Source organism: Salvia hispanica, chromosome 4 (genome assembly GCF_023119035.1).
Source record: "Salvia hispanica cultivar TCC Black 2014 chromosome 4, UniMelb_Shisp_WGS_1.0, whole genome shotgun sequence".
Taxonomy (NCBI): domain Eukaryota; kingdom Viridiplantae; phylum Streptophyta; class Magnoliopsida; order Lamiales; family Lamiaceae; genus Salvia; species Salvia hispanica.
The window spans coordinates 56581564-56642511 of record NC_062968.1 but is presented as its reverse complement, the minus strand read 5'-3'; the positions used below and the strand labels follow the sequence as shown (position 1 = coordinate 56642511).

Genomic DNA, 60948 nt, shown 5'->3' with positions numbered 1-60948 from the left:
ATGAAGACAAAAGGAAACATGTCCAAGCTTTTGGATTTGTGCATCATCTGGAGGAGAGTAAAACATTTTTATTAAAATAAACTAAGAGTGAACAAAGCTATTTCAATATAGCTAAAAATTAGCATGGGTATTGTAGGTGTCTAATCAAAGCTATTTCAATATAGCTATTTCAAAGTTGGTGAAAAAAGATAATGGAACGTGAGTCCTACTTTTTTTTATTAGTTTTATAATAAAATGTGAATAGAAAAAAAAGTTGGTGGAATGTGGGGCCTAATGCCATTTATGGAATATTCCAATCGGGACTCCTAAAGTGGGACATCCAAAAATGATAACCGGGACCCCTAAAATGGACGGATGGAGTATTAGTTATTACTGTAAATTAGTTAGCATACTAACGCAACTCGGGTATCGTATCCACAAAAACTTACACATCTTGTACTATCTAGTCCATCGAATTATGATCATTTATTATAAATAAATAACTTGAATTTTATTTTTATTTTTATTTTTATTTTCAAATATTTTGCCTTTACGAATCAACAAGAAGACTCGAATTTTTTATACTCCTTTTTATTTTTCACAAACAAATGACAGTATCTTCTTCTACAAATGCTACTTATAATTCTCGGCATGAAAGTGGGAAACATTTCGCAACGTCAACGTGTCGATTCTTCGATTATAATTGATGAGTTGACGAGCAAATGACGTTGTAGATTAAATAATTAATCTAACATGCATATGTAGAATAATTAATTTGACTTTCTAGAAGGTTCCCATTGGACCTCCGACGTGATTCAGAAAACTCGATTGATCTCCTAGAGCATCTCCTACGGCGAACGTCGCGGAAGTCCTACCCGACGTCCACCGCTGTGAAGAAAAAGGTAGGACACGCCCGTCCCGTGTGCCCATCGGATGGGCTCGCCCGTCCGCCCCACGTCCTACCTGACGTCCGCCACTGGGGCGTGGGTAGGACGTCGAGGTCGGACGTCCGACCGAAAATTAATATTTAAAAAAAAAAACTCTATAAATACGGCTTGTGTCGAAATTTTAATTCCGTAAATTTTAATTTTAATTGTGAATTTATTAATTTTATTGCGGGAAGTCCTAGTGATGACGTGGCATGAATTTTATGTGGGAAGTCCTAGTGGAAGGAGGCGAGGAGCGCCACCGGAAACGCTCTTATGATTTTCCATAGTCATAGTTAATTACGTTACATTAAGAACAAATCAGCAATAATTAGTTCGCATCATATATCATCATCACCATCCATTTAAATACAAACACAAAAGCAAATTACTCCACTAATATTAGTCGAAATTGCATCATATTTGGAAATACAAAATACACATATAGATAATTAATTTATCTTCAGCAATAGAAACCAAATTATCTAAAGCTGAACCCCTAAAATTATAAAGGAAGAATCATAAGTGTTACACCCATTAAAAACACATGGGATCCTTACCATAACTCCCCAAACACAAACGTAATATATAATCATCAAGCTTAGCTTAATGAATTCCCACGGCTTCTTATAAAATATAAGCAGTGGACCAACAAGCATATATAACTATTATGTGAAAAAAAAAGATTTCTTGAATGAGAATTTTTTTTTATTATGTGAAAAAAAAAATCATTCAAATAACCTCTCTAAAATCACCCCAAATTTGAAAATTTTCACTGCAGCCGAAGAAGGCGCCGCAGATCATCGGTGGCGCCGGCAGCCGCCTTGCAGCCGAGCCTCGGCCGCAGCGAGAAGCTCGGCAGAGGCAGGCTGCTCGGCGGCGGAGAGAAGGTGAACACCGCCGAGCTAGAAAAAATGCCGGCCTGATCACCGACCTCCGCCGCCGCCGCCGACGTCAAGCCGCCGCCGATCTCACACTTTCTCGCATCGAATGAGATCAACGGCGGCGCGGCATCCTTGGATTTCTTCGGCGAGTTTTTGCCTTGTTTTTTGGGAGATTTTGATTTGTTAGGGTTTCTAGGTTTTTGGACGGCGGTGGGGAGGGGCAGCAGGGGTGGCTGTGAGGATTGGCGGCGGAGAAACGGCGGCGGCGGAGGCCGCAGAAGGCCGGCGGAGTTGAACCGGGATAGCCGGAACGCGTCGGAAGGGTTTGAATTTGAAATGATTGGATTCTGATGGAATTTTTGGGGATTTTTGAGATTGGATTTGTGATCAATATCAAACGATCCATGCATCATAACTGCATCCATATCTATGGATAATTAAATGCAACAAAATGATCTATCAATAAAGATAAAAAAAAAGGAAATGGAAATGAACTAAAACTTGAAGATCATCTGCTGCATCTTATATAGAAGGCAAACTCCTGCTTTATTTTCATTATTAATAATTAATTACTCCCTCCGTCCACGAATAGAAGTCCCGTTTTTTCATTTAAGTCCGTCCGCAAATAAGAGTCCCGGTTCACTTTTACCGTAGATGGTAATAGGGTCTCACATTTCACTAACTCATTCCACTCACATTTCATTTAAAACTAATATATACAAGTGAGACCTCTATTCCACTAACCTTTTTCCACCCACTTTTCATAACATTTCTTAAAACCCGTGCCGCCAAGGATTGGGACTCCTAATGGCGGACAGAGGGAGTATTAATTACTCCTTCCGTCCGCCATTAGGAGTCTCATTTATGGGCGACACTAGTTTAAGAAATGTTAAGTTTTTTTTATTGAAAAAGTTGGTGGAATAAGGATCTCACTTGTATATATTAGTTTTAAATGAAATGCGAGTGAAATGAGTTAGTGGAAGGTGAGACCATATTATCATTTATGGTAAAAGTAAACCGAGACTTCTATTCACGGACGGACTAAAATGGAAAAACGGGACTCTTATTCCCGGATGGAGGGAATATAAATTAATTCAGCAGTGGCAATAATTAATTAATAGATAAAAGTGTTTTTTAATTCCAATTTGGTAATTAACCGACAGCAGCAGCAGAAGGTCGGCTGAAGCAAGATTTATGAATTTCGGGGGATTAATTAAATTTACTTAGGGCGGCAGCCGCCGAAGGCAGCGCAGCCGTTGGATTGTGGCAATCGCCGTTGTCGCGAGGAGGGCCGTTGATCTTCTTCCTAGGGCTCCTCGAAATGATGGGGAAAGCGACGTGCGATGAGATCGAGGCCGTACACGTGGTAAATGAGAGTGATTTCCCTCACGTGGAGGGGATTTGGGGTTAGGCAGGAAAGTAGCATAAGAATATTTTAATAAATGTAAATTGATTTTTATTTCCCATGCTACGTAACTTTGGGTGTATCAGTTAGAAAGTCAAATGAAGGAATAAAATTTCAAAGATTGGTTGGATAAATCAATGTAACAGGAATGGAAATATAATATTTAGAGGTTGTATGATATTTATTCAAAATCATACGAGTCTACATTCTAATTGTAGTTAATAATTAGTAAATTCGAATTTTATTTAATATGTGAAAGTGAAAGTGAAAGATATTATTCATGTAATTCACCCTTAAACTAAACTATATTAGGTTAATATTTTGTGTAAATATATATTCATCTAAGTCAAAATAAGGGGAAAAAGAAAATCAACGTTGCATCATTTGCATGCATGCAAGTACTAAAATTTTGGGTTTGGGAAAAGGACTATCATCTTTGTATAAACTTATGATAATCAATTAAGACTTGAATTGTAAAATTATTTCAGTTGAATGGTGTAGCTATATATATGACTAATCACTGGCGGACCTACACTTGATGGGGGAGGGGCTTTAGCCCCTAATGAATTCATTTTTTTAATTATTTTCTACTATAAAGTTCTAAAATTTATTCATATTCTATACTCATTATTATATAAAAGCCCCTATTAATAATCTAAGTTACCTACAAATTTATTTTTAAGGTAAAATTTGAGAATTTAGCTCCTACTCCCGTGCATTTCTGTGTCCGCCACTGTGACTAATTACATGATTGTCTATCTAATACTATTAAGTTATGAGAATCAATTGATCTCTTGAACTAAACACAATACATAGTATTTAATTTCAAGATATAATCATGCAAACGGAACAACACCTTAATTTATTTTGTTAGTTGAAAATTTAGTCGCGAGATGAATACATGATGAAAATGATTAGCTTGCAAAGATATTCCAAACTTTTGGCTGATTTTTGGTTTCCAAACACGACTTATAAATTGTTTCAATAAAATTTACTATTATTTTCTCATTTGTAGCAAAGTAATTAAATTAAATTCAGAATTTTCCAACAATGAAAAAATGACGTGGCATGATTTCTAGGGCAGTTCCTCAATTAAATCATAAAATATTTGGCTGGTACCAAAAATGTCTTGGACTTCTAATAATATCAATAAAATAAATTATTAATGTCACCACTATTATAATTGTGCAATGAAATAATAATACTAATAATGAATACTATTATTATTATTATTATTATTATTATTATTATTATTATTATTATTATTATTTTTTGTGCTATATATACACAATCTCAAAGATAATATAGTACTATTTTCTAAAAGTATCTTTAGCACACATAATTATAAATATGCATAATTTCTTTAAAGTTTTAAGTTAGTTTTAAGAAAATCATTGGAGTAGTTTATAATTTCTATTGTGTTTTGATTGAAATTAGTAAAATATTTTATATATTAAGATAATTTACAGTTCCGTTGGACTAAATCAAATCAAACCATATTTTATTAAATACTCCCGCTGTCCCCGATTAAGAGTCACACTTTTCCATTTCGATCCGTCTCCAATTAAAAGTCTCACTTTATTTTTACCATAAATAGTAAGTAGGTCTCACATTCCACTAACTCAATTCACTCACATTTTATTATAAAACCAATATAAAAAAATGGGTCCGACATTCCACTAATTTTTTCAACCAACTTTTCTTTACATTTCTTAAAACTCGTGTCCGGTCAAAGTGTGACTCTTAATCGGGGACAGAGGGAGTACTACTTATAACTTAATTTAATTAGTCAAAATGGCCTATGATAAAATATAAATTTAAATGATAAAACCAAAATTGTTAACTATTATATTAGTTTTTTCAATCATTGACTATTTCAAATAAAATAAAATAAAATCTTACCGTCTATAATTTTTATGTAGTATAGTTTTAAAATTATTTCTACGAATAAAATATTTCAATATTTTCAATAAAATATTAAACCAAAAAAATGATAAATGATAAAACCAAAATTATGAACTATTTTAATTTATTTTAATCATCACTATTTCAAATAAAATACTACGTACTTGTATATTAATCCTGGTTAGGCAATTAAATTGATCTATGAGGCCTATGAGAACATTATTGTTTAACGAATATTGATTCATGAGGCCCAATATTATAGCTATGAGCCTATGACTATGTTATAGTTTAAGAAATACTATTAAAACTGGGCAGTATAGAGTATAGTAAGAAGACACCCATGGTTCAATTTATGTCATAACATTATGGGATATTGCAATCCTTGCCTTTTTTCTCTAAATAACATTACATATATCTCATTCAAATAAAAGGCATTACATATTACTCCTTAAAAAATTAAAAAATGATCGAGTCATTTCATAACATGGCATAACTCTAGTTTTGTTAGTTTTCAGATGATTTGCAGGAAACACCGTGTTATATCATAAATATTCCACTTTGGATGTTTGCCCATAACTTGTTTAAACACTATCAAATCTTGAAATTTATTGCCGCCTCCTATTTGGTAGATGCTATGAGCTTCATTCTCAACATCTTGGTCGCTCATTCCACTCCTCCTTCACACGTTTTTTCTCTGCAAGCAGCCACCCATTTGCTTGCATTTTCGTTAAGTCGTTTCCATCGACTCTTCATAGAATCCCCATTTTTTTTGTTAATTTCAGCTAGATTTTCTACTTGACATTCGTGATACAATTTTTTCACACGTGCCCATTGTGCTTCCCTTCTGATGTTTACCACACACACATCTACGCTTGCATCGACCCAAGAAGACATACGTGCTAAATCTTCTTTCACAACCCAACTTATTTTTTGTTTGCTTGTTGGACATCTCCGAACAAGTTTTGGGTGTCATTTTTTTATGTGGGAATTTCAGTAGACGTAGGAATTTGGCTTAGATTAGGAGATAATTCAAAGTTTTGTGAATACTCTGAATTTGAAAATGATTGTGGATTTTGATAAGGTGGTGCAAAATTTGGAAAATTTTGCGAACTTAAATATTCCGATGATTGTTGATAATTTTGGGAATTAAAATAGTTTGGGAAACAAGGACGATAATTTGGATAATTTGGATCCATAAAACCAAATTTATCAAAACAATAATGAAAGATCGATAATTTGGATGATATGGTTTGCTTTTGTGATGAGTTCTACATGTTAAGTGGGATATATATAGAAAAGTGAAGCACAATGTAATAGCAAATAATAAAAAATAATAAAAAATGAAGTAGTTCACGTCATTTTGTGGAAGAGTGGTTCACATGATTTTTTTGGAAGAATAATTCACATGATATTTGAAAAGATATATAGAGATAAATGTAATAATCATTGAATAAAATAAATTAATAATTAATAAAACAATCACAATTTAATGTTGTGCAAAATTTTCGAGATTGAAATGTGATTAGAATTATATTGTTATTGTGCAAATTTATTACAACATACGTGTACTCCAATAATCAAGTAATAAAATAAATTAATATTAAAAAGTAAAAAAACAAAAATAACAGATATTTCTATATTCAGCCAATAATAATAAGACGTGTGGCATGTGCCCCTTGCCTTTTTCTAGTGGCAGCAGGGTGATACCGAGAGATGAGGGCCGGTTGGATTAGATTATTTTAGAATTACTTTTATTTATGTCTATTTTGTTTTTTATGTATAACATGAATGTCACTTTGATTTTTATTAATCTAAAAAAAAGCTCGTACTTCGACATAAATTGACAATAATAATAAAATATGTCCCACATTTTTTTTGAAAACTAAACTATAAATGGTAAAGTTTGTAATTTTCATAACTATTTCATTTATTTTTGCAATGTTAATAACATAACTATGTGAAAATCAGTTGTTATACATCGCATGATTTGCCGAAAATGCGATAATTGTGAAAGTTACAAACTTTATAATTCAATTTTTGAAAAAGTGAGGGATAAAAATGTATTGGCTTATATTTTGTGATTTGATGTGACAATGATATATTTGACTATATCCCTCTCTAAATATAAAATAATAATATTTGATTTCTCCAAAAATAATGGAAGTGTGACATTATTGGGCAAAGGCATGGATGGGGTGGGGGCCGTTACCGTTGTCTGCCGACATGCAAAAGCCGTTACAAGTGGATCCAAAACAGCGTCGTTGAATTCAATGCACAGATATTTCTCATTTCTCTCATTTCTCGCCTCACAATCGTATCATCTTGCTACGTGATTGTGGATTCCATTCCCCACACTTTTCCCAACATCTTTTATCCTTGTTTGGATCCGTGATCAGTGATGTAGGAGGTCGATTCAGCTTCCTGTTTCAATTTTGTCATTTGCTGTGGGGGCGGGGGGCCATTCTGCTGTGTGTCGTTCTTCAACGCCTTTTTTGTTGAGCTTGATTCCTCGATTGATCTGTGCTGCGGCTTGATTGATCAATTGTTGGGGTGAATTTGCGGTTTTGGAAGAGATTGGATTATGGGTATCGTAAGCACGATTTTGGGGGTTTTTGGGTTCGGGATAGGAATCGGCATTGGGGTTGTGATTGGATACTTTCTGTTTATCTATAGACAACCAACTGACGTCAAGGTCTGTTTCCTTCTTTTTCTGTATTTTTGAACATGATTGTGTGTGTGTTTGTGGCGGCATTTTGTTTTTTAGGGAATTGTGTTGCCTTTTGCTTTCTGATTCTTTGTTTGTTGAGCTCACTTATAGTTTTTTTTTTGCTTCATTAGGGACCAAGGGAATTCTCCATTAGCTGCATTGGTTATATATTTAGTGAAAAAAAATCCCCTTTGTAGGATATTTGTATGCTAATCTGGATCTAGAGCAGTCTCTGTACCACGTGTTGATGTTTTTTTGTTACATTTGGAATTAGACAAAGCTATGGCCCTGCAAATTACATTGAGTTAAGAAAAGCATTTATGCTGTTTTCAAAGATAACTAAAAGTTACTACCATACTTAGATGGAGGAATCACAAGTCGAAGATGCATAATATAACCCTGTTGACTTAAGATTTGGAGCTGCTGCTTTGCTTAAGTTTGCTGTATATCTGTCTTATTTAGCTTTAGTCTGTCTTTCATTCTTGTACAGAAAGAGACTTGGTGAACTATGTAAGAATTGAAAAGGACTTAACTGGTAAACACCTTGTAATTTGAAGGAAAACTAAAGAATTATGTCGAGCTTTTAGATTCACACTGGATAGTTTGGCTTTAAGCTTCTGCATTGAAGCTTAAAGGATAAAATAAGAATTTGGCTGATTTTGTGGTGCATAGCACTCAACATTTGGTGGAATTCATATCTTACACAACGAGGGATACAATAAAGTTCATTTACATGTTCTCCAAATGCACAATTGGCAGGATCCTGAAATGCGTCCATTACTTGAGAAAGATTCTAAAAGCCTTGAACAGCTTCTTCCAGAGATACCTTTCTGGATTAAAAATCCAGATTATGAGCGGGTGAGTTCCAATTTCTTCGGTCTGGCAAAGATCTTATTACTTGAATAAAATCATGAATAACTCCTACCTACTCATCATTCAACGTTTGAAGTTGTATCTCTCTGCAGATGGATTGGTTGAACAAATTCATTGAATATATGTGGCCTAGTTTGGACAAGGTATGTTTCTTAACAAATTCATGGAATTTAGGCAGCTCAACTGATAGTTTGTAAATCGCTTTAGCTTTTAATTTTTGCTTCTGAATATACATTGTAAGCCCTTCAGGCAATCTGCAAGATGGTAAAGTCAATAGCAGGACCTATCATAGCCGAGCAAATTCCCAAGTACAAAATCGATTCAGTTGACTTTGAGACACTTACTTTGGGCTGCCTACCACCTACATTCCAAGGTTTTGCTATTAATGTTTGTTTTACAAATATGTTTGGAAAATTTTGCCTAAGTTAGATATTTACAATATGAAAGCAAACTAATGTGCTCTTTTCATGTTTAGATAAAGGAATATTTGCCATTAGCTGCTTCTTTTTGGTATTAAAACTATTATGATTACATTCTTACATAACTTATAAGTTGTGGTCTTTCTGGACAATCTACATATTCATCTCTTACATGAGTATAATATTCCTAGATGTAGAAGGTACAGGAAAATAATCATAAACATTAGCAGCTTCTTTTTGGGATGAAAACTATTATAAACTATATTGATGTTATAGCTGTTCTTACAATATGTCATTTTCTTGATCCTCTAACTAGGATGGCAATGACCAGTTTTTTGGTCCTTGCCATTCCCCCCTCCCATGAGGCGCAAAACTAGAGAAGATTAGAGCATCTGGAAATAGTCAGTTTTGAAATAAATCCTTTTTTTATCATGCCCTTTATGTTCTCATCCTTTCATCTTCCCTTTATCAATACTTGATCTAACATGTAGGCAACTTCATCACATACCAATAAATTTGATTGGTTTATGCGAATATAAATATATGTATTTGGTTTTGTAGTGATTGCCCTTCCTTTGTCATCTTTCTCCATCCTGTACACCATTTCTTGCTTTTTAATGTGTAATTACCATATGATGCCAGGAATGAAAGTCTACAACACTGAGGAAAAAGAATTGATTATGGAACTAGGCTTGAAGTGGGCAGCTAACCCCAATATCCTAGTTGCTGCAAAAGCATTTGGTCTGAGAGCTACCGTCCAGGTACCTTTTCTAGATGGTTGTCACAAACTGATACATTAAGAATAGTCTCTCCTTTTTCTATACATGTTTTTTTTATTTTCAGTTTCTTGTAGATATATCTGTCTCTCTAAACAATTTTCATGTCTGAGTATTATGCTTTGTTTTTTGGAGTAGGTGGTTGACTTGCAAGTATTTGCTTGCCCACGCATCACATTGAAGCCATTGGTTCCAACCTTTCCTTGTTTTGCTAACATACACGTGTCTTTAATGGAGAAGGTGAGTATTGGCCACTTCGTTCATTTATGTTGCTTAACTGTTGTTTTATACAACTTAACTATATTTTTGAAAAAAGTTGGAACAGATGCATCTGCTTTTTATTGAACTCATATACAAACTAAAGAAAATTGCTAGAGATAACTATGTGCTTTTGGCTGGAAATCATGAATATAGGCTATAACATTCTCAACCTTCTTCTTTTTTTAATTTCTCTCTCTTGTAGCCTCATGTCGATTTTGGAGTGAAGCTGCTAGGTGCCGATGCTATGTCCATACCTGGAGTCTACAGGCTCGTGCAGGTATTTGTTTTTAATGAACATGAAGAGCTGCTTATGAGGTTTTTTTTGGCTCGGTGATTTTCTTCGGTTTGTTGGTTTTTGATGTTCTAGATTTTATTCTTTTTCAGGAACTTATCAAAGATCAGGTTGCAAATATGTATTTGTGGCCGAAACGACTTGAAGTTCAGATAATGGACCCCTCAAAGTAAGTTTAGATGCTTTTTTTAGCATCTTCTATATCCAACTGAAGGAAGTCAACAATTTCTGATCACACTCTGATTTCACATTGGACAGAGCAATGAAGAAACCAGTTGGAATTCTTAATGTGAAAGTTGTCAAAGCGATGAAACTAAAGAAGAAAGATCTCTTAGGTGCATCTGATCCTTATGTCAAGCTACGCCTCAGAGACGACAAGCTTCCATCTAAGAAAACAGCTGTAAAACACAAAAACCTGAATCCGGAATGGAATGAGGAATTCACATTTGTGATAAAGGACCCCGAAACACAAGTTTTAGAGCTAGAAGTTTTCGACTGGGAACAGGTACTAGTTGATCTCACTGCATTCTGGCCTTGTTGGTTTGGCCGCACAACAATATGATTGAGGATTCTGTCCTTATCTTTTAGAATATGTTCGCAGGTCGGCACACATGACAAAATGGGGCTGAACATAATCGAACTAAAAAATCTGACTCCAGAGGAGCCAAAAACCCTGACACTCGATCTTCTAAAAAATCTGAATCCAAACGATGCTCAGAATGAAAAGTCGCGAGGGCAGATGGTAATTGATGTCAATTACAAACCTTTCAAGGATGACCAGATGCCAACAAATGTCGAGGACGCAGATGATGCAGTGCAGAAGGCTCCGGAAGGAACTCCTGATGGTGGCGGTATGCTGGTCATCATAGTCCACGAAGCTCAAGATTTGGAAGGGAAGAACCACACAAATCCATCCGTACGTTTGCTGTTCCGCGGGGAGGAAAAAAAAACTAAGGTGATCCAAAACTTCAACATCTCACACTTCCTTCGCCAAAATGAACTTATTTTTCAATCAGTGATTCATTCCATCGGTCCGATTGATGCAGGTTGTGAAGAAAAATAGAGATCCAAGATGGGCAGAGGAGTTCCAGTTCACGCTTGATGAGCCCCCGACCAATGACAGGGTTCACGTCGAGGTCATTAGTACTTCGAAGAGGATGGGCCTGCTACATCCCAAGGTACGTCTGTTTCATTTCATCAACACATGTCTCTGACTCAGAGAGTCCAACTAATCTTGATCGTTTTCTTGAATGTAGGAAACACTGGGCTATGTCGATATATATCTATCCGACGTTGTGAGCAACAAGCGGATCAACGAGAGGTACCACCTTATCGACTCCAAGAATGGTCGCCTTCAGATTGAGATGCAGTGGAGAACTGCTGGTTAGAACATTTTTTTTTCTTCTTTTCAGTTTCTGAGCTCTGGACATTGCTCTCTTAGCAATGGATATTGTTTTGTGAAAATTGTAATATTGAAATTTAGAACACTCTGAACTCATCCCACAACATTTCTGTAATGATCAGTTTACTGTGATTGATAATAAAAAAAAATGTACTTTGCTGGAATAGTATAGAAATTGAATGAACTAATTTTGTACCAACTCTTAAACAGAAGAAAGCAACCAATTTATGCTATATTTTCATTATATAGAAGTTTATAATAATTATTCTCATCACCAAAAGAAAGAATTTTCATGTGAGGTCTATATCTAATTAGTAAATTGTAATGATCAGTTTATAGCCTCTTGTTTTATTAAAATTTTTGTTTTTTTGATCAGATGTTGAAGTTTTTTAAAATGGAACAGAGAGAATATTTATTTAATTAAAAATAATGTTAACCTTACTGAAGTATTTTAATTTATTTTTTCCATATTTGCCAACACATTCTTTTTTTTTATCTTTATGTGAAGTCAAAAATTAAACCGTGACTCAGTAATAAATTATTTTCACTCCTTTTTTTTGTTAAAGGTGATAAAATATGACTGTTACTAAATATTCCATTTGTGAATATTCAATTTCGGAATCATCATAATTTCAGACTTAATTATCCTAACTTTCTGGTCATTTGGTTATGGAATATTCAGAATATGCTTCAACATTTTGAACTAATATTATTAACCTCGAAAGCATTGAAGATATCGAATCATAATATGGATTAATATTTAAGCAGTAATTAGAATCTCAAAAAAATAAAAGGAATATTGGCATCTAAAATCACTAAACTTTCAAAAAGTTTGGTGTTTCCCACGAACTTTAAAATTGGCAAATAATATCACGAACTTTACCACGTGTTTGTTTTTTCCCACGAATGAAAAAATTCCCACAAATAATACCAATTTTTTTTCGTAATTTCTCGACAACAATTTCGAAAGTTTCAAGTTTTTCAATATTTGAAGATAGTTTTTCTTGAAGCACACCCTCAAAAATTGTACTTCAATCTATTAAAATAACATGAATTTTTTCAGATATTATTTGTCAATTTTAAAGTTCGTGGAAAAAATCCAAACTTTTTAAAAGTTTCGTGATATTAGATGCCAATATCCCATAATAAAATCATATACGTATCTCAAAAAAATAAAATAAAAAACACAAATTACAAACATCGCTCAATAAAATATTAAAATAAGTAATTTAGAAGACTAAAACATTAAGGTCAGATTTAATTATATAAATAAAATTAAAAAAGTCACAAGCGGCGCACGTGTTGAACACCCACTTGTGAGCTAAAGCCTAAAACTGGCCAAAGACAATTGAGAATTACACCCAAATTCATTCCATTACTATTTCTTTTATACCTCAAATTTACTGATTTTTCTTTTTTATTTTCATATTCCGACGAAAATATTTTGGGGGTGGAATTGATCTCTTGCTTGGAGTTGAGGAGCTTTTCAAATCGTGATTTTTGTTTCCGAGTTCTTGAGAAAGGGGTATGAACTCTGTGTTTTGCCCTAATTTATTTGGGCGAAGACTTTTAATCTGTGTTTTAAGCCTTTCTAATATTTGATTTTCCGCTGCATTAATTGGCGTGGTTTTTTAATCTAATCGCTAGGTTTTGTGTGCTGATAATTGCAGGTCTGTGCGAAGCTCTGTGTTTCGGAGACGCTGATTGCTGATGCCAAGGTAAAGGGAATTGTAATCTAGGGTTTGGTTGGGGCTGTATTGGTTTGTTGGTCTGTGTGTGTGTGTGTGTGTTTGCGTTTCTTCAATTTTCAGTCTCTTGTAGTTGAATTTTGATTTATATACGGAAGCCCTAGATTTGATAATATTGTGATTGTGATTTTTTTTTTCAATTTTATTTCATGGTGAATTGTACTTTTCGGACTAGCTGAATTCAATTTCCTATTTGGTGGGCCGTAGAAAATTTACTCCTTGCGTTATTGATTTTGATCGTGCCTTCTTTTTCCTCTCTTGAGGATTCAAATACAGTGCTGTTTAGCTCTTTCTGAATCGAGTGGATACTTGGATTTATTATTTTGGATCAAAATGGAAATTTTTTAAGTGTAAACTTTACCCAAGTAACGACATAGTAAATATATTACCTTGCATATATCGCGTCTTTCTTTGACATTTTAACTGCAAATGCTGATAGATTCCTTGTCTAAGTATTCTTTCTTTAATCTGGCATGCTGCTACTTCTTGGAAGATGATGAGTGTTGACACGGAAGTTCAGATGATATGGTTGATGGATACAATTTTTTATGACATTACTTGATGACTTCTAGCTATCTCTGGGGATAATCCTAGTTTTCTCTTTTGATTATGCTGTATAGACATGGACATAAGACGGAATTGGAGGGGGGGACTTTGCATCTTGGTGTAGAATAGTATGAGCTTCTATATTGGTGCATATAGATGTAGCCTTCACTGCCTCTTGATAAATTATAAATGTGGTAGAATTGTTGAATACTGTCAACAAAGTTGGGTTCTTCTCATCTTGTCCAATTATCTTGAGTTTGGAGAATGAGGAGGCATTGCTTGTGGTAGGTATATTTGCATGTCAGTTGTGCTAGTCTTTTAGATATTGTACCTGACGTTCTTAGAAACAATGAGTCAAAGAGTATGAAACAGTTTCTTTGGAAGCCATTTATAGATGTGAATTCATTTTACTTCAAAATCAAGGTATCTTCTGTGATATCTACTGTGTTTATTATTCTGAACTGCCTAATAAATTTGTGGCCATATATGGCAATGAAAACCTGACGCTGTATTTAGTAACTGAATTGATTAACTTTTAGTATAATTATTGATGGAATGGAACTTGCAATCCGATGGCTTTATCTAAGAGGTTATATTACATGATTTGACCAAATGGTGGAACAATTTTTGCAGGGTTCAGAACCAGGAGGCCTCATGAGATTACAGTAGTCTATTGTGGCTGTTCCGCCGAAGAGATTATGACACTAGACGACTTCTTCACCTTGACTGAGATGAACAATGGGCTTACAGCTCCTTCTCGGGTCAGGGAACTTATGGCTGTCATGGAGAAAGAAAGAAATTGTGTGGTGAAGAATGCAGCTGATTCGACAAGGCAGTGGTCTGCAGTTGCAAGTGCTATAGTTGCTACTGAGAACAAGGAGTGTGTTGACCTTTTTCTTCAGTTAGATGGCCTCAACTTCATCTCAAAGTGGTTGAAGGATGCCCAGAAGCTCGATGACGACACCAGTGGCAGCTTTGTGGAAGAATCACTTACCCATTTGCTGCGGGCACTTGAAAAACTGGACGTGGACCATGAAAAACTGCTTGCTTCTGGAGTCTGGGAAACTGTTAAGAATCTCCTTATGCACAGTAGTTCCAGGGTTCAGGATAAAGCTCGCGCACTGTTTGAAAGCTGGAAAACAAAGATGAATAGCACCACATCTTTACCTGATGTGGATAAAACAGGACCTTCAACTGTAGATGAGCCTCAAAAAAGTGGCGATATAGAGAGGGGCATCGAACATTCAGAATCTCTCCCGACAGATGCATCTATCTGCCAAGAAAATCCTATTAATACAAAGACCCCCGAATCAGATGATCCAGTCCTCTCCACAAGTTCCAATGATGCTCTTAATCATCAAAAGGTTGAAAGTGCAAACAATATGGACACAAGTTTAAATCTCCCAATTGGAAATGATGCATCATTTCACCAAGTTGTCTCATCGCCCTTACAAGCATCTTCAACGGAGCCTCCATGTCATCCAGATAAAACTACATCTGAGCCATGTGTTGCAGCTGTTCCTGGGGAAGGTGCTACTGAAAGTTTGTCTGATAAAATGGGATTGCTTGAAACATCAAAAGGCGGATCGTTTATTTCAAGTTCTGTCGTTGTCCAGGAAAAGAAAACCATAACCGAGAGTCCACAAAAGAACTCGTTTGATGAAGGCTTCTCATGTACTGACTCAAAGGAGATAGACTCTGATGCAAAAGATGTCAAGTACGGAGAAGATGGTTTAAATCAACATAAAGCTTCACCAATTTCTAAAGCAGGAGTTAACAGTAACCCTCTTCTGTTGCCAAGGTCCTCGAACAGTGAGAAGAGTTGGGGAAGTCCTAATGATTTAGAGAAATTCATTTCAGGGACGGAAGGTAAAGGAAAGATTAACACAAGTGGCCTTCATGTTACTGAAAATGATTTAGCAAATAGTTATGCTTTTGGCAGAAAGTTAATGGATAGGGGACCTGAACGAGCTGGTAAGAAGTCCGATGTTGATATAGACCATGGAATTCTAGATCCTCTGGAATATGCAATGCAGGTAGCCATGGAGGTGGAGAGGGAAGTTGTAGATGACAAAGAACGGAGTTGTGGTTCATCAGAGAAATTACCAGAAGGTAATATAAGGCAGCCGAAGAGCCCCGACTCTGTGAGCCAAAAACAACCACATTGCAGTGAGGGCTCACCTAAGGAGGTAGTAGATGAGCCTAATTTATCGGATGCATCGTCACCGATGCAGGACGAATCTGCAACCAGCTCCGGTCACCAAGATGCTGAGCAGACAAATGGTACACAAGATATGGCAACCTCTCAAGTCGCAGAGGTGGCTCAAGAAGAAGCCCACGAAGAGAAAGGCCTAGGTGGATTTGACCTGAATGAAGAAGTTTGTCCAGAAGATCCTGAGCGTCCTGAGAATCAATGTTTTGCACCTGTCTCTTTTGTTTCTGCTTCAAGAGCTGCAGCAGCTCCTGGCCAGCCCGGTGCTCCATTGCAATTTGAGGGGAATCTTGGCTGGAAAGGCTCGGCTGTAACAAGTGCATTTCGCCCTGCATCACCTCGCCGGATGCGGGAAAGTGACAAGGATCTCTCAACTGGGGGGAGCAGTAGCAGCTCAAAGCAACGGCAGGGATTTCTTGACTTTGATCTTAATGTAGCTGAAAGCGTCGACCCCAAAACAGGAGACTGGGCAGCAGATAAACATCTCCAGTTGTATTCTACAGTTGTTTCTGGTGAATCTTCTGCTGAAACAAGCTCGAGAAAATCTGAACATCTTGCACTGGATCTGAACCATTCAAGTGAAGATGGAGGTCCGCTATTAGATTGGCGGACAGGGCAGTTCTTTCCCCAAGAACGCGGACACCATACTCAGTCTCATTCCTTAATTTCTTCAAAACAGACTGCAAGGGATATTAATTTGAATGATCAGCCGACTCACCTCAATGATTCTTCTGTTATTACCTATTTAAGTCCGGCATCTCAGACTTTCAATGTCTCCGGAGGTAACAAGTCAGATGATTCTGTAATATCCATAATGGGCAAGAGAGTTGAAGTCAACAGGAAAGATTTTGTTTCTCATATTCCAAATCTAGCAAATGGGCCGTCCCAAGAGCAGCTTCCGTTTGAGGTTAACCTGGGGAGAACAACTGGTAACCTTTTAGGCATTGGATCTGCACCTACATATTCCAATTCACCAGGGTATGGTTTCAATAGTTTCGCACCTGGGCCTCCTTTGCCTTTTCCCTCAACGATGTACGGATCTGGAGCGCCCATTCCTTACATGATGGATTCCAGAGGACAGCCTGTTTTCCCACAGGTGGTGGGCTCTGCTTCAGCTTTGCCACCTGCTTTCTCTCAACCACCCTTCCTGGTGAACTTGAACACCTCAAACCCTTCAAACGGGGTTGGGCCATCGAGAAGCAGTGTCGATCTCAATTCTGGTATGCTATTGGAGAGTGGGAGTAAAGACCCTGCAGGATTTGGACTCTTCTTGAATTCAGCTCAAGTGAGGTCGGTGGAGGAGCAGTCGAGGCCCAACTCTGTATACAGTGGGAAGCGAAAAGAACCAGAAAACGGATGGGAACATTTTCCTTTCGGGCATTGTACACCACCTTGGAAATAAAGCTGATTCGTGTAGCCGTTTCTTTGGATTGGGATTAGGGGAAAGGAGAGCAGGTTAGTGATTTCATGACATTAGTTTTATTCGAGAAAAAGAGAGAGCCCGTATTGACGTAGCTGGGAAATGGCTCCAAGAAACCAAATAATGATGGAAAATTGCAGGTGTAATTTAATTCTCTTGATGTTTTCCTAGAGGAGAGAAATACAGGAGCTAGGTTTAAAGTTTTTATTTTTATTTTATTTTATTTTTAATTTTGGGTTTAATTTTTTTGTTTTGGTAGCCTTTTACGTTTTATGGAACTTGTCATATAGCAATAGTAGTACTGATCTTTACATTCCAATGGAACTTAGTACAAACTCTTACATATAATATTAGTATGCTGGTTCTCATATTCGTGTCACATGTGATGTAACAGATTCTGGAGTTGTAAATAATTGTTTTTACCTGGCTTTATTTATTCACATGTTTATCTTCACCTTCTTCTCTTCTTCCAATAGTATCCAATTTGTTGCAATAACATTCTGCATACCAACAAGATTCTTGCTTTTGGATAAAACAAAAAAGACACTTTTAGAATTTTAAATTTGTCCTTATAATAAAAATATAGTAATTGGAGGTGTGATTCATTGCTAACTATAATTAATTTAAGAACATAAGAGTTTAGAAATTGATCTATAAATTGTCACGTGTAATTTTTTTTTTCTAGTTTTTTAATATTAAAAAGATAAGAATAACTACTAAATTTAAGGTATTGAATTTCCAATATAATGTAATCCCGCCGTCCGCCATTAAGAGCCTCATTTTTTGGTGGCACGGGTTTTAAGAAATGTTAAGAAAAATTGGTGGAAAAAAGTTAGTGGAATATATGTTTCACTTGTATATAGGTGAAAAAAGTTAGTGGAGTATTAGTTTTAAATGAAATGTGAGTGGAATGAGTTAGTAGAATATATCCACCGAGCCTGTCCGCCGCCTCGCACCATGGATTCCCGACGCCACTCGCACCCCTATCTCCATCGCGATCCATCTAACAACTCGCCGTTTATCGCAGTCGCTATCCCACCTCTACCAACCACTATATCTCTGTCGTGCGACCCCGGTTTTGGATATGACTCAATGGAATTAATTGTCATTGATAATCATGAATCATTGGAATCTTGTCCAAATACTACAATTGATCGACTACCTGACTGTGATCAAGTTGGAGTGGAAGGGGTTTTGTTAGACCATGAAGAGACGGATGGATTTCTGAAAGCTTCATCGCCTTCCCACTCGTCCGGACGATCGCGGACGAGGACGAAAATGGCGGATCGGGCGGACGATCTTCAAACCACCGTGGATGCTCTTAGAACACTACTCCCTCCATCTCAACTTAACTTAATTGTATTCTTTTTCAAATGTTTAAATTAAGTTTTTTTTTTATTTATAAAATAAAATACTCTCTCTGTATTTAAAAAATAGAAATATTTGAAATGGCACAGATTTTAATGTATAATTGGGCTTCCTTTTCGTTCCTCCTCCACTTCCAATCTCGCATCTTATAGGTATGCAATTATCTACTACAAGTTGGGGCTTTTCCTGTGTAATGCACTGCTTTTTTTCTTTTAGCTTGTTAAATTATTAATAGTACAATGCAGAGAATTTGATGAAATTTTTGTGTTCTGGAGATCTTATGGATGTAGTTAGATCGCATTGGACCCTTGACATTTAAGAACTTGTGAATTATTCCAGTGAAATTGGACTTCAGTGAGATCTTTTTTTTTTTTTTACATATCTGGAATGCTAATTGGTTGGAGATTTCTGAATCTGATAGAAGTAGTTTGAGTGTTAGATTTCTCCATAACAATTTTTTTTTTTATTTTTATGTTTGTTTAAATTTTTTAACTTTTAGGAGATGTATCACCAAATAGAAGTAATAGGTGATGTTTCTGATTTTGAAGTATGGAATTGAGGCAACCATTGGTTCATGTATAAGGGGGCATGACGACATTGGATTATCTTATCCATAAGTTGCTGGAATGCTACTGATTCTGCATTGAAAATAACTTTTATTGCAAAAGTGATTAAAAAAAAACACACTGTGTTTATAATTGTCAATCAAATGAATACTACACTAGTTGCTTCTGATCCTCTTGTTGGGATGGCCGGATTCGGTTCCAGAAACACGGGATAAGGACTTGGGCTTGTTGGTGAGATTGAGATAGTCCCGCAGGTGTTGTGTGAGGCCACCAAGGCCAATGGAAGTGAAGAAGTTAACAGCAAACCTTGTGTTTTTGGGATGGCCGTCCTTGGGGAAAATGGAGTGTTGCAAGAGACGTTGATCAAGCAAGGAAAGACCGAGTTGTTCGGACAGTTCAAGGAAGAGAACTTTGATGAATATACGAGAAGAAGAGGTGGTGTCTTGTTCGGTGAGGGATATGAGGGCCAAAACACGCCAGGGCAAGGCATCGGTGGCAATCAAATGTGCATAGAACTTAGCGAGGTTGGATAGTTTGATGGTGTCGAGACGGTGGACAGTAGAATAGTGTAGGGCAAAACATTTGTGGAAGTTGTCCTGATGGAGTTTGTTGATGAGACACAACCTCTGGGCAACAAGTGCATAGTAGCGGGAGTAGGTTGTGCGCTGGCTGCAACACGGTGATGGTCCTGCAGCACGAGGAAAGATCCACATTTGGTAACAAAGGCAACAGCAACCTCAGCACTATCACGGGTGGGATTCTCCAGCAGCTCAAGGGCAATAAGCTCATCAACCACCTGCTGCTTCACCAGGTGAGCTATGAACTTGAGGGCCGCAACGAGCTGAGGCTTGTCGCTGCGTTTGTAGGCCCTCTTCAGCACTAGGACGATCCTCCCAACGAGGAGACGTCCTATTTCAGGGAACTCTGTGTTGACCACAGAAGCCAGAGCGGCGAATACATCGGTGAAGCATGGAGACGCCATCTGAGACTTGATGCATGCTCGGCAGAAGAGCCCCCGGCCTCGTATCAGATTCTCGGAGAAGAGCTCCGGGATGATGTTCTTGATGTTCGCCTCGTTCACTTTGTTCAGGAGTCCGTTGATGCTCTTCCTCAAGGCCTCCCGTTCCGTTCGCTGATACGCGAGGCTGCTTTTGTCCCCCTCGATTTCCTTCGTCCTCGGAGGACCGGCTACGTACACACCAACACTCCCATGTTAAACGATTGTGATGGAAAATATGGGAAACTGTGGAGGAACACAACAGGGAGGAGAAGGGCGATATGATGTCAGTGTGTGCGTCTTGATGGACGGGTATTATATATATAGGGGAAAGGAATCGATCCCCAAAAGGCAATTTTTGATTTGGATACATTAAATAAGGCAAGTGATGAATATTAGGAATAAAAAACGAAGATATGTCCATGATTTTTGGGGGTTCATATATGGAAATATATTTTGGGGAAATAAATGCTCAATCGAGTTCAAAGTACAATTATGACACGTTTCTTAATTAATTACTACATCAGTCCCCCAAATTTTAACACACTTTGACATGACACGAGTTTTAAGAAATGTAATGGAAGGTGAGTTGAAAAAATCGGTGATGTGGGTCCTACTTTTAAAGTATTAGTTTTATAATAAAATGTGAGTAGGAATCAATTAGTGGAATATGAGGTCCACTGAAAAAAATAGTAAAAAGTGAAGTGTGTTCAATGTAGTCATACTTAACAATATTTTACTGTTCACCCAAAGATACATTTGTATAGCAAGTATTTAGAGGGGGCGGTTTCACTAAATCATTGCAAGATTAATATTTTAACAGATAATGAACTTGAGTAATGTAATCGTGTCACTAAATAAGGGTCAAAATTTTCATTAGATATAAAAAGAACACCTTCAGCAGCAAAATCAATTAGACGTGGTCTCTCCGGTATTCAAACACCGTATAGGATCTAGCAAGATTCCGATATCATAACCTACCTCCGCTTGTACCTGCAAAGTAGCAAGAATCCGAATCATGTTTCAGGTCTACGCAAAATGCTGAGTTCATGGAACATGAACAAGAGAACAAATCACAAATGCAATTGAATAACAGAAAGACATAAGTAGACTAGATGTCAAAATGTTGTATATTACCGTGACTTGCTCTTGAATGAGGACTTCTTCTTCAAACCACCTTTGAGGGCTCTGTTTTGCTTTTTCTCACTCATGTCATCCTGGAAAAGTTCTTGCATCTCGTCTGTTCTTGATTGTGTAGGATGCTTGGGATTTTTAACATGTTTTTTCACAATCTTGCCGGCCTGAACAGCCTTGCTTGCAGCCTTGACTGCTTTTGCTCTTCGATATGCAACATCAACAAGTGAAATTCCATTCTTCTCTTTGTCTTTTTTCTCTTTATCCTTTTTCTCTCCACCCTGGTTCATTTCAGATATTGATTATACGAGACAGACTGTTGTAAGTACGGATTTTACTGATACCAAGGATAACCAAACTCAGAGAAAAGAATATGAGTAACAAAATAAAGGCTGTGAAGTGTAAATTAGGTAATCCACTTCACAAAATTTCAATCTAATCCATAAATTTAAAACTCACCTTGACAACATCTTCATCCTCCAACATCTCTCTAGCTGCTTCCAATTTCCTTCTCTTCTTTCTTGGCAAGTTTTTCTGCCAGAAATATTTGCATGAGATGAATTGACTTTCTCAGACAATAGGATCAGACTATAAACATGGTATTCCACAAACCTCGCGCTCTCGCTTTCTCTTTTCCTTCAGCTTCAACTCCTCTGCTTGTTCTGCACTAATTGTGCTACGTCCAGAACCTTTTCCATTATCCGAAGCTTCCTATTGAATCATTTAATGATGCCAGTTAAGTAGTTAGCTAGTTGTATAGCCAACACATATTGTAAAAAGACATTATCGACACTGTACAGACACCCATGGATGGTAGTGCATTTCAATCACAAGATAACAGAAAGGAAAGTAGATATAGAAATAAAAGGAAAAGAGGGACCAGACAAAGCATGCAACCGGCCATTAAGTTTTTCAAAGTAACACAACAACTAAGAAAGAGCTTCACAGTTTTCTCAGTTAAAGGAACTAATCTTATAAGACTCATATCAGTAAAATGTTAAGAGTGAAAGAAGGTAAGTTAATACTAGATAATAGTAACATACTATAAACCAGCTAGATTTAGTCAGACATAAACTTTAAAGATCACAATGGTCACGAGACTTAGGGCATAAATCACAAATAGCGGAAATATACCTTCAATGCTTTAGCAGCAAGTTTCTTTTCCTTTTCAGTAACAAACCATGTTCTTTTAGGGCGTGCATAAATTTCATCTCTGTGAGCGATCATATTTTCTGCCTACAAGTCAAAAGGAATGCCTTTCAATTTTGGAATAGATATGTATTTAAAACATATACTGTTTGTTTTTATGTTCAATACTGTTCAACAATATAAGCTAGCTAACATTGTATTATCATGTTTGACTGGCTCATCTGCATGTCTAAGCAATCACAAAATCTCACAATAATGCTGGAATGGAAAATATTGCACTGTTCAATTTCATTGCTTTGTCCAGTTTTTTCTCAAGCTGAAAAATTGAACAATTTGCATTCTTTTTTATTTTAATATTCTCTAAAATATTTCTCTCACAGAACTGGGTGAAATTTGTGTTGAGTATTTTCACTGACAAATAACAAATGCCTTTCCAGGCTAAGCTTTGTATCTTTGAACTTGATAGCAGAGATGGATTTAGTATTTCTAGAACCAAAGAAACTAAGAACCATTGGAAACCAAACAAAAGCCATAAAACAATAACCTTTGTAACCTCCATTTCAGCTTTCCTTAGTGCCATCTCCTCCCTGCAAAAATCAAGGACAGATCTTGGTGAATACCATGTTCCATTTGTAGGGTAAGCCAACAAGATTGATTACAGTTACCGTTCTTCTCGAAGAACTGATGCTACTTGATCTTCCATTTGTTCAATTATTTCAGACCATTTCTTTATTGACTTTTCAGCAACGGTTCTTTTCCTCATCCTTGAACCAACTCTTTTGACCTACCATAATGATTAGAGATGTTACTTTTATGTTTTCAAGGAGATAGAATCTCAGCATAGTTAAAACTAATGCAAACACATCAAAACAAAAAGGGCATAGAGGAATAGTGGAAATTGCTTTAGGTGGCAATGAAATTATATATTCGGATAAAGTGAAATGGAGCAACGATTCTACAATAACAATTAAAGGCAAACTTTATGCTAACAAACTTAGAGACTCCGCAATCCTAAATTGACAAAAGAAGATAAACCATTTGATAAAATAAGATTATCCATTTCAGATGGACCACAAATGAGTAATCTTCTTTCACATTTCTTCCAATTTAGGCTCACGGAATATATACAGTACAACTATAAAAAACAAATTGTTATGTCTACTATGTGATCGCAAGGTTAAGATAATTTGATAAATAATGTCTTGGAGCCCTAATAACCAGATACAGATACATGTTTAAAAGCTGTAACACAAATCACAATTCAGACTGGAAACAAAAATTTCAAAGGTTCTCAAATTGAACAGCCAAGAACAAGTAAAATAAGACAAAAATCCCAGTTTGTATGTCCTTACTATAGCATTTAGGAGAGACCGATCCTCATCAGTAACAAAGGTAACAGCATGTCCTTCTTTACCAGCCCTGGCAGTGCGACCCACTCGATGGACGTAACTGCAGATGAGCAAAATAAGAAACCTATACTTGGAAAATCAATTGTAAATTGAAAGCTACAGAACTCAGTAATGAGCCAAGAGCTACATAACTAAATAACAAACCGAGTATATAATAAATCTTCAAACCAACCACAAGAAAGCAATAGTTACCTCGTAATGTGATGTGGACATGCAAAATTAATGACTGTACGAACACCAACGATATCAAGACCCTGCAAACAAGTAATGAAAAATGAGTCTCAATGATAAAAGCTTTTAATTTCTGGAGTAGTTTTAACACAGCTAAATGGTTACAATCTATACTTACACGAGCAGCAACATCTGTTGCAATTAGAAAGTCCACTTCTTGTTTCCTGAAAAGGTCCAATGCCTACAAATAAATATCAGTAAATGCATCAACATATGAGTACAAACACAGCAATTTTCAATGTTTATCAGAGATACTTACGTCCATACGCTGGGCTTGGGTGAGGTCTCCGTGAAGCTCAGCTGCTTTAAAGCCAGCCAACCCAAATAGAATCTTTAATCTATGAGCTGCTTTCTTGGTACCACTGAAATCAGGATATTAAATTTTTATAGGTTTCATTTTAAAATGCACTGATTGCAGTTACATTCTATATTTCAACTAGCCCGCTTAAATAAGAGCAAATTAATCCCTCATTATTGAGTGGCATTTCATTGTAGACACTATAGTAGATAAAAACTCAACAAGGGCAAACTAAAAACATGATTATTGCCCACAAGAAATTGGGATTTGAGATGAAAACCTGAAGACAATCACTCTAGATGTAAAGCTCTTGGAGCATATGGAAAGAAGAACTGCTTCCTGATTTCCTTCACGCATTCGGCGTATGCGAATTACCCTGAGTAGGAGATAAAACTTAGTTAGATTACTTATAAAGGGGTAAAATTTCTTAATCAGCCTGCAAAAGTCTTAATGGAAGAAACATAGATATTGAAGTAGAACTACTAATGACCCACTCTTCAGTTAATGCAGCTGGTCGCTTTGCTCTTGGATCAGCTGACAAGCGTACAGGTTTTTTCAAGGAAAGATTGGCAAGCTCATCAACTTTCTCAGTCATGGTTGCTGAGAATAACATGGTTTGTCTACTTTTAGAACATAATTTTACCTGAATGGCAGTAACAAGTAATCAAGTGGTCTATATCATAAGTTCAGAACAGAACTATAAATTCTTGTAATAGTAAATTATTGACTTGGCCAGCCCTACAAAAGAAAACAACAATGTTTAACAAAAACGAGCAGCTTAGAGAAACATGTATGAAATTTTTTTTAAGTGAATAAGTATTCCACGAGAACCCTATTTTTGTGTGCAGTCCCACTTACAAAACCCAGCAATACAAACTAACAGACTACATACAATTATTGGAGGGGGGGGGGATTGATTTGGCTGGTTTTAACCCGAAGAACGATGTCACAGTTTCTTTTCATCTAATCACTATAATAACCACCAGGTAGATAGGGCCAATTCTAAAGCAAACATAAAATTCCAAAACGTTAGGATTATAAACAAGCAATCATTAAACAACTTCTCTAGATTAGGTCCTTAGGAGGCCATTTGATCAACATATCTGAGGAGTTCATAAGCCATTATACCCAGAAAATGTTTTTGAAGCTTATACGACTTAAGATCTTCTTTCAAAATTATAGTTGAAACATTAGGATGATTGAGTATAAGATGTTGATAACTGCAAAGCTGCATTGCAGGGACTAACATGAAAAGGTTTCTGGTAAATAAGATATTGTTTTCATTAAAAGTTGGAGACACACTTACTTTCTTCAGAAAACCTCATATGTTACTAGCATCTTCTTTTGGGAGCAGTTGAAGGTTTAGTTCTTTGAAGGAACTTATAAGCTTTAAAACAACTTAAAGCTTCTATGAGAGAGCTTTTAAACTCAGCCCAAAACACTCTAGATAAGGAACAGCATTAGCAGACATGTTAATGATAAGAATTCAAGAGGGTGCTAGTATTTAGATCCATCATGTTTTAAAACATTCAAAACAACTTTATTAATTTCAGCACTAAATCCAAGCTCAAGGAGCCGATCAGCTTCATCAAGTATCAAAACTGCGAGCTCATCCAGATGTACGGACATAGAGTTACGCAAGTGATCTATCATCCGCCCTGGAGTTGCAACAACTATATCTGGCAAAGTTCTTAAAGCTGCTTCTTGCACCTAATATCATTCACTATTAGTTAAAACAAACATAAGTCGTGAAAAAACAAATAAAGCATAACATTAACTGCAGCAAAAGAACTTTCAGTAATTCAGTTTTGAAGGAAATTACATTTAAATTACAATTAAATTTAGAATCTAGCAACCACGTACAATAAACATTTCATATATATCAAGTGATAACCATATCACCATCAATTTCAGGGGAACAAACTCCAAAGATAGGTTCTCTTCCTGAGACACAACTTGCTACAGAGAATTCACTAGATTTGTAATGAATTTCTTCTGTTCTTACATCAAAGACTTACTATAACTTTTGTCCAATTCTTCTTTCATGGGCAAGGATAAGTAATAAGTTTAGGATGGATCATTATGAGTAAAAAATTAAGAATAGAGTATGGTTCTTTCAGTAATTTCCTCAATTCTCAGTATCAACATAAATATTTTGTCTCATGAATAGGCGTTCAATTATCTGTAAGTGTTCAACTAACTGTCAGAACCACCAACAACAGATTATGAAACAAGAATTATTTATGTAGAGGTTAATTGCATGATACATAGGCTAGCTTTTCATTCTGAAGATGCGTTAATGCCAAACCACAGTATACAAGGGTTATAATCCACTACATATTGCAGAACCGCAATCTACAAGAGTCATACACATAAAAATGCAATATGAATTGCACATCGTGTTAAATCTCAGGTCTCCTGCAGGTTTAGTTCTTCATCTTGACGAGAAAACAAAGGGTGCAGTAAGCATACCTTTGTCGAAACACCACCAACAATCACGCAACTTCTGATGCTCGGTACATGCTTAGCAAGTGTCTTAATCATGCTATCAATCCTGAAAAATAAGTAATATACTTAGTCAAGAACTACAATGAATGAAACCTAGGATAAAAAGAATCAAAGGGAGAATCAAACTCATATTAAATATCAAAATAATAGTAGTAAATGCTAGAGATAGTCTCAAAAATCATGGCAGCGCCAAGGATTACAAATACATGAGTTCAGCAAGCGACACAATCAATTGAATTAAGCAAATTATAGTTCACACAAGCCCTTTACCTAATTCATTTTGCTGAGAATCAGGTTCTAGACATGTCATAAGAATTATATGGCAAATTACTCCTACTGGTCTGCTGAGACCTTACAAGAACAAATAGTTGTTTGTACTCAAGGGATTGCTTGTGGATATTGAATAAAACATAGTGCAGATCATAGATAATCATGTCCACCATAATCAAATTTCCAGCATGACATGTACAGTAAGATACAATTAGTGCTGGAAATTAGAACATATGCAATTGTTGATCAATTGATAAAAATGAATTCTTTAAAAAAAATAAAAAAAAATTACACTATAATGTTTGAAAATTTTAACAACTGGATATACATTAAAGTTTGATCAGGTGATGTTTAAACTGCACAAAATAACATCTTCTACGTCGTATTAAAAAATAGCAGAGAGATGATAAGTAAATGGGGGTTTACAAATTCACGCAAAGCACTAAAATTAACAGCATGAAGCAAAATCTTGACCAAGATAACAAATGATAACTCCACATGAAGCAGAACTTACTGAACAGCCAACTCCCTTGTAGGGGTAAGAATTAGAACTCTAACAGCTGGTCTATTCTTTGGCCGGAACAAAAGCCTCTCCAGGGTTGGTAAGGCAAAAGCAGCTGTCTGAATATGATTAAAAATATTTATTCATCAATTATAAAGACAACAGTCAGAATATGTTCGTCTGTGAAATTGATACAAAACTAAAGAACGAGAAGCTAATATTAAGATATAAGGAGTTCAGAATTTCGTCTTTTCAGTAAGGGAATGAATTTAAGGGAGAAACAAATCAAATTTATACAGTAGCTATCGTGCAATACAAAATAGAAATACCTTCCCGGATCCAGTAATAGCACTCCCGCATATATCACGTCCACTTAAGGCCAAAGGTATACACGCGGCCTACCACACAGAGAAGAAACAATCCATTAATGAATTGGCTGATTATGACATAAAATCAAGTAACCAAAATTGAAGGCATTGTCTTTTGAATACCTGAATGGGAGTGGGCTTTACATAACCCAATTCTTCACACGCCAGAAGCAATGGCCTCGAGAGATGAAGTTCCATAAATGAGTTAGCCTTGAAGGTCACACCATCGGCGGACGAAAAGAACGATTTTTCAGCATTTCCACTTGTCGTTGGGGCATCTTCGCCCTCCTCCTCTTCAGACCTATAACCGTCCTGCACCAGAAAACCAACCACAAAACTCAATCAGTTCCCAATTTTGCATTTCCAGCTCAACATCAATAAAACGAAAGCACTACCTGGATCTCGATTTCGGAATCCGACCGCTCCTCGGATTCAGCTTCTTCCGCGGCGGCGATGGGGCGCCGCTCGAGAGCTTTACTAATTTTGTAGTCTATCGAAGTTGTGCTCCTCCGCGCGTGCTCTTCGGCAATCGATTCAGTGTAGGAGGAGAAATCCCAAGGCGACTGAGTTTTCTTACTTTTCCGTACCACTTCTTCGTCGTCGGAAACTTCAACCTCCTCTTCAGCTTCTTCTTCGGACTCGCTGCCGCTGCTGGGGTCGATTTCCTCATCGCTGGGGGGCTCGAACACGAATTTCCCCATTGGAGGTGAGTGTGCAGCGCTGAAATTGGAAGAAAGGGTTTTAGGGATTGCGACTCCAAAATTTGTGAGGTTTATCACTGATTAATATAAACCCAAAAATGGGCCTTATTATTTTTTTTATAAATATAAGCCCACAAAAGGCCCATAGATAACTGGGCCTTAATTTTCATAATTTCACACAAAAGCCCCATTTCATTTCAGTGAAATCACGGGAGAATTCTTCTTTTGTTCTAGGGGTGTAATTGCATTCCATCTTAATGAAGAAGAATAGATTTGTTCCTACTCAGGGAGTGATGCATAAGCCTTCAGTGTTATGCGTTTCATTTGTAGTGGCGCATAATGCTTATGCGTCACTCCCTAAGTGGGAACAAATATATTCTTCTTCATTAAGATGAAATGCAATTACAACCCTAGAACAAAAGAAGAATTCTCCTGTGAAACCACCGCACCGGATTTTGGGTAGGCCTGCTCAAGGTTTATCGAACCGGCGGTTAAAATCGAAACTGAAACCGTCGATTTTTGAATCGTGATTCGGTTCAGGTTCAAAAAATTTCGAACCGAAACCGGCGGTTCGATTTCGGTTCAACAATTTTCTAAACCGGAACCGGCGGTTCCGAAATGTAATCGTCGGTTCCTGAACCATGGGCATCTCTAATTTTATGAATTTAAATATTTAAAAGTTTTGAGCAGGATGTTGAATATTTATAAATTTTGGACCTTAATTTGAATATTAAAGAATTTTGGGTATGAATTTAAATTTTCATAATTTCACACAAAAGCCCCATTTTGTTTCAGTGAAACCACCGCACCGGAAAATGGCGCACCTGCTGCGGCCGCTTTTTCACTTGCCACGGTGGCGCTTCCGCCGCTCCGCCGTGTCGCAGCTTCTCAGCTTCCAATCAGCTCCGGATCGCGCCACCACAATTCTTCCTTTCTCCACACTCTTCTCCTCCTCCACATGCCGCCAATTTCATTCCCGCGCGCGAGCTCTGAAATTGCGCGATTCTCCTCCTTTCTCCGACGCTAATGACAGCGGCGACGAATTATCCGATGGCGGCGATGTGAAGAAGAGTCGGAACGAGAGAAAACGGGAGGCGAGGCGCGCCGTTCGCTGGGGGATGGACCTAGCCAACTTCTCTCCGTCTCAAATCAAGCGCATTGTCAGGTGAATCCGCTTTTTCTTTTTCGAATTTCGTTGAACTATTTAGTTTTCAATTTTCATAGGTTAAGATAAGCGTTTCGTTCCGTTTTCATTCATTTTATCCTCTTCTTTTTCGCGTCTGTTTTGGCAGAGTGGCTGAACTTGAGCAAGAGGTGTTTGAGGCAATTATGGTAGTGAAGGTGATAAATTAGCGCCTTTTTTTTCTGTTGTTATTGGTGGTTGATTCATTTATCTGATTGAGTTACTTTTTTTTGCTCAATTTTCGTTTAATTTGGTTTGGTGTGTTGATGAAGATAAGATGTTTGATTTTTTGTCTCAGAGACTTGGTTCTGATGTTCGGGAAGGAAAGCGCCGACAATATAATTATATAGGTGAGAAAGAAGTTAAAGATTTGTTAGTGATTCACTAAGCTTCTTTCAATTCATTTCTCAGTGATACAAAGAAGCTTCTTTTAATTCATTTCTAATTGATACAATAAGCTTCTTTTGATTAAAAACTAAAGCATTCCTGGAAGAATGTTTAATCAATGCTTAGTACAATAATTGGGAAAATAGTTCAGTTTGTGGTCTAATGGATTTATAAAACTATTTATGTACCACTTTGTGTCCATGCTCAATATTGTTAATTTCTCGTAAGGTGGTGAACCTTAGATGATTTCCGTTGTCGCTAGAACGTATTTTCACCTGCTTCATCTCAAATTTCTCGATCATTTTTTTTTGTAAATTTAAGCTAATATTACGGCTGATGGAAATGGTAGGGAAACTGCTACGTGGAGTTGAGGTTGAATTAATGGATGGCTTAATTCAGGCAATAAAAGATGGAGATCTGACTAAGTTTCAAGAATTATCAGGTGCAGAATTGGCAATTGACAACGATGAAGTGTCAGAAGAAGAAGTTTCAGAGGAGGAAGAAGAAGAAGAGGTATGAATCAATATGAGTCAGTCCCTGTTAGCTTCATAAAAATTGTTTGAAAATATGAAAAGTTAAAGGATCCCCCAACATTTGATTCTTATTATCATAATGTAGAAATAAGCACATATAAAACTGTTAATATTTTCATGATACCCATTGGAATCCTTCATGCATTTTTTATGCAAAATCTACTTATTTCTACATATTTATAGCCCAAATGTGTGTTTCCTAATCTTTCCAGTTCACATCTTGACTTGTAAAGAGTTCTGTTTATTTCTGATGGGCTCGACAGCCTCTACTCATGTATGCTTTGTCGACTATCATGTTTTGAATAAGTATAATATAATATTTCTGTCGCATGTTTATCAGGGATGACTATATATTGCAGTTTTCTTGCTTCACAGGATTACACAAATATGGCTGTTGTAACTAGATGGTTCGATGGCCTAGTTAACAAGGATCTTGACATTACCAATGAGATTTACTCACTTCGAGAGGTTGACTTTGATCGTCAGGTCAGTTCTCCTATAACACAAACATACACATAACACAAACATACACATTCACAGTTCCTCGTATAATTTCTTCTCCGGTAATGTTTTCCTAGAACACCCCAAAACATCGAAAACTTATCCAAGTGCATCAAGGATGTCCTGACATCTTTTAAATGCTACAAACTTAGCCTAAATCTAGCACCTTGACTTAAGACTTAAATACCTTTTTTTAAGTATCATCGATGAACTCCACCTCGTTGTTCTCTATTAAATTTGCTTGACGATAAGGATAGCATTGCTGGATTTGTCTTGTTAACTCTCAGAATCTGTGCTGATAGTGAGTACGGTTTTTCATTTTAGCAATGCCCCACACCTCTTGCTTTATTCAAAACATCGATCTCTTAATAATGGTTTATGGTGTGCCCTCTTCTATTATGTTTAGGAACTTCGACAATTGGTTAGAAAAGTGCAGTCTGCATCAGCACAGAACGCCGAAGAGAGGGTGGAAGCAGACACCAATGCACGAAGGTCTCTCACTCGTTTTCTCCGAGGTCTTGCCGATCAACTCCCAGATGAGTAGCATACAGGCTTAAAATTCATGAAATTTGACCAATTATCCTTAAAATCTTTTTTGTCTTTTAATTTCCAAAAATAATTTATGAAAATCTATATATTTATACATGCTTTCGTTTGTTATTGGATTATATTTTCTGTTGTCAAAAAGTGTGGCGAATCTCTGAATTTTCACTAGATTTGGTAGCTGTCATGAATTGTCGGATCATAAATCGTCTTCTTTCAAAGCATTAGATTCGTTCAAATTTACTGTTATTTATATCCAAACACGTACGTTAGTACTTTCTCTTTACTTTCTTCTATATTTTGACTATATGATTCAATGAAACTAAAATAATCAAACAGATAATTGCGTTATTGAATTGCATCCTGCTAAATTATTGTAACAAAGTAGCAATGCCCAAATTGTTGGAAGACAGCAGAAAAACCACCTAATTATTTCCAATCAGAAAATGGTAATTTTTTATTCAAATAGTTAGTAGTTTGGTGCAATTTATAATTGGTGTGCACTGTATATAAGTAGCATTATTACTTTACCAAATAGGAGAATTAAATGTCTTGGATTATTGGTGAATCAATTACGTAAGCCATGATCTCACTATGTTGAGTGATATTATTGTGATGGACTACAAAAAATCTATGATGGTGGTCGGGCTTATCATGGAAATGTTGATATGAGATTGAAGTAAAATTAGAATAAATATCACTGTATAGTGTTATGTTAACTCAAATAAAAATATTAATGTTTAAATAAAACCCTTAATTTTATTATGAGAACGAAAAATTATTTTCAGCCCTACGACTACAAAGCTCCACAATGAACATATCTCATTGTCGGGTGCGTGCAACACCAGGGTCTGAATTCATGACGAGCGTAAATTTTATTTTCTTAAAATGCGAAAAATCTCATTGTGAATGTAGTGAATTCTTTATAAAAGCTGATAATATTGCACTACATAATGAATAGGCAAGTGTAATCAATAAACGATATATAAATGAATTAACATTTTCTTTTTCAACTAGATTTGAACTAAGTGTAACATTTCTTCAATAAGAAGATGTGTTCATCGTAAATTTTTTGTGAAAAAAAAATGAAAAATAACTCGTAATTGAAAAATAACTCGTAACTGAAAAATATCATATCATTATATAAATGCGAATGCAGATAAAGAAATCAGATTTTTTTCCCATGGGCCATGGTATCTCTCAATACTAATTATTCGAATTGAAAAAACGTTATTGAAATAAAACAAAACGGTACCTACTTCCATGTGATTGATTTATTAGTTAAATGGAATGAGGATTAATATTTTGCTGTAAAGCGTTTATCACTAAAGTTTGTCGTCTAATTAATTTAACACAAAATTAATCTATTTGAGCTACAACTAGGTAACTTTTTCGTAGCCAGCCATTTAATCATCTTCCATTAATAAAATGATATTGGGATAATGGTAAGACAAAAAAATGATAAGACCAAAAAGTACAATCTTTTGTAATGATATTGCAAAAGAGATTAGAATTTGAGGAACCCCTCTAATTCTTGACACTACAAAATTAAAAATACAGTACAGTCTCTAAAAATTTATCTCATTTTTCTATTTTCGTCCGTCCCTAAAATTTATCTCATTTCACTTTTAATAGTGGACATCATATTCTACTAACTCATTCCTATTCATATTTTATTATAAAAAGTAATATATAAAAATAGGACTCACAAACCATTAACTTTTTCAACTCAATTTCCATTATATTTCTTAAAATTCGTGTCAAATCAAAGTGGGACAAATTTTAGGGGACGGAGGCAGTACTATGTTGAGGCCAAAACGATCTCCGTAAAATACATTGTACGTGTCTATTTTGTGACATCAACTTTTGATTTGTAATGGAAATTACGTACTTAAAACATGATTATGATCATTTTTATGTTTGACTATTATAGCATCCATTTGACTGTTGACCTTTGTAAATTCTTCCTCATCTGTAATGTTAGAATTTTCTACTACAATGAGAAGAAAATCAATCGAATTTCTCTGTTTATATGCATGTTGACCTATTTTGAAAACAACAGAGCAAGAAACATTATCCCATCTCATGATTTCATGTCCAAATAAAAGTAAGAAAACTCAATTAAAACGTGCACTTTGATGATCTTAATTATTTAATTAATTAACTTGTTGATTAACATTAACAGTCGGCAATTATGACTTCTAGATTTAAAATTGTAATAAGAGAATGGAAATGCTGAGAGAGCCGCCAGCAGCAATTCCGTTTCTTCTAACTAAATATTGCGACAATCATTTTTGTATTTGAGCGCCAATTATTATACCATAAAAATGTTGACACGATAAATTCTCATTGATATTAATATTATTTTAAAATTGAAAATTCGTATTCATGTCTTTAGCATAGTACTTTATTCTCTAGTATGGCACCCTATTGAAATATAAATGCAGTATTAAAAAAAACAATTATTTGTAAAACAATTTTCCACTAATATAAACATAAAAATAAAAAATGGTTGATCGGTTCAATCGTCCTAACTGTTCACGTTTCTCTGTTCAGCAAAATAACTCAAAAGTTGAGAGTTTTATTGTACTCCTATAAAACAAAACAAGCACTGATTCGCGACTGAAGCGATCGAATTGTTATTTAAAACACTGATTATTTCTAAAGAATTAATAAACACATTACTTAAATTTGTTTTTTAACAAGTTTTCCCATATTTTTATGGTTATACACTCACTCTCAATCTAATGTTTTACTTTTAGCTAAACTAATTTAAAGGAAAATTATTAATCTAAAAGGTGATATCAGCAAAGCACCTTAGTAGTATTATAAATACCTCCATCACCCTTTCCCCCAAAAAAACTTCTCTTTCTCCATTCATCCTCTGCTTCTCATTCTGTAACACAATTATTTTCCTGTTTCCATTTCAAAAATCTTTCTCACATCACATGGGAAAGCTTTACTTCCATATTATCTTCCTAATTCTTTCAAATTCCTTCATAGCAGGTAAGTAATTAAGCTTTTGAATCACAAAAACTTCAATCAATTACATTGATTCAATTTCTAACGAATTACTGCAAAATTTTTGTTTCAGAAGTGTATTCATCAGCCACATTCACATTCGTCAACAAATGCAAGTTCACAGTGTGGCCAGGCATTCTCTCCAACGCCGGGATCTCTCAGCTCCCCACCACCGGCTTCGCGCTGCAGACCGGCGAATCCAGAATCATCACCGCGCCGTCGGCCTGGGGCGGCCGATTTTGGGGGCGCACGCACTGCTCCGAAGATCCGTCCGGAAAATTCACCTGCCTGACCGGCGATTGCGGATCGGGCAAGCTCGAGTGCGCCGGCGGCAACGCGGCGACGCCGGCGACGCTGGCTGAATTCACGCTCGACGGCGACGCCGGGAAGGATTTCTACGATCTGAGCCTCGTCGACGGCTACAACCTCCCGATCCTGGTCGCGCCGCAGGGCGGCAGCGGCGCGAACTGCAGCAAGGCGGAGTGCGGCGCGGATCTGAACGGCGACTGTCCGGCGGAGCTGCGCGTGGCGAGCGCCGGCGGGGAGCGAATCGCGTGCAGGAGCGCGTGCGACGCGTTCGGCGGCGATCAGTACTGCTGCAGCGGCGCGTACGGCACGCCGGCCGCGTGCAGGCCGTCGCAGTACGCGCAGACGTTCAAGCGCGCGTGCCCGCAGGCGTACAGCTACGCGTACGACGACCTCACCAGCACCTTCACCTGCGCCGGCGCCGACTACATCATCTCCTTCTGCCCCTCGCCTAACACCAGGTGAATTTACCAAAATACCCCCTCAATTTGATGAAATGAATATACGTTAGATTACAGTTGGATCAAAGTAGCACTAATGATTACTACTACTTCCGTTTCATAGAAACATTTTATCTTGCGCATTCATTTTGAAAAAATAATTATAAATAACTAAAATTGATAAAAAGTACAGTATGAGAGAATATTGTAGATAAAACTTTTCTCTACATTATTCTTTCTCTTGTTTTACTCCCTCTCCATTTTAACTATTTATTATTCCCTCCGTCCCCGATTAAGAGTCACACTTTTCCATTTCGGTTCATCCCTAATTAAGAGTCATGCTTCATTTTTCCATAAATAGTAAGCAGGTCACACATTTCACTAACTTTTTCAATTAATTTTTCTTTACATTTCTTAAAACTCGTATCCGGTCAAAGTGTGACTCTTAATCGGGGAAGGAGGGAGTATCATTCTTTTAAAACGAGTGCAAAAAATGATATGTCTCTATTACTGTGGAACGGAGGGAGTACTATTATAATGAATTCCACTTGCATTATGAATTATTGGATTTGTTAAATAGCAATATATCGTTTTCATAGGTGAGATGAAATGTATGAATCAAAAAAGATGTAACGCTAGTGGAAAGATTTGGTCATATTTCGTAATCAGCCGGTAGAATTAACAGTTTAATAATTGATTGGAGAGTAATTTTGTTTATTAATTAGGAATAATATTGTAAATTTATTTTCTCACACCTTGAATAAAGTAGCTTTCGTTTGTAACGGTCGGCTCTGCAGTAGCCAATAGCAGACAAACACGTGGCTGTGTTAATTTTTTTAAAATAATTTTGTGATTTACTACTACTACTACTGTATTTCTTAAGGAATTTCTATAATCTTGATGCAGTCAAAAGTCTTCGTCGGAATCGACGGCGGCGGCGGGTGGCAGCAATACGGCGTTTGACGGCAACATGGTGTATGAAGGTGCGTTGGAGGTGAGCTCTGCGCCGTCCACATATGGACACGTGGTGGGCGGAGCGGTCGCCGTCGTGGCGGCAATGTGGCGGTTGAGCTATCGTAACTAAAAAACACTCCACTTTTTGGGTGGGCCTGTTTCTCAATGCGGGTTAGGAGCGGGTCATGATCATGTCGGCCCATATCGGCTGGCCCATGTGACGAGGAGATGAGTCACTCGAAGGCAAAAATTATTGAATGGAATTTATAAGAAAAGAATGGAAAAGTAGTTTAGTTTTGGAAGGTATCGAGCAAAGCTCTTGGGCTTATAGTAATATTCTTTTTCGAGGAATTTATTATTCGAATATGGGGGGATAGTGATTGGGGAGTATTCAATTGGCAGAGTAGAGAGGTAGTGTGTAAAATCAAAATATTATTAACATAATTTGTAGTGTTCATATTTTTTATTCGTTCATCGTTTTGTGGTATTCTTGTGCATTATTGTTGGATTGTGAAATGTGGACCAGTTATGAAATTATCAAAATAAATTATGGAGCTTTGTAGCTAACATGCTACCTCCTGAGTTATTTTTAACTAAAATACAAGTAAAAAGTTCAGTACTATTCTTATACTACGTACTAGTACTCCCTCCGTTCCATAGTAATATGAGCGTTTTTCCATTTTCGTTCCGTTGCATAGTAATAGAGTCATTTCCCTTTTTAGTAAAAGTCAATAAATTTTTCCACACCTACTTTACTCCCTCTTACTTTTTTCTATCTTTATCTCTCTGCCTTTTTCATTTTTTACTTTATTCTCTCTTTACTTAACCCACCTAACACAATTATTCACAATCTCCGTGCCGAAAAGTTTTGTCTCCATTACTATGGAATAGAGGGAGTACTATTTTATAAGAGAGTGAACAACAAATTTAGTTATCTACGTATGGTAGTTCAAATGTCTTAGGAATCTATGTTTAAAAAATAGCATTATGGGAATCTACGTATGACTATATCAGACATCGTACATTTTACTATTTTGAGTTTTTTAACCATTATGCTACTCAAGGGCAATGCATTTGTTTCTCAATTATTTTTCCACCTCTATTCTTCTATCTTTTTTTTTTCTTTTTTCTTTCTTTTTCTTTCTAATGCCAACTCTTTAACATAGAGATTAGCTATTCTTTAGTACATATAGCTATGTTGTAGCGGAGTTTTGGAATTTTTTTGATGGCATGAACCATGCACCAACCGAACCAACCACTACTATAGAGTACAGATCAACTAGTCCCGTTCAACCCGAGCCAAGGCGAAGAGGCCAGCGAACCAAGCTCAACGGTTGAAGGACATCCGAAGAGGGGGACAAGAAATCCCGCGAGATACAAGGACTTCTCTTCCAAATAGAGATAGCCTTCAATATTTTGTTTCCGGAATTAGCTTATTTTTGTTAATTAGTTTTCATTATTTTATCCTCGGATTTCTTCTTGATTCTTTTTCGAATAAGATTAATAGAGTCGAATAAAGCACGGTTGGAAGAGCTACATCACGCCCGAACCACAAGCCACCCCAGCTAGAAAAGGATGTCCGCGAGGGTTGCATCCACATTTTATTGTCTGGCCTGGCATGCACTGTTTGCCAAGCCACTAAATACGTTGACTTCAAGTCAACCGGTCGTCGCCAAAAAGTCACCACTTTTTTCCCCTAATTAGCCAGTTTTAACACAATTATTTTCCATATATTACGGCAATGGGAAAGCTCTACTTCCATATTCTATTCCTTATTATCTCTAATTCCTTTATAGCCGGTAAGTGATTAACCTTGAAGCACTAATTATCACCAAATTCCAATCAACGTACATTGATTTAGTAATTTCTCGCGATTTACTGTAAATTTATTGTTTCAGAAGTGTATTCATCAGCCAAATTCACAATCGTAAACAAATGCCAGTTCACAGTGTGGCCAGCCATTTGGTCCAGCACCGGAAGCTCTCCCCCCCCCACCACCGGCTTCGCGCTGCATACCGGCGAATCCAGAATCGTCAACGCGCCGTCGTCCTGGGCCGGCCGATTTTGGGGGCGCATGCACTGCTCCGAAGATCCGCCCGGGAATTTCTCCTGCCTGACCGGCGATTGCGGATCAGGAAAGGTCGAGTGCGGCAGCGCCGCCGCGGCGGCGATTCCGGTGACTCTGGCTGAGTTCGCACTCGACACCTTCAACGGGATGGACTTCTACGACCTGAGCCTCGTCGACGGCTACAACCTTCCGATCCTGGTGGCGCCGCACGGCAGAAACTGCAGCGAGACGGAGTGCGGCGCGGATCTGGACAGCGAGTGCCCGCCGGAGCTGCGCGTGACGAGCGCCGGAGGGGAGCAGGTGGCGTGCAGGAGGCCCTGCGAGCCGTTCAAGACCCAGCGGTACTGCTGCAGCGAATCACTGGCCGCGTGCAAGCCGACGCTGTACGCGCAGGCGTTCAAGCGCGCGTGCCCGCAGGCGTACAGCTACGCGCGTGACGACGGAAACACCACCTTCACCTGCACCGGCGCCGACTACAACATCACTTTCTGCCCCCCGCGTGACGTTAGGTAAATTTACTAAAATACCCCTTATACTAACGGAATTTCTACGTTGGAAAATCGTCGGGTCAAATTGTTGAATTCCACACGCATAGTGAATTATTGTACTCCGAGACAAAAAAATAGAGAAAATGTGAAAAAGTGGACAAATAAGCATGAAACGTAGTTTCATTTTGTATGTAATATAGTGTTAATGATAAAATAATAAAGTAAAAAAATGGATAGAAAAAAGTGAATAGAGTACGGACGAGGAGATAAAAATTTTGGTATGTTTAAAGTAATAGTAATAAATCGAAGTGAATTATTACTATTAAGAAATATTAAGAAAAATGGTGAATTATTGTAAAAGACAAAAATAATACACTCCACACCTAGTTTCGTATTGTACGTAATACTTCCTCCGTTCGTTATTAGGAGTCTCATTTCCTCGCAGCTCGGGTTTTAAGAAATATTAAGAAAAATGGTGTGTAAAAAAGTTAGTGAAATAGAGGTCCCACTTATATATATATAGTAAGTTTTAAACGAAATGTGAGTGAAATGAGTTAGTGGAAGGCGTATGGTAAAAGTGAACCTGGACTCCTATTCGCGGACGGACTAAAATGGAAAAATGAGACTCTTATTCACGAGCAGAGGGAGTATATTGTTAATGATAAAAATGATAAAGTAACGAAAATGGATAGAAAAAAGTGAATAGGGTATGAAAGAGAAGATAAAAATTAAAAAAAATAATGAGAAAAAATGGATAAAATTTGGAAAAAAGTTTTAATTTTTAAAATGGAGTTTTTTTTTAACATTCTAAAATGGTAAATTTTTTTTTTTTTTTTGGACGAGTGAGTAATATAAATATTAATGAGTGTACATGATTGAGAAGTGAAATTATTGAATAAATAAGACGATAGGGAGTATAAATATAGTTATTGCATGATTGCATTAATATTGTAAATATAGTATCTCACACCTTGAAAAAAAAAGCAGTACTATGAGTTGCTTTCATTTATTTAGTTTTATTAATAATTTTGTGATCTATTCTGTAATTCGTTGTTACAGTAAAAAATCTTCGCCGGGCGCCGGTGGCAGCAATACAACGATCGACGGCCACATGGTGTATGAAGGCGCGGTGGAAGTGAGCTCTGCGCCGGCCACATATCGCCGTCGTGGCGGCAATGTTGCGGTTGAGTTATCTTTACTACTACTAGTAGTAAATACTTTTCGAGTGGGCCCATTTACGGGTTAGGCTTGGGTCGTGATCATACCGGCCCATTCGCGGCTGGCCCAACGTGACGAGGTCACCCATGGCCAACGAAAATTCTTGAAGGAAATTATAGGATGAAAAGAGATGAAAAGTAGTTTAGTGTTGAAAGGTACGAGCAAAGCTCTTGTTTTTTTTTGACAGGATTGTGTCAATGTGGTTAATGGTTATAGTGATTGGTATTCATTTGATAGAGGAGAAAAACTTGCTCTGATAGTACTCACATTTCTTTTCGAAACAAATTTTTAAGAAAATTGGATGAAAAAGGAGTTATTAGTATATAAATCTCACTTGTATATATTAATTTTAAAATGAGTTCGTGGGTTGTGAGTCTATTAGATTTACAATACCTCAAAATGAACCAAACTTTTTATTTGTAGATGGATCGTAATAGAAAAACAAGGCTCTTATTGACAGACGGTGGGAGAAGTTTGTAATATCAAAATACTACTCCATTTATTCAGATAATTTGTAGTGTTCATATATTTTTATTCGTTCTATCCTTTTGTATTTTCCTCATGCATTATTATTGGATTGTGAAATGTGGACCAGTTATGAAATTATTAAAATAAATTATTGGAGCTCTATAGATAACATGCCGCCTACTGATTTATGTTTAACTAAATGCACGAAAAAATCCAATTCATATTTTATAAAATTGCAAAAATTTTAGTGCTTCGAATCAAATATAGTACTCCTACGACAATTGAATTTGAGTTAGATATTCAAGATTAAATTTTTTATAAGGAAAACTCAAGGCTCATAAGTTTAATCATGATTGCTAACGTCACCAAGAAATCTGATTTGACCACGTGTTGTGTGCTTACATCACTAAGAAATCTGATTTTTATGATGACATGATAAAACTATCTCTAATCATACACTAACTCGTTTGATAAAAAAGATGGAATATGAGAAGATACGTAAAACAAGATAAGAAATACGGGCTTCATGTCAAAATATGTAAAGATATAATTTTTTTTCGTTGTTGTTTGATAGAAAAGAAATTATCTAAATTTGTATTGTATATTAAATAACATAGCTTAACTTGACAAATTGGTGAGATACATAAACAAGATTAATGTTATAATTTTGGTAAGATTAGATAAGGCCCTGGTCTTATATTGGGCTTTGAGTTAAGTTTAACTATGATATCAAACAATTAGAAATGTTCATATATAATTCTCTATCTTGGTATTACTAACTTATCAAACATGCTCTAGGGTCCTATTCTAATGCCTATCGCATCCTAATCTAAAATCAAGACTAAATCTTCACCATTTGATTTTAAAATGAGTGGATGAGATTAAAACTCACGGATCTCAATAAATAGTAGACAAAATATCAACAAAAGGGTAATATCGTCATTATGTTATCATATGATAATTTTCGTGAAGTATTTTTTTATATCAACATTGTGTATTACAAATATCAACAATATGACATTAGAATATCAACACGAGACAAGAAAATATCAACACATTTTTATTGAGATTGAACATGCATAATATTGAGATTTTGCCTACAATATATTGAGATTTTTTATTGCATTTGTTGATAAAAGCTCGCTTATCAACATTTACGAAAATTGAAATATAATTTATCAAATTTCATCACCCGAACATCGTCGGAACATATGCAATTGAGATCTCGTTGGAATCCTTATTAAATTATCTTTAATTTGATATATTTTTTGCTAAAAAATAATTTAAATTGAGAGACTTACGTAAATTTAAAGATTTGAGATGATTTTGAAAAGGGAGAAAATAGTTAGTTATAATTACTATTGATATTAATAGTCTTTTAATTTAATTAATAATTATTTAAATTTAAAATATATTACACTTGACATTATATCAACCACAAGATCTTCTAATCTAATGGTTAAAAATTAGTATTAATTTTGGATTGCTAATTAATTAACAATTGATCACCTCCCCCTACCCTAAAACTCATCTTTGATGTGACAATTTTTTTAATCATACATCAGATTCAAATCTATTTTGAATTTCTTATTGGAATAACACCATATTTAGTGTTATTGCAAAAAAAATTTATAAATAAATACTCAAAATGGTGTGAATGATTGAAATAAAACTATTACTTGCCTTAACATATTGAATTTGGCGTAAATGGTTGTATCAACTAATGCCACGTCGCACTGACTAGATTGGTATAATATGAGTGTTTCTCTTTTCACCTACAAATAAAAAATTAATTAAACAAGATAATCACCCTCTCACACCAACCCCATTCCCCCACATCTTGTTCTTCAATCTCCATGCCATATCTCTTTCAAGTCAAAGTGGGTAAAATTATGTGGGACGGAGGGAGTAGTTAAAGTGGAGAAATGGTAAAGTAAGAGAGAATAATGTAGAGAAAAGTTTTATCTACATTATTCTCTCTCTTACTTTACAGTTTCTCCACTTTAACTATTTTTTATCATTTTTATAAAATAAGTGCAGAAATGGGAGTGTGACTCCTAATGGGAGACAGAGAGAGTAATTATCTATCATTATAAAATTAAATGGGCCTATTATCACTTTATTGGGCCAGATTATATACTCCACCGTCCTTATTTTTACGAGACGTCTAAATAAATTAAGACGAGGGATGTGATCAGATGAAAATTCTAAATATGATAGAAACTTAAAACTATGACCTAGACTATTGAAAAATGTTAGATCACAAAATAACATTAATAAGAAAATGTCAACAGAATTTCAACGGTGGTCAATGATTGATGTTGTTGATACTGTGTTGACATTAAAATCTTGAAATTTACATAGTATTGATATTGTATTGAAATTGTGTTGAAACTGTGTTGAGAAATTTTAAGTTTGTACAATATATAAGTTTACATTTTATCACTGTCCATTAAGTGGGCCTATTAAAAGCATATTATTGTGGCCTAAAATGAGACTATTCTTTTCATAAAAAACATACTCCATTTAGTTTGTCATTTCTATTTGGGCTACAGTTATATGTACGGAATGGGCTTATTAGTATAAAACATTCACCAATTTTGGTTTCTAATGATTTCTTTTCCTTTGGGCCTTCTTTATATTCACGAGAACTTGTCATTATTTCCATCAAAATCTTATTCAAACCTATAGTATCTACCTCAAAAATACCTTACTCAACACAAGCTAATCTATACAATATATAAAAGGAGAGATTTTAGAGAAATTTATAAAATTATCATTTAATTTAAAAAATTATATTAAATTAAAAATGTATAATTAAAGAATGGAGTGAGTGGGAGGTTGTACAATGAGGGGGAGGTTTTACACAAATCCGCCAGTGCTTAAGAACCACCCAATATCATTTTATTCTATATGAATCTTAACATAGCTTCCATGAATGGAGGAGGAGCATGGGGAAGTTCATTGTATTTTGTCAAGATTACTTTTGAAAAGCTCTTTTGAACAATATAATTATGCTGAAATTGCAAGCTACGAGCTTTCCTGTTCTAATGTCTCTTATCTCTTATCTCCTGCGGAATAGCTATGTTTTATCAGCACTCTAATATTGTTCTGATTTAGATCTGGGTTCCATCAAATCCGAAAGGTGCAGAGCGGTTGCCTCCTAGTTTGCAGTTACATCAAGGGTTACGAGCATAATATTTTAGCCTATAAATATGTTATTTAAAGGCTGGATATCTATACATACCTACTTACCTTATAGAACTCAAGCATACCATTTTTACTCTTACCATAGGAGGAAAGCTTGACGCCATGAAACCGTTCCACATTATGGTCAGTGAGCTCGAGGCTTCCTCAATTTCGTTGGTTGGCTAATTTTGTTCTTTTTAATAATGTTTTCGTTCCTTTTCATTTTATTAATTATATTTTTCTTTTCTTAACATATTCTTAATTAATTTTTTGGTATTTTTTCCTTTTAAGTTATATTTTTCGTTTCTTTTCATTCATTTTTATTCTATGTTTTCTTTTTTAGATTGATGTTACCACCATTTTTTTTCTTTTTGTTTTTAATAATTATAATTTTTTTTCAATGGTAATGATTAGATTTTTAGTCCATCTATGTTACTTTATAGTTGATCCATGTTAAAAAATTTATGTTGAAATTATAATTGGCTAATTTATATATATATATATATATATCTATAAGTAGGTTGAGTCATATGAAATGATTATTCTGTTGGTAAATTTAATGCATAATTAAATTTGTTTTTAATTTTATTGAAAACTATACAAATAGTTAGGCGAAAGTAGCTATACATATTGATTATTGATTTTGTGCATTGCAAATTGATTTTGTGCCTTATTGTATTGTAGTTTTAGGTGAGGCGGACGGCTTTAAAGATGACAAACGAGTTATTTTACCTATGAGTTATGTTGAAGAGTGACGAATTGTGAAGAATTGAAGGTTTTAGTTTATAATGATGAGGTTGATTTTAATTTTAAAGTTAATGTAGTGTATTAAGAAGTTTTAAAAATGATGAGTAATTTATCCATTGTGTTCAATTCTCTATCGTGATAGATTTTTATCTTCCCACTCCATGATTTGACGTGTAAACATTATATTATGTGATTTGTTTCAAATTTATTATGCTTCAATATTGATTTGCATGAATTTTTGATTCTCATATAACTAAAATTGTTACTATATTGATCATTGTTAATATTGATTTTAATTTTATTTAATTAAATTAAAAAATGAAAATTAATATTTTCAAAATATAGTATTAATCTGTGCAGCACAGGTGTAATACTGGTTATGAATAAAAGCCAAAATTTGGGTATATTATGGTGATGCTCAATACGTTAGAGAAATAATATTGAGATATATGTCGCGATAAATTAAACCAAAATAAACTTTATCCAATAATATTTAAATTAGTGACAGAATAATACTGAGATAAGCAAAAATAAAGTGTATTCAGTAATTTTTAAATTAGTCAAGTGTGTTGGTGATGAGATGGATAATCATAAAATACAATCTCAAACATACCAAGATACATTATCATAGATTGTTGATTTCACTCATGGATCTACAAATTAATCCACCACGAATCAAATCCATATGTACAGATCTCCAATCACGAGATCGGGAGATTTTTCAATTACCAGCACTGATCAGTCTCCCACGACCGCCCCCGCCGCATCGCCGCCGCGGCGGAAGCAGCCGCCGGCCGCCAGGACAGAGTGTTGTCGTACACCGCGCGCTTCTCCGGATCGGAGAGCGTGGCGTACGCCGCGTGCACTCGAATGAATTCGCCGGCCGCATCGCCGCCGCCACCGCGGACGTCGGGGTGCAGAGTCCGCGCCAGCCTCCGGTAGGCGGATTTGATTTCCTGGAAAGTCGCGCCGGCGTCGAGCCCTAGCACGTCGTAGCACGACGCCGTCCTGGCTCTCTCGGCGGTGGCGTAGCCGGCGGAGACGCGGAGCGAGCGCCGGAGGTTGATCGGAGAATGCGGCGGCGGAATCGCGGCGAATCGGCGGGGGAATTGCTTGCTGGGGAGGGTGAAGGATGTGGATGCCATTGAAGAAATTTGAAGAAATTTTGGGAATTTGTGATTTTGAATTGATTTGATTGGGTTAAAGGGGAAGTATATATAGTGAAGTGTAAGGTATTTATTCTAGAAAAAAAATAATAAAAAAAGTGCAAGGTATTTAATATCAATGTTTGGTTGTTTTTAGTTTTTTTATTTATTTTGTGTTACAATCAAATTAATACTCCATCTAAGGATATATGATTTTATACTATATGGAGTATTAATATTTAGTACTCCATCAAGGAATATGTTAAAGAAAATGATAGTACTAGTATTTTTATGATTTATTATTTTATTTTCGTTTGTATTATTGATTCATTTAATTTTATATATATATGACATATTCCTAAAACCAATTATGAACTAAAATTGATATAAAAAATACATGGCGAACTATATAATCTTCGTAAAATCCAATACCATTATTTTGTGAGATGTAAGTTGATCGAATTGGTCTTGTTATTCTATGTATGCTTTAAATACATAACTAATAATTTAAATGGAAGTGGACCACACGAGATCAATTGGCATTCATGGAAGCTTATCTAATGTCGTGGATGTGGATAAATGACAGACATGCTGACTGGATAATTCAAGTGGAAATTCAATTTGGGAAAATTAGGAAAAAACTAAAAAGTGTCACTTTTTTGGATTGTGGTCCAAGTACCATAATGTTTACCATAATTTAGGCCAGCTGATTTAATAGATTAGGGCATCCGATGGGGCGGACTATAGTCCGCCCTAAATTCTGCCCTAGTCCGTCCTAAGATCTGCTTTATGCACCGCTACATCAGCATTTGATCCTTCACCCCTTCTATCTACACTAGGGCGGACTATAGCTCGCCCTAAGCATTTTACTTCTATTTTGTATTTATATAATTTATGTAGATATATCAAGCAAAATAAATAAATAAAAACAACACAATTAAGACAAATCCTACATTTACTTAATTCAAAAAAAAATTACAAAATTAGAAATTTAAAAGAAAAAAAGTGCACTAAATATAAATTGGGATCCATGTCTGACAGCCCGTACGAGTCCGTGCTGAAATCGGGATCGTGCTGGGTGTTGGTGTCCAATTACCGGTATTCATCGGGTTCTGTACCCGACCATCGTGCACCACCGAACATCGGACTATTCGGACTTGGGTAATCTCCGGGATTCATTTTGTTTGAAATGTATAAAATGTAGTGTGAATTTGAGAGTGAAATGAGTGAAAAATGGAGTGAAAAATGAGAGGTATATATATGTTTTGAAAATTGAATAAATTATAAATAACCGAAAACGCGTGTGCATCGTCCGTCGCATCATACGCGATGCTACAGTGGCGGACAATGCGACGGACGATGGAGCATCGTCCGCACTCCATCCGCGGACGAGGATCGGACGTAGACAATGGAGAAACCATCGTACGCGATGCCACAGTGGCGGACGATGCATCATTCGTATTTACCTATTTGTTAAATTTTCAAATTGTAAATACTCTTTATTCCAGCTCATTTTCACAACACAATTTCAATTCTTTCTATTTCATTTTTTTTCAACATCTAGATACAGTTCGATCATATTCTTCTTTCAAATTTGTATCACTATATAGATCGTACCATTTTGGGACAAGAATCTGTTACCATAAGAGATAAATTATGTGTTGAATATTTGAAGTCGGCGAGTCGGGACCCAAGACTGCCCGCAACTGCTCCAAACACATAAGCACAAAGCAACTTACTTAACACTTGAAAATAATGAACCGCATGCATTAGGCATAGAAGAATTGTCCAACGAAATGGTGGGACACATACATCACCGACCACAGAGGCTTTCATCTGGCCATCATGCTAGAAGGAGTCACATACTACCGACTATGGATCTTGCATGCATTCTTCGGTGCCGACAACGTCCTTATCCACTTTGATGTCTTCAATAAGATTCACAACTAATGAAAGTCGTTATAAAATTATGGCATGTGGGCTACGTACTATGTCACCATCAATCTCTCTAAAAATAACCAACATTTGTGAAGACCATTTGTGTCCACTAAAACTAAAAGAACTAAACATAGAGCGAATGTGTTGTTATTTACATTACACAATTTACGTAAAGTATCACAATAATGCCCATTTTATCAATCTCAAATACCTCAAACAGCGAGAGATCATTTATTTAGGTCCATCGATGTTTTTGTCGTACTTTAATTATATATTGATGTATCCTATTTTATTACTCCTTCCGTCTCATGTTACTCACACTTTTCATTTTAGACCGTAAATTTGGAATTGATTTTTTAACATAATTAAATTAGAATTTTAAGTGTAATGAGACCTAACTTAATAAATGAACTCTTAACTTAATCTAACATATTAATTAAATGCATTAATTCTAACTTAAATTATAAATAACGTAAGGAATTTATGACGAGCCGAAAAATAACAGTGCAAATAACATGAGACGGAAGAAATACTACTTATTACGTGGATTTGAGTAAGCTTTTATTTAACGTCCACTAGCCAGATTAATTAGTTACAAGTAATATATAGTATCATTTGTAACGTAATTATGTTTAAAAAAGTCAAATAATTTTAATTTTAATTTTATATGGTTATGGTCGGTGGGGTACACATTGGGAATCTAAAACTGTCAGTTTAGCGGTGAAGTATAAAAAACGAGTCAACTCATCCACGTAAGATTGTACACTAATTAATTTATTTACTCCACTATTATTCATGAAGAAATTAGAGGGAAGATTAAAATATCTGGTGACATTAATTATTTTACATTAGTATAATTATTGGAGGGTAGCAATAATAGGGTTGGGATGAGTAGTTACTATGGTTCAATGTTTCTATTTATTGGTGCAAAAGTCGCCTTACATAAATCCTAGGTTTGCGGTTTTATATTTTATTGGGTTTTTATCCACTAATTTTTTTTTTATCAAATGATTAAAAATATACTATTTATCTTATAGAGGTCATTGCATATGAAAACTCAAACTTCGTTGTTGTAGATTCGATGCAAGCTTTGAATTGCTTCAATTTGTACTTTGGATTTCTCTTCATAATTTTGTCGTGAGATGTGGACGGAGCTATAGCTATATAGCCACATAGGAATGAAGTCAAAATTCTCAACATTTAATATTAAAATTGATAATTATCATGTACTAGTATATTTAACCAATCATAATAATAAAAAAAATGCAATTATAATTGATGATAATATGTAGTACCACTACTAACTACTAACACAAAAAAACATTTTTTATATTTTATATTTTCTCCATTTTAAGGAAGAAGATCTTATTCTTGGATGGACGGAATTTTATATAATTTTATTTTGTGTATTAAGCAAAGAAAGTAAGGTAAGAGAGATGGAATAAAGTAGATATAAAGGAGTTTCTATTTTTAGTAATGAACATCTTAGGTGAGACAAAATAAAAAGAAAAGTGAGTCACCTTTAGTGGATGAAAGTTGTACTCCCTCCGTCCCATAAAAAATGTCACACTTGTGGGATGACATGAGATTTTAGGAGGTTTTGTTTTGTGTCTTAAATGGAGAGAAAATATAATTTTTATATTCATGTTAGAGAGAACTTTTTCTAAAAATAAAAACATGACATTTTTTTGTGGGACAAACTAAAAAAGAAAGTGTGACATCTGTTATGGGACGACGGGAGTACTATATACTCCTTCCATCTTATTATATGAAATGTTTGCTTATAGACATGAGATTTTATGTAGTATTGTTCTGTGAGTTAATAAAGCGAATAAGGCAAGAGAAAAAAAAAAGATAGAAATGATGATAGTTTTATTTTAGAAAATATTTTATTTTTAATGAAATAATTAAAAAATGCTATAGTAGGATTGGCTACCTATGAGGCTATGACTATTAACATCATCACATGCTGGATTGGCGGCTGTGGTCCCCATGCAAAATGGATTGGATAAGACCACCCAAAATAAGGTGGTTATTTAATTTATTGACGTGTATTATTGGTCTTTGTTTTTTTCTGTTTTTTATGATTGGATTTTTATTGTCATTTTTTTATTACTTCTATTATTGTGTTGTGTACTCCCTCCGTTCTATAGTAATAGAGACGTTTCTTTTCAGTACGGAGATTTAGAAAATTGTGCTAGGTGAGTTAAGTAAAGGGAGAACTAAAGTGGAAAATGAAAAAGGTAGAGAGATGAAGAGAGAGTATATGTTAACTTTTACACCCTCCGTCCCATTAAAGATGACTCACTTTCCTTTTTTATTTGTCCCAATCAAGATGACTCATTACTTAAAATAAAAACCTCTTTATCTCTACTTTATCCCCTCTCTCTTACTTTACTCTCTCCACTTAACACACAAAATAAAGTTGCATAAAATCTCGTGCCGCCCAAGAAAGGAGTCATCTTCGCTGGGACGGAGGGAGTACTAAAAAGGGAAATGACTCTATTACTATGGAACGTATCGAAATGGCAAAATGACTATTAATATGGAACGGAGAGTATAATATTAGCTTGTCATATTTTTAATTTGTTGATTTTGTATTTATAAAAAATGTGTAATGAGCCAAAATTTAGCAATATCATGGCAAAATATAATACAGTACTCTTTTATAAGAAAATAAAAAGCGGTTAAATTTAATTCATAAATTTCTCTTAGAAAATTGGATGTAAATACAACCCCCCAACAAATGTAACTCCTAAGTTCATTCCCCACATTCCCCAAACTCAATAATGATAAAGTGCATAAGAAGAACTTTTGTTGGACGTTATCTTCCAGATTCAGTGTCTTTCCATTTAATTATGACAATAACAATTTACTGATAAAATAACTTCTATTTTTTACCAAAATAATTAAAATAACTTCCATATATGATTTCACTAAAGGCAAAAGAGCAACCCATTATAACTTCGTTTATAGAAAATGTCGAATTCTAATGAATTAAGGAAGATTATAAATTTATTCATCGTAGCAATAACAACTACTACTAAGCATTCGGATTTTAAAATAATCGAATCAAACTGAATCGAAAAACCGAAAAAAGCCACATGTATTGGATACTAGAATATAGAGAAAAAACGAGATCAAATTATTTTTTGTTATTACGAATAATTTTTATATTTAAACTTGAATTTAATTATTTAAAAAAATTAACACTAATAGTATACTATTATAATTTAAATGTCAATTTTAAAAAAACCTAATAGATTCAGTCAAATAATTCGAATTTCAAAAGAAAAAAGAATGGAATGAAACCGAAAAATTCGAACTGAACTGTTTCGTCTGGTGGGGACACGAAAACCCCTCCTCGACTCCTCGTTGCTGATGCCACAACACGCTATAACATACTATTCCTCGCGGCATGAATGGAGAAAATGTTAGAGCTATGAACCGTAAAGGTTTTTCATTTAACTGATTAAAATCTCATTGAAATCCATTTCGCATGCAAGGCAGCTTTGGAAGTAATAATAACTGCACTGATAGTCAATACATGCTTATTCTGTTGTGTTCGTGCAGAGACTTATCGTGTCATGTCGAAATCATGTCTGACCAAATTGCAACGCAATTACACTGTTGTCAGCTCAGCTCAACTTCTTAATTTAGAGCAGTTAAAATAGACTTGATGGGAATTTGCTAGCGGAATCATATCATGGCCTGACAGAGCGACGAGGTGAGGTCGCTCTGGGGGTTGGCGCGTGTGATGGTCACGCGCCAATCACGACAACGCACAGACTGTTACAGCACTAGTGCGTGGAACGGAATAATACATCTACCACCAAGCAGCAGAATTTCGAACTTTCTCCCAACAAATTTGAATACAAAAATTGTAGATGTATTATATATATAGGGATGTATTAATACCACGCTATAACATATTCCTCACGACATGGATATATACAATACGGCCCAAGATTCATATATTTGAGCAGAATCAAATGAAAGAATGGATTTTTAATATTCACCTGATGAGATCTCCACTGGGAACTGAAAAGGATGTATCCAAACCATCTAATACATCCAACACATGGGCTGCAGTCTGATGCTTTATTTCTCTTCGCGGTGAGTTCCCGGTGCTCCTGCTTAGTGCCCAAACCTTGTTCTTCCGACTCTTCACGAATTCCTGGCTTTTGCTCAGCCCGGGGACCAAATTCCGCCTCTTCATCACATCTTCTAATAGGTTTCTATCCTCGGAAGACAGTTGAGCTTTATGGGTTTTGGCCTTGTCGCTGTGTTTATCAATGTTTATGTTTGATCCTTTGCGAGTTGGGGAGCGCTGTGGCAGAGCCTTGAGTCCGTTATCTCTATACCGCACGAGACTTACCAGACGATGCAGCCAAGTAACTAGCTCAAGGATGCAGGAATCCACCTTACGTTTGTCAGCGTGATACAGGGTCTGGAGGCGAATCAGGTTACTGGGTGTGGCAGTTTTCTTTCCGAATTCGTTACTGTCAGAAATAACAGTTTAAAAGCATAAGGATTTAGGAAGTCGAGATTCGAAATAATCAGTAACTATAGGTGTGGTGCTGTTGATTACTGACCCATTGTTGGCCCATTCTCCAACCCATCCGAAACCTTGATGTGCCCTGATAACAGTTGACAAAGTCGAAAAAGAATTGTGTTATTTCATCAGTACACATAAAAGTTGGAATCTCAAATGAAAAATAACACGATGTTCATCACTAAATTTATCATACTTGGTAGTATCTGTTGCTACTGGCACAAGCCATTGGAGAGATTTTTCCATCTCATCTTTGATTTGACGAACAGTCAGCTGCAATGTGACATGATGAAATAGCTCACTCAATATAGAAACCACAAAGAAACAAACTGCATATGTTACTTTTATAAAATGAGGTTTATCTTCCATATTTGCTATATTAATTGCTCCCTTACGAAACCTCTAACATCAAGAACATGCAAGAAAAGTTGAACCATTAGATTACGGAACGAAATTAACTGGAAAAAAGAAAAGTTAAGCCCTTCAACGATGCAACAGAACACTTCACATTTCATTACACTAAAGCAAGACACTGCTCTTCACCAAAAATTGACAACAAAAATACTGTCAAAAGAAATTTGGAAATGGAAATGGGAATTTAGATGCAGTCATCTGAAGAACACACCTCTTCCTTAGTATCAGTCTGTAGCCGTGAGCGAAGTGCAGTCTTGATGGTTGGTGGCAATCCATTGTACAATGTATCTCTCATGTTTGGGGGGAGAGAAGTAGGACGGGATGCCTTAAATGAATCAAATTCAAGATAAATATCAGAACAAGAAATTCTGCTGTGCAGTATACATGAAAGAACTAAAGTCTTTGATCACTCACTACGTTGTCAATCTGAGTAATTATGTTAGCATAATGTAAAGCAAGACCAGCAACCCCTAGTCTCTCTGTCTTACTGCTAGAAACCTTTCCAGCATGTGACAACCCTGCCATATATTAAAGAAAAACAAAGTTCATTCCTATCAGAACCAAATATCGGCATAATTACATGCCTCTTGAGATAATTGTGTTTTATATTATTACCACTTCTTCTATGCAGCAATTGGGAAAAATCATAAATGAATTAAGCAAGCAGGAAAAGAGTTAGAGTGAAAATTAGGTGCAAGTATATGGGTGAGAAATTAAATATATACGCAATCCAAAGTTTGAAGAGAGTGATGTGTATACGACGAATAAAAATTGTCCCCACACAGCAAAAAATGTAAGCAAGGAGTTATCGAGCAGGGATTTTTCTGTCCCAAAATGGTATTCCCACCATCCCATACCAGTGTGAGTGTACCACCAAATTTAAATGCTGACATACAAAATAAACAGCCTCCAGACAATGTGAGTTATTTAGCACGAAATAAATAATCCTGAACTCTGAGGAACCTAAGAATCAAAATGGAACTCAGCCACCAAAGAATAACTAGATCAATTGGTTAGAATTTGCAAAGTTTTGGAGCATTAATGTCATTACTCAATGCCATGACAGTTCATTCAATAAAGTAGCCAAAGAAAGATATGATATACACAACAATCAGACTTTCCCTTGTTTATTTCTGATTAGTTATATGTGATGATCACTAGAAACTCTGATCTTCCCCTTTTTAATATATGACCTATTAAGAGATTAAGTGGAGGGAAAATGGTGAAAATGTAGAATATTATACTTACCATTATCTCCAAATACTGCTGGAATTTCCTGGTGAATGAACGTAACAATGTCAACAAGCTTCTCCACGACCTATAATTAATAACATAGAGATGTGAAGTTCAATCAATGATGAACATCGCAATATGTATTATTAAGTGATCCACTTGAAGTATATAAATAAAATCTCTAGAAAAAATAAAAGTTATGATTCATATTGCTTGTGTTGCTGTCAGAGATGATGAAGCTAAAGGGCTGCAGCCCTGACCTCTACCTGCAACACGTGAAATGTTTGAAATTTTGGTTTTAACATAATTATACAATTTTTTAGACCCTATCAAATAATGTTATCCATTTTTGTGTCCCTCTGAATTCTCAAAAATTTGTTTCTATTCCAGGTCAAAAATATTAAGATAGATATTACAGAAATTTGAAAGAAACTGCACCTGAGAAGGAAACTATGGAATTTTTGACACATCTATTTGTAAGGAATCCTGGACATGTATTTATCGAGATACCAAATCCTTATCATGTAAAAACATTCAACAGTACACAAGACATGCCTAACTCAACAGTCCCCTGCCTTTTGAAAATTTTAGTTCATCAACCTGTTTATGGAGTAGTAGCTAGTGGGTTTGAGTGCATACCTGCTCTAAACTTTTAGACCACAGAGATTTCTTTTTCAAGCTCCTTACAAGTTTTCTTTGATGTTTTAGCTCAGTCTGTAACATCGCCAGACTTTCTCCTGTAACCACAGAAATATATGCAATAAAGTAAAATAACCTGATAAAACAGGAAGAAGCAGAATAAAAATACCAGCGAATGCTTTAAACATAATGTAAATAATACTAGAATGGATGTGCTCATCAAAATAAGCATCCTTTTGAACACATTTTGTTTCCAGTGTTATCAAATAGTAAATGATATTAATAAATTCAATCTATTGCCATGACTTCTAGTTACAGTAAAGAGCTATAAACAGTGCACAATTTGTAAGACTCAATGAAGAGAGTATATGTCAGCTCATGGGAAAATACCCATACTAGAAATCAAAAGCACACTAAATTACAAACAAATGAGATATCTGTAGAAAAGGCTGCCAAGTGCCAAATAAATATTGATGCAATTTAGGATCTATGAACATAGGAACATACATTAGAAACATCACAAACCTTTTCGAGGAAGGTGCAACGAATCTACTTCGTCCAGCTTCCGCTGGTAATCTTGCTCAAATCGGTCCAAAGCATGGAACTCGTGATACAACTCCTGCATTCAACATTAGCTTTTCATTAGTAACAGAAGAATACAATACATAAACTTTCAAATATACTAATTGAATAGGTGTAAGTGCTAGCTCTAGTTAATTGAACTCGATCACTAACAAAGAGCCATAAAGGTTTTGATTTAATTGATTAAAGCCTTCTTTGACATCAACCATGTCCTACTCACATGGAGGAAACACTTATTTTTGCTCAAAGAAATAAAGAAATCCATTTTGCATGCAAGACAGCTTTGGAAGTAATTACTGTAATTAATAGTCATCAAGGCAGCAAATAAATGTGATTACGTTGTGTTCGTGCTGAGGCTTATCGTCTCATGTAGAAATCACGCGGGACCAAATCCCGATGCAATAACACAATTGTCAACTCAGCTTTACTTAGGTTTGAACGTGAAATTGAGTACACCTTTTAAATCAAATTAATCAAGCACACTCGCATCTGATCTGACTGTATAATCGATAATCAATATCCTACAACCATTTCTTCTTGCTTTCTTTTATAAAGATAAAGGTTCACGACTTTATGATCAAATCCCCTAAGTGGGCTATCTCAGATATCACACAGTACATAGCAACAAATTATTAGAATTAAGAACTAGAATTAAACTTACAGATGTATGCTGGGCCAAAGAAGTTAGTTCTTGCATAGTCATTTCTGCATCTTCTCTTAGTTGTTTACTGATATCGGTATCTGAGTCCAACCTAGGATGACAACAGGTTTTAACATCAACATCATTCTGCAAGATACAAATGAGTAGACAAAAGATAACTTGAAGCACCACTTACTTAGAAAAAAATCTATCCAAATTGTGCCATTGTGGGTCTTTACACAAATTTCCAAATCTGACAACCTCACGGGAGAATACTTCGAATTCTTCCCTATACAAGCATTAGAGATAATCAGAAAAGAGGAAATCAAATAAGAAACATTAGACAAATGATTAACTATGAAAAGAAGCATAGAGGGAGAGAGACACTGATTCTTGTAAGCAAGAAATAATACCTTTTGTCAGAAGCCGCAATCCTGAGAAGTTCATCGATATCAGTAGAAACCAGTTGTCGCACCCCTTCTGAATTCAAAACCTCCTTTTTCAGGAATTGGACATTTTCTTCTGACAAAGACTGCAACAGGTTTGCACCTTTGGCTATGGTATTGGCAACTTCAAATGCTAATATACATATTCTATTTCCCCTCGAAGACACACCAGTTGTAAACCCACCAGAATTCAAGTTGGTCATGCTACTACCTAGAGTATCTAAAACCTCCACTGCTTTCTCTAGACCTACTATGCCCGCCTTTCCAAGAAATGATGTCATTTGAGGTGTCTAGCATAAGAAATAACTTGAGTTAATGTCAGAGCAAAATTTTGTAAAGATGCATCTCATGTTTAAAGAAATAAATAAACCAAATAGAGTCCACCGCTATGCTTTTCAAGAGAACGAAATATCTGTGAAGTAAGATCAACAAGACAAAAAGGTACTGCTGCAGTCATCTCACTATATCAAGCACAAAATGAAACAAACTTAGATATGACTATGAGAGGTTGTATTCCTATGACTTTAGGGGTTCTCCACATTCCATAAAACTGAAGGAACTTTTGGAAGAGCTCATCAGAACTCTAACATTCAGCTGATTCAATCAAGAAGAGACGTAGCATATCAAGATAGCAGCAATAGTGTAGTTCTCTTTATTTTTCCCTTCGTCCAGCATGTGCTCAGCAAGTTTTGCAAAGAATGGAATTGATCAACATTCATCATGCACTACAAATTCACATGTCCATAACGCACGCTGGAAGCTGATCAGATTAGTCTGTTTCCAACTCCTCTTTCTTATAGCATATTCTACCATTTACCATCTCCCGTAAGCTCAATCAACATGCAGTTTGTTTACCTCTTTGCAGAGATCTTCACACGAATCACAACTCACAACTACAACCTCATTCCTCAACCGACTCGACAGAACAGAGTTCGATTACCGCATTCGAAACTACACACTTCTCCTCAACAAAACTAAATCCAAATTTTCCAAACTGAACAAATCAAAAGCACATTGAACATTTACAGATCACACCTATACCTTGTACGCCGGTGCCCTGGCCGGCGCTGATGAATTCAATTCCCCGGACATCACCGACTGATACAGCTCGCCGGAATCAAACAATCTGCGCTGCGGCGCCTTCTTAACCTCCTCCACTCCAGCAGAAAACGAAAACGATTCATCATCACCAACATCCTCATCACTCTTCTGCTTCTTCTGCCTCGAAAAACTCCCTACCGACTTCAGCTTCCCCGAAAACCCCGAACTCTTCGCGCGCTCAACGTCCGGAGCTTTTCTATTTCTACGAACCGTTCCTCCCGAGCAAACCCCTCCCATACTGTACACGACTCCTCACCTACTCACATAAACTTCAATTCAAACAAAAAAAACACAATCAGACCTCAAAATCAGTAGCTCAGCAAACAAAAATCGCAAATCCGAGAGCAAAAAACTTGAAATGGAACCTGTATGCAAAAAAATGGTTAGAAAATCAGGAAAAACAAGCGTTGAAATACCGAATCAGCAAAAGCGCGTGAAATGAGATCGGGATTTGATTAAACAAAGCAGAGTTCATTGAATTTAATGGGAAAGAAGAATGCCAAAGAATAAAGGACACGAAACACGGGGGTCAGCAAGTAGTGAAGAACTCTTGACTTTTTACGATTATTTTTATATTTTAACGAAATTAATAAATGTGAAAAAATGGTGAAATTTTCCAATCTCTCAAGTCCCCGCCGGTTGCTGTCGCTGTCGGTGGTCGAAGGATTTGAGTTGACTATTCTGCCCCCTCAGCTTTTCCATCCACGTTGCTAAACAATTCAGAGTTAAATTAAAATTTAAACTTTTTTAATGGTACTTATCTGTCTGTCATTAGGAGTCTTTTCTTTCGTATATGCCATATTTACATTACTTTTTAAAATAAAAAACAAACAAAACAAAAATACTCATCTAATCCATAAGGGTAGAAGCGTCATTATAAATTAGCATCAGTCATTCCTGTGAGGGTGGGGCCCAGCTTTGAATTGAATTGGTCAGAGAGAGGTCGATAGAGAGAATTAAAAGTTGAAATAGTGTGAGAAAGGAAGGGAGGAAAGTGGTACGGTTTTACATAGGATTTGTTTAATATGGCGTGAGGTAATTGCAATGCCACGTGGGAGCTTGCCATTGGCCGGATGTACTTGACTTTCAACCTAACGGGTCCCTTAGCACGACAACCATTTAACACATTCACATTTTGGGGATAATGTGACTTTTACCATAGGAGTATAGGACCAACAATAATTTTTCTCTCATTTAGTTTACTTCTCTCATATAATAGGAGTAATGGAAATAAATTTAGGTGTATGTGATAACATAATACACAATTCTACAATGCTATGCCAAAATTCAAATGGTAGAGTCATGTCATTGATGTATAGAATGTAACAACTCTTCTTTGGAACGATGAAGTAGTATAGAAGAATTGATATTGACTTTCATTTTTTTCTTTCGTTGTTCTATTTTCAATTCTCTCTATTTTTGCGAAAACTGTTTTCCGCCATCTGGCTGGGTTGAAAATGGTGAAAAAGTCTTGCTGCCTTTCTCGGTGTCACCCAGCCATTGGAATGGTGCAAAAACACTATCCGACTAGATTAAAACTACTGCCCAAAATTTTTCGATGAGATCCTGTTCAACTTAGTCAGGAACTTGTTCTTTGCGAGTAAAAGTGTGTTACCTTTGATCTGCTCATAATTCGTTCAGTGCAACTTATTGTGAAAAAATAAATTATAAACAAATAAAATTTATAAAATTTATTTATGGGGTTTAAGAATGTATCAACTTTTCCATGGAGTTTGGACAAATGGACTACATGGTAGAATAATAGTAAATCATTGAGTTTGGTTAGACGGAGTAAATTTTAATAGGAGGCAAAGAATGGTATATTTTCTCAATTCATTTTTTTTATTTGTCCATTAACATTAGTTATATTTATATTTATGAACTTTCTCCTAATTTTCTCCTTTTTGTCATACTTACCAATTCCACACTATACTTTGTGCAAATTAGAATAATTTCCAGGGTTAATTTCATAAAAAGTTATAAACTGGATACAACTTGTATCAAATACTAGTTATCATATCATTCTCTATTCAAAATAAGATTAAAAAACATAATATCAACATGAATTATGGGGCACATAACATAAAGATTCACAGCAAATAAACCCGACTTTTGTAGTTTTAACTTTGTATAGTGTGTGACTATATAATTGGTCTAATATCAAACTAAGATCCCTGGTCAATATGACAATAGCTAAGACCAACTTTTTTAGAAGTAGTATGATGTAGGCCCAAGAACAACTTTGTGCCCATTTAGATGAAAGTAAAGAAACAAATACTAACAAAAGTCATTCAAAATACGGTTAAGAAGTCCTTTTAGACAAAAAAAAATATCATATGTTAATATTTGTTGTGGAGGAGTGTCGAGGCAAAAAAATAAATAAATTCAAGATTAATAAACTTTTCCTAATGCAAACAACTTGAGTCAATCAAGTAGAAGATAAAATTGCAAAAAAAAATAAAGACACCAAGATTCATGTGGTAGATCCCAATATAGAGAAAAACAGCAAGACCAACTTCGAACAAATTTCCACTATAGTAAAGATAATGAGAATACAATATATTCCCTGGCCAACACTCGAGAAATACAACTACTGTCAACAAGACAATAAAAATGAAATTTTATTGATATACAAAAGTGGAAATAGAATAAGACAAACTTCAACCAAGACAATAGTTGAATCTGTAAAACATATATCTATCATCCAAAACTTAGATCAATGCGTTTGGGAACTCATATGCAGAATGTATGTCTAATCATAAAATATTTGACCATGCAATCTGATTTGGAAAAACAATCTCATGCGTACTCCATCTTTATAAATCATTCATACTATTATTTTGCATTAGAATTCCAACGATATTATGTTATTTTAAAATCTTATTTAGAATATAGAATGACGTGATAGTCATTTTTCAAATTCATTTAAATAAAAAGCTAGATAGAATTTTAA

The 60948-nt window shown here is 35.7% G+C and overlaps 10 protein-coding genes across 11 annotated transcripts; 5 read left to right on the top strand and 5 right to left on the bottom strand.

Moving 5' to 3' along the window:
* Window positions 1-1677: 1677 nt before the first annotated feature.
* LOC125221496 lies at window positions 1678-2214 on the bottom strand. The gene has a single exon (XM_048123615.1). It carries the CDS (start codon window positions 2212-2214, stop codon window positions 1678-1680), a length of 537 nt encoding a protein of 178 aa, XP_047979572.1.
* A 5125-nt stretch (window positions 2215-7339) lies between these two features.
* LOC125223702 (synaptotagmin-2-like) lies at window positions 7340-11993 on the top strand. The gene is made up of 12 exons (XM_048126965.1): window positions 7340-7791; window positions 8566-8664; window positions 8772-8822; window positions 8929-9052; window positions 9741-9859; window positions 10013-10114; window positions 10338-10412; window positions 10520-10596; window positions 10686-10932; window positions 11029-11382; window positions 11474-11605; window positions 11684-11993. The coding sequence occupies exons 1-12, from the start codon at window positions 7681-7683 to the stop codon at window positions 11813-11815; spliced, it is 1623 nt and encodes a 540-aa protein (XP_047982922.1). The 5' UTR covers window positions 7340-7680; the 3' UTR covers window positions 11816-11993.
* Window positions 11994-13197: 1204 nt separating this feature from the next.
* LOC125222106 lies at window positions 13198-18209 on the top strand. The gene is made up of 3 exons (XM_048124552.1): window positions 13198-13354; window positions 13500-13547; window positions 14757-18209. The coding sequence occupies exon 3, from the start codon at window positions 14822-14824 to the stop codon at window positions 17735-17737; it is 2916 nt and encodes a 971-aa protein (XP_047980509.1). The 5' UTR covers window positions 13198-13354; window positions 13500-13547; window positions 14757-14821; the 3' UTR covers window positions 17738-18209.
* Window positions 18210-19720: 1511 nt separating this feature from the next.
* Window positions 19721-21210, bottom strand: LOC125221495 (pre-mRNA-splicing factor CWC22-like). The gene is made up of 2 exons (XM_048123613.1): window positions 21206-21210; window positions 19721-20894 (listed from the first exon to the last, which is right to left on the bottom strand). Exons 1-2 carry the CDS (start codon window positions 21208-21210, stop codon window positions 20189-20191), a joined length of 711 nt encoding a protein of 236 aa, XP_047979570.1. The 3' UTR covers window positions 19721-20188.
* A 284-nt stretch (window positions 21211-21494) lies between these two features.
* On the bottom strand, window positions 21495-29313 carry LOC125222722 (DEAD-box ATP-dependent RNA helicase 28). The gene is made up of 19 exons (XM_048125486.1): window positions 28951-29313; window positions 28679-28867; window positions 28517-28585; window positions 28200-28306; window positions 27380-27461; window positions 26444-26617; window positions 25402-25550; window positions 25188-25283; window positions 24869-24971; window positions 24728-24790; window positions 24571-24632; window positions 24322-24418; window positions 23635-23753; window positions 23514-23556; window positions 22955-23056; window positions 22433-22531; window positions 22280-22354; window positions 21824-22101; window positions 21495-21679 (listed from the first exon to the last, which is right to left on the bottom strand). Exons 1-19 carry the CDS (start codon window positions 29254-29256, stop codon window positions 21664-21666), a joined length of 2229 nt encoding a protein of 742 aa, XP_047981443.1. The 5' UTR covers window positions 29257-29313; the 3' UTR covers window positions 21495-21663.
* Window positions 29314-30045: 732 nt separating this feature from the next.
* LOC125222092 (UPF0307 protein plu4061) lies at window positions 30046-32528 on the top strand. Its single transcript, XM_048124532.1, has 6 exons — window positions 30046-30421; window positions 30549-30597; window positions 30738-30789; window positions 31176-31339; window positions 31735-31845; window positions 32267-32528. Exons 1-6 carry the CDS (start codon window positions 30072-30074, stop codon window positions 32402-32404), a joined length of 864 nt encoding a protein of 287 aa, XP_047980489.1. The 5' UTR covers window positions 30046-30071; the 3' UTR covers window positions 32405-32528.
* A 2739-nt stretch (window positions 32529-35267) lies between these two features.
* On the top strand, window positions 35268-37590 carry LOC125222091 (thaumatin-like protein 1b). Its single transcript, XM_048124531.1, has 3 exons — window positions 35268-35409; window positions 35498-36191; window positions 37077-37590. The coding sequence occupies exons 1-3, from the start codon at window positions 35352-35354 to the stop codon at window positions 37252-37254; spliced, it is 930 nt and encodes a 309-aa protein (XP_047980488.1). The 5' UTR covers window positions 35268-35351; the 3' UTR covers window positions 37255-37590.
* Window positions 37591-38299: 709 nt separating this feature from the next.
* Window positions 38300-41134, top strand: LOC125218351 (thaumatin-like protein 1b). The gene is made up of 3 exons (XM_048120005.1): window positions 38300-38923; window positions 39023-39701; window positions 40740-41134. Exons 1-3 carry the CDS (start codon window positions 38866-38868, stop codon window positions 40924-40926), a joined length of 924 nt encoding a protein of 307 aa, XP_047975962.1. The 5' UTR covers window positions 38300-38865; the 3' UTR covers window positions 40927-41134.
* Window positions 41135-45823: 4689 nt separating this feature from the next.
* LOC125223576 (chaperone protein dnaJ 11, chloroplastic-like) lies at window positions 45824-46492 on the bottom strand. The gene has a single exon (XM_048126779.1). The coding sequence runs from the start codon at window positions 46445-46447 to the stop codon at window positions 46028-46030; it is 420 nt and encodes a 139-aa protein (XP_047982736.1). The 5' UTR covers window positions 46448-46492; the 3' UTR covers window positions 45824-46027.
* A 5760-nt stretch (window positions 46493-52252) lies between these two features.
* LOC125223086 (protein PSK SIMULATOR 2) lies at window positions 52253-58543 on the bottom strand. Of its 2 annotated transcripts, none has more exons than XM_048126057.1 (13): window positions 58412-58543; window positions 57936-58264; window positions 56862-57184; window positions 56645-56737; window positions 56470-56560; window positions 55752-55845; window positions 55227-55324; window positions 54603-54672; window positions 53769-53872; window positions 53566-53679; window positions 53137-53213; window positions 52981-53025; window positions 52253-52887 (listed from the first exon to the last, which is right to left on the bottom strand). In XM_048126057.1, exons 2-13 carry the CDS (start codon window positions 58230-58232, stop codon window positions 52401-52403), a joined length of 1893 nt encoding a protein of 630 aa, XP_047982014.1. In that variant the 5' UTR covers window positions 58233-58264; window positions 58412-58543; the 3' UTR covers window positions 52253-52400. The 2 variants fall into 2 exon arrangements, with proteins under 2 accessions (XP_047982014.1, XP_047982013.1); XM_048126056.1 differs by having other exon boundaries at window positions 58361-58517.
* Window positions 58544-60948: the final 2405 nt, after the last annotated feature.

What these genes read in the sequence shown, in the direction of transcription:
- LOC125223576 (XM_048126779.1), bottom strand. Translation starts at nt 46,447, where the DNA reads ATGGCATCCACATCCTTCACCCTCCCCAGCAAGCAATTCCCCCGCCGA.
- LOC125222091 (XM_048124531.1), top strand. Translation starts at nt 35,352, where the DNA reads ATGGGAAAGCTTTACTTCCATATTATCTTCCTAATTCTTTCAAATTCC. An exon ending in TTCAAATTCCTTCATAGCAG is followed by an intron (nt 35,410 to 35,497) that starts GTAAGTAATTAA and finishes TTTTTGTTTCAG; the next exon opens with AAGTGTATTCATCAGCCACA. An exon ending in TGCCCCTCGCCTAACACCAG is followed by an intron (nt 36,192 to 37,076) that starts GTGAATTTACCA and finishes ATCTTGATGCAG; the next exon opens with TCAAAAGTCTTCGTCGGAAT.
- LOC125222722 (XM_048125486.1), bottom strand. Translation starts at nt 29,256, where the DNA reads ATGGGGAAATTCGTGTTCGAGCCCCCCAGCGATGAGGAAATCGACCCC. An exon ending in TTGGTGGTGTTTCGACAAAG is followed by an intron (nt 26,618 to 27,379) that starts GTATGCTTACTG and finishes GAATGATATTAG; the next exon opens with GTGCAAGAAGCAGCTTTAAG. An exon ending in CTGAAATGGAGGTTACAAAG is followed by an intron (nt 23,057 to 23,513) that starts GTTATTGTTTTA and finishes TTTGACTTGTAG; the next exon opens with GCAGAAAATATGATCGCTCA.
- LOC125221496 (XM_048123615.1), bottom strand. Translation starts at nt 2,214, where the DNA reads ATGGATGCAGTTATGATGCATGGATCGTTTGATATTGATCACAAATCC.
- LOC125222106 (XM_048124552.1), top strand. Translation starts at nt 14,822, where the DNA reads ATGACACTAGACGACTTCTTCACCTTGACTGAGATGAACAATGGGCTT.
- LOC125218351 (XM_048120005.1), top strand. Translation starts at nt 38,866, where the DNA reads ATGGGAAAGCTCTACTTCCATATTCTATTCCTTATTATCTCTAATTCC. An exon ending in CTCTAATTCCTTTATAGCCG is followed by an intron (nt 38,924 to 39,022) that starts GTAAGTGATTAA and finishes TTATTGTTTCAG; the next exon opens with AAGTGTATTCATCAGCCAAA. An exon ending in TGCCCCCCGCGTGACGTTAG is followed by an intron (nt 39,702 to 40,739) that starts GTAAATTTACTA and finishes TCGTTGTTACAG; the next exon opens with TAAAAAATCTTCGCCGGGCG.
- LOC125223086 (XM_048126057.1), bottom strand. Translation starts at nt 58,232, where the DNA reads ATGGGAGGGGTTTGCTCGGGAGGAACGGTTCGTAGAAATAGAAAAGCT. An exon ending in CTTTGGCCCAGCATACATCT is followed by an intron (nt 55,846 to 56,469) that starts GTAAGTTTAATT and finishes TGTTGAATGCAG; the next exon opens with GAGTTGTATCACGAGTTCCA. An exon ending in GTTGCACCTTCCTCGAAAAG is followed by an intron (nt 55,325 to 55,751) that starts GTTTGTGATGTT and finishes CTGTGGTTACAG; the next exon opens with GAGAAAGTCTGGCGATGTTA.
- LOC125223702 (XM_048126965.1), top strand. Translation starts at nt 7,681, where the DNA reads ATGGGTATCGTAAGCACGATTTTGGGGGTTTTTGGGTTCGGGATAGGA. An exon ending in ACGTGTCTTTAATGGAGAAG is followed by an intron (nt 10,115 to 10,337) that starts GTGAGTATTGGC and finishes TCTCTCTTGTAG; the next exon opens with CCTCATGTCGATTTTGGAGT. An exon ending in TGGGCCTGCTACATCCCAAG is followed by an intron (nt 11,606 to 11,683) that starts GTACGTCTGTTT and finishes TCTTGAATGTAG; the next exon opens with GAAACACTGGGCTATGTCGA.
- LOC125222092 (XM_048124532.1), top strand. Translation starts at nt 30,072, where the DNA reads ATGGCGCACCTGCTGCGGCCGCTTTTTCACTTGCCACGGTGGCGCTTC. An exon ending in CAAATCAAGCGCATTGTCAG is followed by an intron (nt 30,422 to 30,548) that starts GTGAATCCGCTT and finishes CTGTTTTGGCAG; the next exon opens with AGTGGCTGAACTTGAGCAAG. An exon ending in AGGCAATTATGGTAGTGAAG is followed by an intron (nt 30,598 to 30,737) that starts GTGATAAATTAG and finishes TTTTTGTCTCAG; the next exon opens with AGACTTGGTTCTGATGTTCG.